We start from the raw sequence: 68,786 nt of genomic DNA, 5'->3' as shown, positions 1-68,786 counted from the left end.
ATTAATCATTGGGAGTTAATTTGAAGCTCAGACAAGTTGCTGTTAATTTAGTGCAGGAGGACGGGATGGAATAAAAAGCGGAGGTGCTGGCCGAGCCTCGTGGGTCTCATTAATCAGCCAGCTGAGACGGCCTGGCTTGATTACAATTTGCAAAAAAATTCATTAGGGCCCGGGCGATTGACAATTTTTCTCTCTGCCTGTGATGTGACTCATTAGGCAGCCGAATGAAAGCCATGATGACGGCCGCGAGGACAGCGGCCATCAAGCGCGGCTTGTTTATCTTCCCTGGTCTGCCTCTCGCCACCCCCCGGCCTCCGAGATGGGCTCTCGGGGCGCCCCCACGGTCTTGGATTTCGGATGAGGGGGCTCTCGGGGTGCCCCCACGGTCTCGGATTTCAGATGAGGGGGCAGGAGGGCCCGCGGAGCCCCTGGCCTGCTCCTCGTCATGCTTCCAAGGAGTGAGGGTCACGCGGTTGGGGAGTTGGGTCCCGGGGTGGGGCTCCTGAAGGCTGCCCCCATTCCTAAGAAGCTCACCTTCCCGTGGGGTTTGTGTAGCCCAGGCTTGGGGTCCTTTGTCCCTCTCACCCATGCCACTGTCCTTTGGAGGAGGGTGGGGGCTACACCTGTCATGGTGGAAGGGGGGGCACACAGGGTCTGTAAGAGCACCCTGCTTTCAGCACCCAGGGTTCCTCCCCCAAAAGCAGAATGTTGGGTGGGGGCGCCCCCACCAGGGAGGGTGCAGCTCTCCAGGTCCTATGTTGGTATAAGCTACGGCCACAAGCCACAGTTCTGTACGGGTCGCATTTCCGGCTGGGGACTGCCTGGCCCAGGTGCGTGGGGGGAGGGGTGTCCCCTCTGGTCTTGATTGCTGTGGAAGTAGCCAGTAGTGGAGACCTGCCCGAAGCAGATAAGCCAGCCAGCGACCGGGTGCACTCAGAGCCGGGGCCTTGTGGCTCTCCTGCCCGGGCAGGCAGGGACCCGGCGCACCCACCACCGCAGGCCTCAGGAGGCTGGTGGGGGGCAGCAGGAGCCTCAGCAGCTCTCTTCACCCCAGCCTCTGCTGAGGCCCTGGGAGGACCAGCCAGCCCATTTTTTTGTGCTCAGACCCCAATTCTGGGCGCTGTTCACCACCAAGGGAAATCTTGGAAACACGCGGGAAACAGCAACTCAGTGGCACCCGGCCCTCACCATTTCGCCTGAAGTTCGGCAGTGAGCCTGGGTCCCCACACGCCTCCGCCGCGGGGAGGTGGCATGTTTCAAGGCACATAAATTAAGTCAATGTTAGTACTGACCCACCGGCGACATGTTCCCCCTTCTTGGGCTCAGAACCGCAGTGGGCGCTGTGCGTGCCTGCTGCAACCCTCTCCCTGGCCTCCATTCTGGGGGCTTCTCTTCACTCTTTGGCCTGCTGGTTTACAGCCTTCAGGCCTCAGGCACCGCGCTCACCCTCTCCACGCCCCTGGGTTACCGTGTCCTGTCCAGGGCAGTCTCTCCGGTGGGCCTGGGTGCTCCAGTCTGGTCGGGCGCTGGTCGGGGGCAGGAAAGGAGCCAGCAGAATGGGGCCAGGCTCCGGGTGCGGTAGGGGTGGGGGGAGTATGCAGGCACACCCTCCCAGCCCAGTTAGCAGCCAACTCCCAAGTAACCCCCCAAGCCCGGACTTGCCCCAGGCCGCCTGCAGTCCTCTCCGATCCCACTTGGTGCTGATCACCACCCCAGCACCCTCAAGGAGGGTGGGTGGTCGGGTCTGGCCCCCTTGACCCCACCCGGAGGGGAGGTGCCAGGCCCGCAGGTGCTCCCAACCTGCCTGGCCTGGGGGCCCAGCGCTGCGGAGCGCTGCCCCGAAGCCCAGCCTGGCTGGCAGGGCTCCTGCGTCTGCCGGAAGGTACCCCTCTGCCTGATTTACAGGCGCTTGGCCCTGCCCCGCGAGCAAGCACCGCTTCCCTCCGGGGTTTTCGTTGCTTCCCTCCGGGGTTTTCGTTCGGAAAAGCGTTTCCTCCCTGGCCCTAGTCCATTCAGCACATTGGGAGCTTGGGCAAAGCCCCAGGACCCGCACTCCCCGGCCTTCCCTCCTTCCCACACCAGCCTCGGAGGGATTGGATAGGCTGTGTAAAAAGGGGGATGTTAGACTTCTTAGGGGAAAACTGGTTTCCTTAAATTTCTCACCCATTTGGACCTCTTGCTCTCCAATGGACAATCTGGTGGGCGCCTTCCAGCCGACTTCCGGCCAGCCCGAGAACTGGCCCCGGGCCGTTCACACAGCACAGGTCCCAGACCAGCTGCCCTCCAAACAGCCGAATCTGGACACACTCATGAGACCCAGCCTTCGGTCTTTTTTTTTTTTCTCCCTCTCTCTCTCCTTTTTATTATTCACAAGACTGGGACTGTTTAAATGTCATAAGTTATACGAAAATAAGCTACATTGAAATAAATTAAACACCACGGAGACGTGCTTCAGACATGGCTGGGAGAGGGCGCCCAACCCCAGGAGAGAAAGCCAGGCGGGACCGGAGCAAAGCGATTTCCAGGCTGCCCCTCACGTCCGCTCCTCAGTCCCCTGGAAAAGCCACAACAGAAACGAGAAGTGTCAGCCCCGGCGTGTGTTCTTGCACGTCATGTTTACCTTTGGAAAAGTATGGGCAGGTGGCTGCTGTGCTGGCGGCCGCGGTGGAGGTTCTGTTTCCTTCTGGAATGTGAGCAGAGAGCATGGCTGGGCGGTTTGGCCTGTAACTCTCAAACCAGTGCAGTCGAGACCCCGTGCATGTAGACATCTACGAACAAAGTCGGGCAGGGTGATAAATATTTAGTGCGTCTGCAGCGGTCGCAGTAGCCCCTTCGAAAGCAGCCTTTCGTGCCTGTTTAATGGATATGCTCTGAATTTGCTTGGGATGTCCAAAGTTGGGGGTGACGGAGTTTTGCCCCCAACCAGGCGCAATGCACCTCGGGTCCCCTCCAGCAGGGACGCCCCCAGCGCGGCCCTGGCCCTCCCTGGGCCCTCAGGGCCGGGCCTGCTCCAGCTGCTGGTGCTGACTTCTAATAGCGAACCTGCTGACGTGGACGGGGATGGGGACGACGATCTTGGGGTTCCGGGAGGGCTCCCCTGTCTTGGAGTTGGCATTGCCGGCCTTCACCCGTTTCCACTTGGCCCTGCGGTTCTGGAACCAGATTTTCACCTGCACCTCGCTGAGTTTGAGGGCGTGGGCGATCTGCGAGCGCTCGGTCAGCGACAGGTACTTTTTGCAGTGGAATTCCTTCTCTAGCTCCAGGAGCTGCTCGCTGGTGAAGGCAGTCCGCCTCCGCCGGTTCTTGCCGGTGGACGTGGTGCTGCCCGCGGCGCCACCGCTGGGCGGGGGCTCCTCCAGCGCGTGGCTCGGGTCTTCCTCCTTGTGAGCCGCCTGGCCAGGAAGATTGTCATCCGAGCTGTAGTCCAGATCGCTCTCCAGCGAGAAACTCTCCTCCTTGCCCTTTGGGTCGTCTTCCACCTTTGACTCGTCTTTCCCTTGCCCTCTGACAGCCCCGACTGAAAGCAAAACCAAACGGCGTTTTATTACGTTGCGCGCACCGGCCTGCCTCTCCCTTCCCACTGTGCCTCCGCGTTGTCTCCCTTAGCGAATTGTCTTTCTGTGACATTAACACATTGTTATTTCCTGGCCTTCGGAGATCCGTGAGTAAGCTCAAAGGAGAGGAGGGGACAGCACTGGCGAAGGCCCTTTGCCCAGAGCCATCACTCAAGGGGCCAGACTTGCGGCGTCTGCACCCTCCCTGCCTCCCCAGTTAAGGCCGAAGTAACAGGAGGAGTGAGGCCCCAGAGAACGTCCTCTTTGGTCCCGGGGTGGAAGCTGGGCGAGGACTGAAGGGGAGTTCACGATCCTACCCCTAAAGTGAAAATTGTATGAACCTCCATTTCATCTCGGCCAGAGTGGGGGCCTGGGAAGTGCGGATCCCAGGTCATCTTTTGCTTTGTTTTCGTTTTTTTTTTTTGAAGCAGATAATGTTGGTCAAAGGTGGCCTGACTATGGTGGCCTAAGGAAAAGTTCACACAGGCGCAGATGCACAGCCTCCGGGGAGTCCGGTCCTCCCGGGCGAGCAGCAAGCCCCGCGAAGGGGCTGAATAGGTAGGTCTGGGCGCCCTAGGAACCAGCACTGTGGAGACACGGAGCCCAAACCGCCCTTAGGGTTGAAACCGACCCGGGACCTGTTCAGGGGAGGGGGCGCGGAGGGTAGGGAGGCTTCGTCAAACTCACAGACAGATGGGGGCTAAATGTGCCCCCACCCAAGCCCAATCCAGGGGCTGTGCTTATTGCATTGCTCTAAATGCTCCCCAGGGTCCCCGCGGCTCAACTGGGCCGCTGCCTCCCGCTCTCCAGGAGGGGGAGTGGGGGTGGGGGTGGGTAGGTAGGCTGAGGGTCGGGCGGGGGCTCGGCCTCTCCCCCTCGGCCCCAGCGAGAACTCGGAGCTGGCTCGCCCCCGCCTCCTCCCTCACTCGCGCCCGGGTTGCGCGCGCTGCCGACTCACCGAGCGACGCCTGCACCGCCTCGGCCGCAGAGAAGGCGAGCAGTGAGCCCTCCTTGGCCAGGAAGCCTTTGCCGTCCTCAGCGTCAGCTTGCAGCGCCTCCGCCTTGTCGAAGTTGCCGCCGCCTGGCAGCGGCTGAGGCGCGAACTTGCGGGAGGCCGCCGCCTCCTGGTGCTGGGGAGACGCGGAGAAGCCTCCGGGCAGCGTGGCCATGAGCGTAGAGGTGAGCGCCATGCCCTGCGCCAAGCTGGAGCAGAAGCCGGTGGGCAGGCTGGGGATCTGGTGGTGAGGGTGCGCGGGAGGCAGCGCGGGCTGCAGCGCGGCCTGGGGCAGCGCGGGCGGAGGCGGCGGTGGGGGTGGCAGCACCACCGGCCGGTAGGGCATAAACATGGGGTAGCCGGTGTAGACGAAATGGCCGGGGCTGGGCTGCGGCGGGCTGCCGATCAGCGAGTCTATGCTGAAGGCGGTACTACTCCCCAGCGGGCGCTGCATCATCATCAGCGACGGCGGGAACGCTGCGCTCATAGACGCGCACGGGAGAGGCCGAGCAGAGGCGAAAAGTCCCTGCGCCGCGCCGCCGCCAGGAAGCCCGCCGGGCACCTGGAGCACAGTCGGGCAGCGGCGGAGCGGTAGCCGGAGAGCAAACGCCGCTGCCCCTCAGTCCTGGGCCCGCTGCATGCCCAGCGGTCGCGGGTGGCAGGCGGGAGGAGGCCGTGCGCCCCGGAGCGGAGAGGGCGCCCGGGCTCCGCGGGCCTGCTGGAGCCGCTGCCCGCCGCCTGCGGGTAGGAGCCTGCGCGCGTCGCTTCCGCGGCCCCGGACCGTCTGTCTGTCCGTCCCGCAGTCCGAAGCCTCCGGCGGGCCGCTGGGGAGCGCGCGAAGCTGGCGCACTTGTCTTCGGCGGGCGCCGCCAGCACCTTTAAATCGCGCTCCTCTTTCTCATTCACATTTTGCCAGCTACCCGGCCGAGGTCTCCTCACGTGGGGCCGGGCACCGCCATCTATTGGCTGCGCTAGAAGGGGCGGGGAAAGGCGGAGCCCCGCCCCTTCCACCCGGGCTGGCGGCTAGCAGGCTGCAGGCGCCTCCAGCGGAGCGCGCGGGCCCGGGAGCTCGAACCAGCAGTGCCGCGCAAACTTGAAAGGGGCTGCTGACACCCTCGAGGCCCGAATCCGGCGCCCGGCAGCCCCGTAGAGGCCGCCTCCAAAGGCCGCTTCTGGAGCTAGGGCCCGCCACGGCTGGGCGGAGAGCGTTTTATTCTGTGCATAGGAACAAGCCTGCCCTCGGCTCACCTTAGCTCCGGGTGCTGCCACTGCTGGGTCCCGGCCAGGTTCCCGGAGTTGGGGGCAGGGTCCTGCTGCTTCAGACCCGTCCCTAGGGCTCTGGCCCGGAGCTGGCAGCCCCTGCCCGCCGCGGGGTATCTGCGGGGTTGCTCCTTGGGGACGCCCCCGCCTGTTTGGCGGGCGGGCAGGCTGCTGGTTCCCCGATCCCGACTAGGCCCTCCCGTGAGCGATCCTTCCTCATTTTTCATGACATTCTTAATCATCGCACCTACTTGCCTCCGCGCACCAAAATAACAGCCACGACAATTATGATAATAAAGCGAGTCCTTTATCTCCTCTATCCTCGGGGAGGAAGGGGGGAGTTACTGTGCCCCCAGACTGTATAACGTGAGATTATCCTGATGAAAGCTTTATGATGTTTGCTCAAATAAAAGCCGCGTTTTGTAAATAGGCGCTAATCAAGCACGTTGAGAACCGAGGGGTGCTCACCCTGGCGCCGCCGCCCGGCTTCCAGCGTGGGGACTGGAGGGCGCGCGGCTGCCCTTTGCCTCCTGCAGGATGGAGCCGATTCCCTCCAGATGTCTCTCTCCTCTGGACGATGGTAAAACCCCAGAATCTGGGAGTAAGAGGATTGGCTGGGCGCCGGGTGGGGGGCGCGGGGGGGACTAGTAATGTTCTTATTCCCTTTTCAGGATAAAAACAAAACTTTAAGCTCTTGTGGTCTCTTTAAAAATGGAATCATTTCATCTCAAGGGGAGACCGTGCAAAGCGCGCCAGCGCGCGCGGGGTTTCCACGCGCCTCCAGGGCCTCAGCTCCAACTTCCCGGGTCCAGACGTTGAAGCTCCGCGCTCGGGAGGAGAGGGGCGAAGGGCCTTGTCACGCCGGCCATTAACAATCAGCTCACGCGGAGGATCTAGTGGTTGGGGAGTTGGCCCGTGCTGGACGTGTGTTATGTATCACTTACAAGCACATTTAATTGGAAGATAAAGATAAATCGATCTTTATGAATTTATCGACCTGATTCTTTGAAGATCCTTTTTCTCTTCCTTTTTCTCTTGCTCTCACCCCAAGGCTCCCCGGGGACGTCTTAATCCCAGACCACCTCCTCACCCACGGGTCTGGCCAGAGACCCACTGTCCACCCAAAGGGTCCCGGAGGGGAAAGGGCAGGGTGCTGAGAAAAGGCGGGCCCTGCGCCAGCCGTCGGCCTCCTCCTCGCCTTCCCAGCCCTCCTTCCCACCCCCGGACAAAGCCCTCTGGAGCGCGGCTCCCCACTCCAGGCCGCAGTAATGGATGGCTGCGGCAGCAGGCGGTGTGAAAAGAATTCATTAGGTCGCTGCCCGTGTTGCCTGTGCTCCCTTTGCGCCAGGACCTGGAGGCGGCTGAGACGGTGCAGGGAAATGAGTTCCCGCCGGGGTCCAGGAGGAAGGAGGTGTTTGTGGGGCGGGTCTCTAACCGCTAGCCTTCTTTCTGCACTCCTACCAAAGAAGACAGAGAAGAAAAGGAAAGGGGGGGATGGAAGCCCGGGGCAAAAGGCTGATTTCTTTACGAGCGTAAGAAATACTCCCTCTCATTATGAGATAGTTAGTCACTCGGGCTGGGGTCTGGCGAACTTGTTTTTTGAACACGAGGAAAGAACGCCCGGCTCCTGGCTTGATTTACGTAGCCACAGCCCGGTCCCCGCGCTGCCTGACGCTGGCCTGCCTGTGCAGGCTGCCAGGCATCTCACCCACCCAGGGTTGCCGTCCACGTTGCTATTTCGCTGTAAAAATATTGTTCTAGGGACTTCCGTCGCCCGATTACCCTCTGAGAACCAGGTAACCCTTTGATTATTTTGATGATAATCCCACATTTAAAGTTCAGCAAGAAGATTTGGGTCCGTTGAATTATAGCTACACTTGAAATAATTTGATGGCGCGTTATTTGCGTCCATAAATTGCCATGCAGAGTACTGACTGCGGGGGTTGCGATACTAATCTCCTTTTATTAGCAGCGAGCTCAGAGAACTCTCATCAATATGAGTTTTATTTACTAGTGTGCTTTTTCTCGAGTGCAATGCAGTAATATTTTCTCATCGGATGCTTCACTGCTTAGAAAACTACTGTTCGCGTCGTAAAAGGGTCCTTGTGTTCCGCAGTGATTAACAAGATTCATTCCGGGCACCTCCGCGCTCCCCGCACCGCGCTCCGTGCGCCGCGCCCAGAGCGTGGGGACTGCGGGTAATAAAAGCCTTTAGAGTTTTTCCTCGGCTCCTCCGGGAGATTTATGGGCAGCAAGCGACAGGGACTGGTCTCACCAGCCTTTGGATCCCTACCTGCTTGGCGCGCAACAGCCGCGCCCCGCAGGGTCTGAGTGCCTCGGCCGGCCCTGGCGGCGCCGGGAAAGCACCCGGAACTGATCCTACGCTCCAAGACCCTCTCCCCACCCCTCCCGTTAGGAAGAACGCAGGACGCGCGGAAGGGAGAGCTGGGTCCTCCAGTTAGTTTCTGAGAACTTTTTTTCCCCCCAGAGAACTTCCCTCGGGGTGGAAGTTGGCCCAGCCCCGGGGGCACTGTCCTCCGCGGGTGCCAAGCTGGTGTCAGGATCCCATTAAGCCACTTGAAACCTCAGAGGTCAGTAAAAGGGAAGGTAATTAAGTTGTCTCCGCGCTCCGGGCCTGTCCCAGGCAGCCAGCGGTGGCCTGCAGGTGTGCGCAGCCCGAGTGAAGCACTGCCCACACAAAGTGGGCCCACGGAGGCCAGCCCAGGGGAGGACCTCCGCAACCGCCAGGGGCGAGGTCGCGGGTGGGCGTGGGGGGCGGCGTGGGAGCCCCGAGTCTCGGGGATGTGGAGCAACCCGTGGGCCTCGCGGGCGGAGCGCTCGCTGACGTCCAGAGCCAGGCCGCCGGGCCGGTTCCTCCGGTAACCGAGTTGTTTTTATTTATAGAGACTTTGAGAGGCCCGACCATTCGGTCATTGCCGCGGCTCTTGCTCCTGGCAATAGTTGGGAAATAGCTTGGGATGGGTTTTATTTATGGAAGGGCAATTGGGATTCACACCCAGCTAACCCAGAACAGTCCCCCCACCCAGCCCAAGGCACACTTACAAAGAGGGGCTTGTGTAAAACGCTCCATCAGACACACCAATTTGCAAGTAGCAGAAAGCACTGAAGCCTCATTTTTTTAAAAACTATTTTATTCAGCCTTTTTTTTTAATCTGAAAGCCCAAAATAGACTCCATGTGGTTCTAAGTGAAGTCAGCCCTTGGCTGGCTTTGAAATAGCTCCTGCAATTATGTAAAAGAGCCATTCAGCAACAGGACGGAATTAAAAGGGATCGCGCCCGCTTCCCTTTCACCGCCGGCCTCTCATGTTTGGCTTTTCAAAGCACTTCCAACACGATGTCTTTCTCCAGGACAAAAGGCAGAACAAAAAAAGTCCCCAAACTTGTAAATTGAACGTCAAGGGAACTTTAAACAATTTAAAGCCCATAAATAACGATAAAGGGGACTGGCAAAAAAAGGCAAACCCATTCAATTAATAGAGTTTCCCAAGCAAAGATCAAGTGGTTTATAAAATAAAAGTCTTTGGTTTCATTCTTCTGCTCCTTGACCATGCAGAAAGCGAGACAGGGGGCTTTTTAAAGCGCCCTGAAGAAGAAACATTTTGCAGGACTCTGTGTGCTGCGACATTCTTCTGTAGAAAGTTTTGCTTTTTGTCCCCCACCCTCAAAGTAACAGAAACAAAACCGCCAACCTGAAGCGTGAAGGAGAGGGAGGATACTTCTCTCCCTCTCTCTCTCTCTCTCTCTCTCTCTCTCGCTCGCTCTCGCATTTCCTCGGGGCATTGGGAAATGCTGTTCCCCGAAGGCCTGAGGCGAGGAAGCTGACCCTTCACACCTGCGCTGCCCCCCGCCCCCTCGCGGAGGAGCAGACGGGGCCACAGCCTCTGGGCCCGCGGCCGAGTCCTCCTGGTGTCTGAGGGAGGGGGTGGGAGTTCCTGCGCCGCGCGGCACCCCCAGCACTAGGGCCGAGGCCAGGCCGACCACGCACCCAGGCGCCCGCTGTGAGCGCTTGAAGCCCCGAGTTCCCCCGAAACCCACACCCGGCTCGGCTCCGGAGCAGGGGGCCTAGGCATCCGAGGACGCAGGCGAGGGTCCTAGACCCCTTTTGGAACATCCCTAACGGTTGGAGTGGAGAGTTCGAGACCACTGTGGGAACTAAATCGCCCTGCGTCTTCGCCCTTTAAGCCCGCGCTCACCGTGCGCCTCCCCGGGACCACGCAGCCCGGGCCAAGGGGGCTCCTCAGCCGGGACTGAGGCGCCCGCCCTGGGGCTCCCAGCCTGGGGAGAGGGAGCGTCAGGCGGAGCTCGAGCCAAGGACCGCAGTTCCGGGCGGAGGCCTGGAGGCTGGGCCCGGAGGCGCTGCAGGGCACTCGCTGAGGGCTGGGAGGCTGCGAGGCTGCGCGGGTCCGGGAATAACGGGCCCTGGGGCGCAGGAGCGGGAGACACAGGCTGCGGCGCTCTCACCTGGCGCTATCTCCTCCTCCCATATGCCCCTCGGATTCCTGAGGCCCCACCTTTGCTGGACTTCAAACGCACCCCGCCACTCGGGACCGACTTTCATCTCCCAGCCCAGCGGGCATTGTTTGCGGGACTTCACAGAGATGCTAATCCCGGGTCCGCGTTAACAGTGGCCTCCCAGGGCGACCGAGGGCACCGAGGGGTGAAGCGGTGCGCCTGCTTGGGCTGGGCCTCGCAGACCACCGAAGGGCCAGCCCTCCTGGGATGCCAGCGTCCCGTACCGACCCCACGTTCCGTTTGCCCGCCTTCACCTGGAAGGCGGTGGGCACGTGGTGCTGGGCCCAGGCTGGACGCCGCCCTCCTTCAGCGGATGATGAAGCAGGAGGCACTGGGCCAGCCACCGACCGCGGGGGGCGGGGCGGGCGGCGGCCAGCTGTGCCTCCCTGAGCTCCCTGGGTGCGGGGGGGGGGAGGGGATCCCCGCCAACCCTTGGGCGCTCCCTAAACCGGGCCTCGCTCCCTCCCCAGAGCCGATCCCTTTCAGGGTGTTGTCTTTTAAAGAAGGTGCAGATTACCCCCAGTTCCTCCTTTTAACCCCTTAGAAACCACACTGGAGGGAGCAAGAGTGGTTTGGGGCCACAGCCACCCCCGGGCTCCACTTCTGCAGAGCCCGATGCTGCATAGGGAGCAACCAGTGCTTCCAGCAAAAACCGGGTCCCTTCCTGGACGCTCGGCAAAGCAGGGCCCTAGTTCCCAGTGGCCCCGCCCGGCCCCTCCGATGAGACACTGTGCAGGGGCGGGAGAGGGGGATAGAGGGGAGAGATGTCACAAGACTGGGCGAGGGGGGCAGGGCTGCAAACAGAGGGGAGAGCTGCTGGCTAACAGGCCGGGAGATTGGAGTGACGGAGGCCCTGGGGGATTCCCGGGGACGGTCACTGTGACTAGTTTGCTGAGCAGTAAGCTCAGCTGGGAGACTCAAGGGCGAGTTCGTCTGCAACTGACCGACCAGCTTGGCGAGGCTCCCCCAAAGGACAGTGCTGACTCTGAGGAAAAGCCCCTCAGAGGGACAGAGCTCTCCGAGGAGAGGACAGGAGGACGTGTGTTGAGGGGGGGGGGAGCCCCTTTATCCATCGGCAGTTAGATGAAGACCACAATAGATGCCAGCCCCTCTAAAGTGGCAAACAGGGACGCCTGACGCCGAGACAGCTGACTGGGACACCGGCAGGGCGGTCCCATTCCCTCGGGAGGAAAATCCCACTGGTTCACCTTTGAGGGGCTTGCAAGCCTCCGAGAGCCCATGAGAAGGGCGGTGCTCAGGGGCCGCCACACTCCCTCCCCACCCCCTTTAGATGCCGAATCCTTCGCTCCTGGGTGTACCTTCGCTGCTGACCTGAGGGGTGGGTAGGTCATGGGCCACCAGGGGGTGAGCCGGCTTCCCTCCACGGGGCTGGAGACATGCGGGGAAACTGGCATCTGCCAGGCTGGGACCCTCTAAACTGTTCCCCAGTTAAGTCGTGCAGATCCGTGGTCTTTATTGCTCCTTGACCTTGTCTGTGAAGGCCGGCATGGTACAGGAAGGAGGACACCTGTGTTTTCAGGCCTCAGTCATCCCCACTGCCTCAGGCCCCCTAACTACACAGCCCCTGCTTGGTGGAGGTCGCAGAAGACGTAGGAAACGGCGACCTCCTGAGCCTTCGACACTGAAGAACCTCCGCATGGACTGTCACCCGGAAGAGGCAGAGGGCTGGGTGCATGGCTTTGCTGCCAATGATTCCATCCCCCTCCTCCAAGCAGCCTGGACCCCCCAAACCTTTAGACAGAGAAGGAGACAAGGGCAAGGATGGAGAGCGCATGCATCACCCCCAAGATTCCATCCAGGTAGCGACCTGCCAGAGCCATGTAGGTGGCCAAGTAGGAAGACAGAGGAGCGAGGAGACACCTCTCTGAGCGCAGCGGGGAAAGTCCAGAGAACGTCAGAATACTGCCCCCTGTCCCCACACCGCCCCAGGGGACACTCCTGGATTCTGCAGGACATGCAAACATCAGGCACGGGGCGTGCTGCCCTTGTGTGTGCGCCTGTTGAGAGTGTCTTTCTTTGTTGTTGTTGTTTTCCAGTGATGGACGGAAGGGTAAGGAAAGGCTGTTCATATCTTGCTGCCTAGCGCTTGCTCCGTGCACCGACTGTGAAGCGCCCCTGCAGAGGGCGAGTTTCTCCTGCACCCTCCTCACATCCAGGTACCAGGGGCGGAAGCCAGGGGGAGTGCTCCCTGCAGGGGGCATTGCCATGGACGCCAAAGGAGGGGCTCCCGTGGGTGTTTGGTGGCTGTTCTGACCAGGCCCCAGCAAAGCAGCCATAGAGGAGGACCGTGGCAGACCCTGTAGCAGGGCAGAGGTGAGGTTGCCTCCTCCAGGCAGTCTGCCCCTCAGCCCCCTTCTCCTGGGCACGTGAGAGAAACTCATCTCTGCTGGGAAACCAACCAAGGTCAGGAGCAGCCCTGCGTGTCTCCACCCAGGAAAACCTTCTGTTCTCTGAAGTCTGTGACCGTGATGAACAAGAAGCTTCAGAAGGAGCTGAGCTGATCTCCGGGGCTCAGAAAGGGAGAGAGAATGGACGCCTTCATGGAGCCGAGGGTTCCACCATCCCACCTCCTCACTGCACCATGCCCGCCCCGTTTGTTTACAGAAGATGAGTGTTTTAGAATTATTTCCTGCTGTAATATTTCTAGTTTATCTTTTGGTTATTATAATCTCCCTTCTCAAGTTCCTCTCAGGCCCACTTAAACTGCAAACAAACCCCACAAAACTAAAGAAATGAGAAGTGTCTTAAAGTTCAGCTTCATCCCAGCCTTCGAAACCTTCAAAGTTAGTTCATTCAGCACAGTGTAGGTCATCTGGACATTCCTACTTCAATTTCTACCAAAATATAATGACTCAAATAATTTATTTATTTTTATTTTTTTAAAGGTTTTATTTATTTATTTTTAGAGGGGAAGGAGAGAGGGAGAGAAACATCAATGTATGGTTGCCTTTTGTGCATCCCCTGCTGGGAGTTGGCCTGCAAGGAACCTGTTTGCAACCCAGGCATGTGCCCTGACTGGGAATCGAACCGCGATCCTCTGGTTCGCAGGCCCGCGCTCAATCCACTGAACTACGCCAGCCAGGGCTTCAAATAATTTATTTTATAACCCAAATTTTACATTGCACATTTTTATTTTAATAATGAGGTTTTTTTCATATCTGTAAACAGAATTCACATAAGCATGGTATCCTTTTGTAACTTAATGAGGGAGTGGCGGGAAACAGTTTTTATTTAAGGCTTCACAATTTCCAAAGTATTGGCCAGAACAGCACGTGTCTGTGCAGGGCGCGAGGGATCCAGAGCGCCCCCTACGGGCCGTGTGACTAGCGGCATCCGCTGCGGTTCTAGGGAGCAGACGCCTGCGGAGCTCCACTTTATCACCGAATGACAAGGGCCGAGACGTCTTTTTCATGCTTACAGCTGCACAAGGAAAAGATTCCCAGTGTTTTGATTTTAAACGTCTAGCCCACAAGGGAAGCCTGGGTCACAAACGAAGGAAAAATCATCAGACCTCCGTGATTGCACGAGGTGTTAAATACGATGGGATTTTGGACACGATGATAGAAAACTCGGTGTCTCCTGACTCTGACGCACCCTGAGCAGGGTCAGAAAGCGGACGGGTAACGCACACTTTAACACCTGAGCTGGAGGGGCCTGGGCGCAACCTAGCTCGCCATGGCCTTTGCTGCACCATCTGCGTAATGGGCGGGACTCCCGGCCCTCTCCCACCAGCGGCCTGACGACCTTCCTGGAACGCGAATAATTAATATTACGTCATGGGTTGTGGCCAGGAACCGAACCAGCTCTCGTAGCACTGCCGCAGGGCGCGTGGCCCAGAGAAAGCCGGACGGAGCGCGGCTCGGTTGCGAGCAGGCCCGCCCTCCGGGACGTCGGGGTGCAGGGTGCACGCGGGGCCGCCAGGGGCGCAGCCTGTGCGCTCAGAGTGAGGTTATCCACTGGAGGCAGCCTCTGATCACCGACTCTCGAGCATTTAATAACACACCGCAGGCCACCAATGGATCAGGTTGCGGGCTAGTAGTTACCAGCGCGCGGTGCCTCCTGGGAAGAGAGGAGCCGAAGCACCGCCCCCGGGGCGCGGAGGGCAATCCCCGGGGCGCGAACGAAGGCCCAGGGGCAGGCGGGCCCTGAAGCGGTCCTGTGCCATCGCTCTCCGGACCAAGTTGGGCGTCGGAACGGTGCAAGGCACTGACTTCCCAGGGAAATGACTTCTAAGTCATTTTAGACGATTTTATCTTAAGTAAAAGGTCTGTTCAGGTGCTAAACAAACCAACCTCAACATTGAGGGGGAAGGCAACTGGTGCACTTCGGCCTCTTGCTTCACCCCAAACTCTGCCTCCCCAGGGCCCCACCCCGATCCCACGGTGTGAGTTTTGTACACCCCGGGGGCACGGGGGGCAGGCGAAGCTGGGGGTCGGGACGCGAGCTGCGGCCGAGGACCCAGGGCTGACACCCCGCCGCCCATCCCCTCGCCTCCGCTTTCAAGGCCGGACGTTAGTTCAAGTGCGCCCCCTGCGGGACGACGTCGGGATCGGAGCCGAGGAGCCGTCTGCCCCGACTGCTGCGGAGCGGCCGGGAGCCCAGGTCCGGGCGGAGACCGGGCCCGCGCACTGGTCTCTGGGCGGACGGGGCTTCCTTTCCTGGTTTCGAGTGTAAGGGGAGCGCTTTTACTCCCACTCAGCTTTTTTTCTGGTGGGGGAGAGGAGTAAACATTTTCAAGTTTAATGCGGCCCAATTATCTCGTTTGCACGACTTAAAACGCTTCTCTAACTCATTTCAATCTAGTAAATATGCTTCGGCAAGTAGCTAATTTCTCAGGGATGGCTTCGCCTCCACATTTGCATATAAAGCGTGTTGGGAGCCGGCCTGTCTCCGGGTGCGCTGGTCGCAGGCAGCTGGGCCTCCTCCTCCGGGGGATGCGCCTGGGTTTGCTCGGAAGGCCGAGGCTCACGCTGGGGCCCTTGGGGGCGGGGGGAGGGCGAGCGGCAGGGGGCCTGGGCACCTGAGCACTGAGGAGGAGACAGACCCTCCGGGTCTCTCGCCCCAGCCCCAGACCCCGCCCGCTCTGATCCCGGGGAAAGGGCGCCCCACTGTGTCGAGTGGGCGCGAGCCTGGCGGCGGGTGGGGGGGCGCATTTTCCCCCAGGTTTATTAAATCGTGTCTGGAGATAGATGGACGTGAATACGGGAGAGGAAATCGCAGCGCTCAGTGGAGCAATCTTCTGGCTTTAAATTCCGAATAAAAGTCTCAAATATTCCCGGGTCAGGGGGCACTGTCTCATTAAAACCACTCTCGTCCTGAAACTGCAACGCAGACATTAAAGTGCAGTATTTTTCAATTAGAGCTGACGAATTCAATCAAAATTCCATAGATTAGGATGAAATGAGGCATGGGTCATTTACAGGGGAATTTAATTGCCGAGCCATTAGACAAATAGTATATTTGCCATTCCCGCGTTATCCATCATTTTCGACATCAATACCGGGGCCGCATCTCCGCGTCCCGCAGCCGCCCGGCGTCGGCTGTAAACACTGCCTTCTCCGTACCTTCTGATTATATCTGATTTCATTTAGGGCCACGGGGGATTATAAATGTTCACGCAATCAAGTTCATTAGGACTTCAAATCGCATTTCTGATTGGGATGGCGCTGCCGCTGTCCTCAGTGCGCCTTTCAAACCCCAGGACGAGGCATTCAAAAACATCGTTTTGAATTGAAAGCTTCGCATCCTTTTGTCCTTCGACGTCCCCCAGCCCCCACCTCGGGCGCCTCGGGCCTCCTGCTCGGGGGAGCAGCCCTGAACCCCACTGTGCGGAGAGCGGGGCTGGAGGAGGGTGGGGTGGACCCCCGCGGTCTCCAGGCCCCCCTCCCCCACCAGGCCGAGACCCACCCCGCAGCGCTGGGTGGAGAACCCACCGCAGAGCGGATCCAGAGACTCCAGTCTCGTGGGGGTCGGGCCCCTCGCGTTTTCGGGTCGCCGCTGGGTGTCGGCCCTGCAGGTCCCGCCCCTACCCCCGCCCGGCGTCCTGGAGTCCGGCGGCCGCAGGACTCCGGGCAGCGCTCCGGACCGGCCCTGGGGACTGAGGGCGGGGACCCCCCTTCGGGGCGGGCCCCTTCGACCTCAGCGACCGGGTGGGGGCGGAGCCCAGCGGAGCGATTCTCTCTCCGGATTAGCAAACCCGAGAAACAAAAGAACAGACTCTTCTGGGGCGTGCCGACCAGAAAGGCGCAAGACACCCTTCCAGCGCAGTTGAAAAATAATAGCTTAATATTAACTGCTCCTCATAAAAAATAGACTTTCACAGAGATACAGTTACAAGAAGAAAACCCTCATTTTACCCTCGTACTTTGTGCTCATCGCTGTTAGCTGCCTCAGTAATTTAATTGGAATGAAACGTGAGAAATGTGTCATTTTTGAGGCATTTATGCCTCACTTCCTAGAAATCTCATTGTGTTAACTAGGAGCCTACTGCGCTCTGTTTAGAGCCCATAATCACATTTTTATGTGTCTGTATTACGAGTTAATGTGACCTCCTGTCTTTGGCAGATTAAAAAAAATGGGCTCTTTCCGGAACATCCGCGTCAAACTCTGGCTCGCGGGAAGTGTGCGGAAGCCCGTTTTCCCGGGGTTCTCCAAACCTACGGGCAGGAGAGCGGGGGTGGGGGTGGGTGGGGAAGAAACCGCGGACGGAACAGTGCCTGCCGCCTGAATGATTACACACCGAATTAAAGCCCTGCGTTAGACGTGGTCGACAGCAAGCCCGGCGTTCTCAATCATGTTTATTGCCTACAAATTGCATTACAAAGAAATCCACTCTTTTTATTGGCGTGATTAAGCGGGGTGTTAGGGCTGCGGCAGGGCCGTTTTGGGAGATTGGGTGGAGGCGGGAAACCCGGCTAGCCGNGGTGGTGGTGGGTGGGGAAGAAACCGCGGACGGAACAGTGCCCGCCGCCTGAATGATTACACACCGAATTAAAGCCCTGCGTTAGACGTGGTCGACAGCAAGCACGGCGTTCTCAATCATGTTTATTGCCTACAAATTGCATTACAAAGAAATCCACTCTTTTTATTGGCGTGATTAAGCGGGGTGTTAGGGCTGCGGCAGGGCCGTTTTGGGAGATTGGGTGGAGGCGGGAAACCCGGCTAGCCGCATTGCCACGGTGAACATGTGTGTTTGGGTTGAAGAACACGTTTAACACGCAGATGAGGACCCGGCTGTCATTACGGCATCATAAAAGAGTCGGCGTAAAAATAACATTAACTTATAAACATATTGCCTATAAAGCGTGCATATTTAATTCGAAGGAAGCAGGCCACTCCGTAATCAATAATCACTCAATTTCTATGAGAGCAGCACGATTCTGGACGGTACGACACGATTCTGCAGTGTCTTTATACTCCCCTCCCCCCGCCCCACGAGCTAACGTCGGGCGTTCTTGAACTCGGGGGCGCGCCGGTCGGTGGACGCGGCTGAGACCGTTTGCTTATGGCGCCACCTGCAGGGCCCCGTGAGAATAAGTGTCCATACCGCACCCTCCCCTGGGCTCTAGAAACGTCACCTCAGGCTCTTTTGAGCAGCTTCCTGAAATTAATACTTGTTTTAAAACAGACAGGTGTTAGCAACTTCCAGAAAAATCCTGGATTTTGAAAAGGACACTTACACCCACCCCCCCACCCCCCACCATGAGATGCGGTGTTGGTCGAAGATGAGGCTTCCGACCGGCCCGGGCGCACAGAGAACGTTTGTCTGAAGACTAACGCATCCTCCACGCTGCGGCGGCGAAGATGCCGAAGATGCCGCGCTGCTGCTTCGTCGCTGCGTCCTCGGGCCGCCCAGAACAGGGGAGAAGCACTCGGCACGCTGACGACGCCCGAGACTGCAGTGATTAAGCGTCCCCTCCGCGCGGGGCGGGGGCGGGGCGGGTCAGGCTCTCCGGGCCTGTATTTTACACCGTTTCGATGGAGGGTTAAGTGTTCTCTGCCAGAGTTCAACAGCCTTCGCCATCCATGCCTGTCGTCCCAAGGTGATCTCAGCCCTGGCTGGTGCGGCTCAGTGGGCGCAGTGTGGGCCTGCAAACCAAAGTGTTGCCGGTTCGATTCCCAGTCAGGCCACATGCCTGGGTTGCCGCCCAGGTCCCCAATGGGGGGGCGCTGGAGAAGCAACCACTCAATGATGTTTCCCTTCCTTTCTCTCTCATTTCCTTCCCTCCCTAAGAATAGGTAAATAAAATCTTTTTTTTAAAGGTGATTTCAGAGATGGGATATGTGATGATTCTAAATGGTTGCTGAGATTAGCAAATATGTCAGAAAGAGTCACTGGTTTTGATTTACTTTGAAATATGCTCACAGTCTGTGCTGAAGGCCTGTTTCCTAGGCTACAACCGAAGGACCTAGTTCCTTATTTGCGCCCAGGGGAAAGTCCCCGGACTCCGGCAGAGAGTGCCTCGTGCGCATGCACGTGAATCATAGGGAAAAGGGGAGGGGCTCACATGAATAAGTATAAAGGACACATGGACAATAAGTAAGGTCGGGGGCGGAAATGGGAGGGAGGTAGGGGGCACTGGGGGGGGGCAGGGCAGGGAATATAAAACAGAAAACTGCACTTGAATAAGAATTAAATTAAAAAAAAGAAACATGCTGAATTGGTGATTATCATGTAGCCAAAAATTAAATGGACACAAATCTGCTAAAAAGAGAGGCCCATGGCAGTGTTCAGAATTTTAAGCACGTGGGCCCCGGGGGGCCGCGTCCATGTGAGGACTGCCTGCTGGCCATCTTGCTGAGCTGGGGTCAGCTCACCCTGTCCAGGGCACAGGCAGGGTGGAAAGGGGCCAGACCACGGCTGGTGGAGAACTCACTCTTGTATTTGGGAATTCTCTGTGGTCAGATGATATTGCCAAGGGCATTAGATAAGAGTTGGAGGGGACAATATCCCCCTGCTATCTTTTTTTTTAGTAGAAACAACATTTACCCTTTTGTTACCTTCTGAATTTTGAGTCATGTGAATAGAGCTTTCAAAAATTAAAGTAAGCAACTTAGGCCTTATGTTGCGTTTATGCCATGCCCAAAGAGAAAAGTAACAATGTCCAGTAGGAACTGTGAAAGAATAAAAAACATTTTTATTTACTTTTTAAAAGATTGTTTTTTATTTGTTTTTTTGAAAGAGGAGAAGGGAGGGAGAAAGAAATACCAATGTATCATCACCTCTCACGTGGCCACCACAGGGAACCTGGATGGCAACCCAGGCGTGTGCCCTGACCGGGAATTGAACCGGTGACTCTTTGGTTTGCAGCCCACACTCAATCCACTGAGCCACACTAGCCCAGGAAGAATAGGAAACATTTTTATGCCCTTTAATAACAGAAATGCCGAGGTGTGTTTTGTTCCCTGGGGAAGGTCTTTTGGAGGGTTATCTCAACTACCTCACTTCTCTCCCTCCCTCCCGCCTCCCCACCTTCCTTCATCCCCGCCCTCCTGCCCCAAGCCCCGCCTCCTTTTTCTTTTTCTTCAAGCCTCCTTAACGGCAGAACTCCCTGCTACATGCAGTACAGAGCAGAGCCAGTCACCAAAACAACACCCTTGTGAGTTCTTTTATTTTCTGATTAATAAAGCAAGTTGCTAGCAGTAATTAAAGTCTGAAAAACTAACAATGGGTCATCATTCACCAGACTTTCAGAAGTATAAAGCTAACATGTTGGCAAAATGTTCTGCTTTCTTCTAGGAACTCCCAAACACACTTAAGTGCCACACGCTCGAGAAAAACAGCCAGACTGCTTCCTACGGCGGGGGGGGGGGGAGGGGGGCCAGGCCAGCACGTCCACCCCAATTCTGACGACCACACCGCCCCATGAGGACCATGAGGACCGGGCGGCTCGGGGCGGTGGCTGCATTTCTCACTGTCCTTGCCCTTCAACTCATTCCCACGATCACCCTGCTTTGCTTTTCCCTGCATTACAGCCTTTATCTGAATATTAGGCGATTTTCTTCTAATAATAGAATGATTATAATAGTAGAAGGCACTGCTTCCTCTGGGCAGGCTGGGTGGGGCCGACGGGTTGGGGAGGGGCATCACCCAAGCTGAGTCCAAAGGCACAGGTGCCTCCCTTTTCCAGGTGGGTGCCTCCCCACCGAGTCCTGTTCCCTAACTCTCCTTCCTGCTCAGCAGAGCAGCCCGGCTCCGAAGCCCCATCTCTAGGGCTCATCTTGGCTCCCACCTGCCCCCCGGGTGCCGCATGCCTTTCCAGGACAGAGGCCTCTTCCCAAGGGTCCCACTGTGGCTGCAGCCACTCACCTGCTCTGTGGCCCTCACGGCCTGTCCAAGACGTCCAGACCCTTGGTCTGGAAGCCAGCGCTCTCCTGGTCTGCACCCCCCACCCCCAGCCCTGCCTGCTTCCAGAGGCCCAAGTGGGAGCCCTCTCCCCAGAGGACGGGTCCCGGTCCCCCCTCCAGCCAGGCCTTTGTCTGCGGAGGAGCTGGAGGACCGCTGTGCTCACCACATCCATCTCAGCGGGCAGATGTGGGCGGTCAGCTGAAGGTGCTGGGGGCGCTGTCCGGTCACTCACTGCCTTGCAGACCCTCTGTGTTGAACTCTGACCATCCACCAAGGCTCAGCTCGATCACCCTCGCCAGCTCACTGGGGTGACCTTGCCCTATGGTGGGCTTCACTCCCATCGGGCACAACGCCCTGCACATGTGACGTCCCCTCCCAGACTGGGACAAGGGGAGGACACACTGCTCCCTCTGAAGTGGTCCCAGAAGCCCCTCAAACTTGTTCAAATTGGACAAAAACAGAGCCATGCACCCTGTCCTCAGGGGACCATGAGGAGTCCTTGTTTTAAAATATAGTGTGGGATAGAAAACTTGAAGTCACGTAGGGCCAGCAGGGCAGGGGATGGCTGCCATTGGAAAGACAGTTAGTTACTCATGGGTCCCAGGAGAGGGACATGTCTCCCCATGGGGGCCACACAGGGAAGCACCGGGGTGGGCCAGAGACTGGCTGTGGTTTCTGTGGAAGGAACACGAGAGGCAGGGCAGACAGGCCTGGCTACTCCAAACCACTTGGGCTCTGGGCCAGAGTGGCTGACCTAGCTGTGTCTGGTACCTGGCTGTGGTGGCTGGCGGCCTGGGCATGAGCACCCACGTAAAGGGGTGGCTGGGGGTGTGAGTGCTGGGTGGGTCAGTGTGCACTTAATAAGCATGGTAGCAAGCTGTGAACTCTCCCTCAGAACCGGTGACCCTGGGGTGGGGGGCAGCCTCTCCAGAGTTAGCAAGACCTCAGATACCAAAACACCAGACTGCTGGGAACAAGGGACTAGGTTGACACAGTCCTGGACCATGTGACCTCTCTCTCCTTAGGGATGTGGGGACGGTAGCCGGTCAACCTGGGGCTCCCTGGGCCGCCCACCAGGGCGGGGCCAGCGGGTTTTGCTGAGAATCCCAGACAGAAGACTCCCCTGGGGCAAACACGCCCACCTGACAACCCCGCCAGTGTCCATCTGGGGAGCCCTGGACCCCCGTGCTGGGAAGCACCCGTGGGCTCCTGGGAAGGTGATTTATCCTGGAAGCCAATGTCCTCCTTCCAGGTGCACATCTGCCACGTTTGGGGACAGTCTTTCCAGGCAGCCAGCCTCCCAGGAGGGGTGGGCACGGGACCAAGTCCAGAGGCTCCGGGTCTCAGCGCAGCACACCCTCTGGCTCCAGGAGGAGGTAGCCCTGCAGGGACACGGGCAGGGGCAGCCGGGGTACCAGGCGAGAGCACCCCCTGCCAAACCGCCTGCGGATGGCGCAGCGGCAGAGGTGCTGCAGGCGGCGCGGGCCGCGGGCCGCGGCCAAGAGGCCCTGGTAGAAAGGCCGGTGTGCCTGGAAGGGAAGGCGGGCGTCAGTCCTTGCCCAGGGAACCTCAGCCCCGCAACTCCCTGCCGGAAGGAAGGACCGAGGTCCTCTCCTGGGCTCCCCGGGAAAGGAGCGGCCCTGCCTGGTGCGACGCCCGCTCCGCCGGGGTCCGCCCCTTTCTCAACTGCAGTCTGTGCCCAGGCCCAGCGAACGTTTGGGAGATTTCATGAAATTTGGGCCGCCCGCTTGAAGTCCGCTCTGCCCCGCCCTTTGCACAGGGTGACATTTGCTGATCAGTAATAAGCACGGGACTCGCTTGACGAGGGACATTTTCTAGGGGTTTCTGGAAAGAGATGCTCTGTCTTAGTCAAGTTGGGCATGGCTGCAGGGCCTGCAGCCCGCTTGGGCAGAGACGAAGCCGACACCCAGGAGGCAGAGCCTGTGGGCAGGGGCTCGGGTGCCCGCCCTTGGCCACAGCCTGGGTCCCCAAGCCCCAGCCAGCGTGGGTCTGTCCGCGCTCCACGCAGCCAGCAGCACCCCAACTCTACCACGGGCACGTGGCTGGGTGACGGCTGAGTCTCCCGAAGGCAAACAGCGGTACTCACGAGCGCCCCCAAGGGCTCCTCAGCCCTTCTCCTCCTCCAGGTGCTCTCTACCCACCTGGGAAGCAGCACAGACCTCCTCACAGGCGAGCGGACACAAAGGACAATGCCGGACTGAAGCGGAAGGAAGGGCGGCCCCTCACCTGAAACGCCTCCTCGGGGATCGCCTCCCTCCAGGACTGGGGGGGCACGTGGAGCTGTGGGTAGGAGTTGAAAAGCACCTCAAGGACCCTGGGGGCCGATGCACACGACTTCAGCACCTGGTCAGGGAACACGGGGAGGCCACCGTCAGGCCAACTGGCCTCGGGGCCCCGTGTGGAAAGGGTGGGGACGCGGAGGTGTGTTGGCACCCCACTACTGTCTGTGGGACCCCACTATCCTCCGTCCCACCCGAGCGGTGGTGAACACAGAGCAGAGCCGGGGTGGGGCCCAGCGCTCTGCATGCTCACAGAGGGCCTGTGCGCCCAGCCACCGTGCAAGCCCAGGCAGACACTCGCGTGCAGGGTCCAGCACCGCGCTGGTGCCTCCGGGACGCTGCTGGGGCAGCGATGAGGCGGCGTGGGGAGAGCATCAAGCCCAGGGACCGTGTCCCCAGCTCCTCACCTTGATCTTCCAGTCTGTCGGGACACTGGGGGAGAAAAGTTGCCTCGCTGTGGAGTTCCCTCTCAATCTGGCGTCCCCCAGCCCCCCCCCCCGTTGAAGGATTCCTACTCCGCTATTTGCACATTTANTCTCAATCTGGCGTCCCCCAGCCCCCCCCCTCCCCCCCCCCCGTTGAAGGATTCCTACTCCGCTATTTGCACATTTAAAACCTGTCAGCGTCAGAAAGATGGGAACACTGTGCTTTTTACAAACGAACTTTTTTGTTACGAAGAAATTTGAATGGACACTGAACTGGGCCCAGCGGTATGACAACCCCCCAGGCACCCACCTATAACGCGGGGAGAACCCTGCCCTCTCATGCCCCCAGGCCCTCTGCCTGACACGATTTTAAAGCAAATGCAATTCTGTCACTGCGCCTGTCAATTTCTTCGTGTCTCTCCAAGGGCCCTTCGGAGGGAACGTCCACACAGCAGCAGCTGACAAGTCAACACGGTTCTTAGTGCCGTCTGGTCGGTGTTCAAGATTTCTCTTACAGGCCATTGTAGGAAAAGGAATTTGTTTGTTTGACGAAGAACACGAACACACGTGGGACCAGGGGGTTCGATGCACTTTCAGATTTGTTTTGTGTCGCGTGGCTTATCTGTTGGACAACCAGGACTCCTGCCCGTGGAGTTCTCACTGCGGGGACTCAGCGCGCCTGTCCTGTGGGTGGGGCCACGCTGCCCCTGCACTGCTTCCTGTACGTGACGACTGGACTCGGACGCTCGCGGACGCTCCATCGGATTCAGAGTTGGTCTGGGGGAGGCGCGGGGAAACCTCATGATTCTGTTTTTGAGGCCTGAGATTTACCAAGTGTTGTGAGATGGTTGTTTGTATTTTGGGGCTGGGAAAACTGAGTTGAAGCAATTTTTCCGAGACCAGGCAGTGGGTGCCCGCAGTGAAGAGCGCAGTCCGAGCAGTAGCTGCATCCGGCTGCACCGGGCTTGCCCGCCTTCCCGAGCACACAGTCGCACAGAGAAAGGGATTTACGTCGCTGCCCCTTCATGGCTTGTCCGGGTTCTTCCCCCCCCCCCGAACCCCTTTAAGATGCAGAACAAAACGGCAAGTTCCCATTGCTTCGTTCAGGGCAAGAGCCTATTAACGTGTCGTGTGCACTAGGGCTTAATGCACTTGGACAGAACATGAATCTAGGCAACAAGAAATGGGCTAGTGCTTTGCATGTTATTTTGAAACTTGGTTTTTCTATGCTCCAAAGAGACTGCAACCAAAAACTGTAAGTGGGTATCATCTTAGTGGCCATATAATATTTTACTTTACGAATGCATCATCTTGTGGTCAGGAAGTTAACCACTGCAAGTTGATATTGTAAACAGTGAATATTTTTGGACATCATTCTACCTCTTTCTGCCCCCGGCCATTCTTAGGTAATAATTCTGTCCCCTTCCTACACTGAATACCTGGAGGTAAAAATGCAGGGGCAAAGGGTAGGTACTTTTTAAAGCTGTTAGAACATGTTATCAAATTATGAGTGTGTAAATTGCTGCATCTCGTGAAGAACTGAGTATGAGGATGCCTCTTTCTCCCTACACAAGCCATCTTGTTAAGTATATAAATTTGAGCACCAGCCGATGTGGCTCAGTTGGTTGGTTGGGCATTGTCCCACAAACCAAAAGGTCACCAGTTCGATTCCTAGTCAGGGCACATGCCCGAGTTGAGGGTTCTGTCCCCAGTTGGGGTGTCTGTTGAAGGTGCACAATCTCTCCTTCTCTTTCTCCCTCCCTCCCCCTCTCTCTAACATAAAAAAATAATTAATTAAAAAATGTGAAATAGTTGCACTTGTTTTAGTGGACCGTTTGTTTTTCTTCCTTTCTAAATTGCTACATTTTGATCATTTTTTCCATACTGTGTTCATTTTTTCATTGATTTGTAAGTACACCTTATTTATGAAGGCTATTTTTTCAGATAGACACTTATTTTTGCAAGCAATGGTACTTTCTTCTCCTTAATATCAGTACTGCTTATTTATTTTTCTTGTCTTATCACATTTGCCAGAGCTTCACAGTTCAATGTTAAACAATATTGATACCTGGCATCATCGTCTTTTTCTTAATTCTAATAGGATTGTCTCTAATGATTCACCATAAATATAGTCTTGGATATTAGTTTCAGATAGATGCTCTGTTCTAAGTTAAGGACACGTTTCCACTCCTAGGTTACTGTAAACTTCAGGATTTAATTTTATTTTTTGCCTTCTTTAACCAGGTTGACACAAAAGATTTTCCAATATTGACCCACTTTTGCCTTCATAAAACAGACTTTATTTGTCTGTTCTTCTAAATAAAATGGCAGATTGAATTTACTAAGGTTTTTGTATCTTTTAATAACTAAATCTGATTCATAGTTTTAGTTTTAGGGCGCTTTCTTGCCAAGTTGTAACATCACTGTGTGTTAACTTAGTAAACCTGAGACAACGTCTGTATCTCTCATACACTGACGGATTTTTAGAAAGTGGATGACAACTGAGTTAGGAAGGCACAACGGAGCACACTGGGCGCTGTCTGAGCCTGTCACGTGGCTGCAGACCATAATTTGATCATTTCTTCCCCGGTGGCTGGCTTACTTGGCCCTCATTCCTTCCTGAGTCAGTGTGGTTAAGCCCTATTTCCCTAGGAAGCGGTCCCCACTTTGCAGGAAGTCAGCGTCGCACACGCATCCATCAGGGTCCGGCAGGAAGCAGACGGCAGGTCTGACACGGGGGGGCGGGTTCAGGGACGTCTATGGATACGGGGGCGACCGCCCGGCGGGAGTGCACAGGAACCGCCTGAAGTGGAGGTGGCAGCAACACTGTTTCTGTTTCCAGGACAGGAGGTGGGGTGGGCTAACCCACCGGTGCATGGTCTTGGTGGGGGACACACAGCCCGCCTGGAGCAGACCGGCGGCCAGGTGAGGACACCCCTGTACTCACTGTCCTTCCCTTACTCCTGCTGTGGAGAGACCGCGCTGGCCAAACCCAGCAAGGCAGGGGCAGGGGCCGGGCAGGTGTGTCCCGGTCTACTATAGACATTTCCTGTCTATATCTCCTTGCAAAGTAAGTTTGGTATTTGCATTTAGCTTTACAGTCGCCTTTGACAATTGTCTCTGGCCCACTGTTTGGCGTTCCTCCGCTGACTTCCATAGCGCGTCTGGGGTTGGTGACCTGCTGTCTGCCCTCACAGCCATCCCTGGCTCTTTTAGTTTCTTGGCTTTTTCTTCCCCTTTTCAGTTAAGAAGAGGTTCAAAGATTTTTTTGTTAAATCCAAAGCCAAGGGCATTTTAAATTTGCTTTTAGAGAGAGAGGAAGGGAGAGAAACATCGATGAGAGAGAGAAACCTGGATCGGTTGCCTCCCATAAGCGCCCAGATTGGGGATCACACCTGCAACCTAGGTACGTGCCCAGTCCGGGAATCAAACCCACAACCTGTTGGTTACTGGACGATGCTCCAACCAACTGAGCCATGCCAGTTAAGACAAGAAGAGCTTTTAACCTTAGTCCTTTGTCGTGAGTACTGGTGTGGACTTGCCAACAGGCCAACAGTAATTCTGCCCTTTTTGTATGGGTTTGGGGCAGGGCTGGTTTGCGGTGATGGGGCCCGGGGAGCACAAGGGGGACGTCCTCAGGGCAAGGCTGCTGGAGGAGAGCAAGGAGTTGGCCCAGCCGTCGCCGCAAGCTGTCTGGTGACCAAGAGAGGGGCTGTTTAGAGGGCGAAGCTGATCGCTGAGGTCGGAGAGCATCGGAGCCGTTACTGCCACAATGTCAGGCGTCCACGGGCTTCAGAGAGGAGAGACGGCGTGAACATGGGGGACGGAGCAGAGCCAGGGCCAGAGAGGTGTGCGCCCTCCCACCCAGCTGCCCCAACCCCATCGCCCAAGGTGCTCTTGACCTGCTGGCGTCTCTGGCCAGCACGAGCCACACTGACATGCCACTTTCGGCAGCAGGTTGCTTCTCTGAGGTTGGTCATCCTGTTTCGGTTTTGGGAGAGAGCACGCCAGTAAGACGAGGTTCACCCTGGACCTCGAATCTAGTCTGGTTACGGACAGATGGTGTCCCAGGTAATGGACGCTTCCTCGGCCTTCCTCAGGCTGCTCCCAGCGTCCAGCAGCCTCCGATTGGCCGGCTCGCTTCTCCGTGGGGCTTTAAAGGCTTCCCGGTGGCTGCCTCCCTGTTCTACTCCCCCCACCCCCACGGCCCCCGCTGCCAGCTGCCCTCCCCCAGCAGTAGCGCCCCTCCCCCAGGGCCCCTCCTCCCGGGGTCACAGACTGTGACAAAGCCTTATTGCCTGTCTCTGGGAATTCATTTCCTGTCTCTCTTCAGTTCCACCTCTCTGGGGCCCGCGGGCCCTCCCCATGCCCTCAGCACTGTGCCCCTCACGTCTGCCAGGCAGCTGGCTGCCTTCATTATTTTTACGCCAACACAGTTTAAAAATCTCCGCTGCCTCCTCGCTGTCTGCGGAGGAGGGCGGCTGCCACATTACTCTGACATGCTGATGTCATTAGCGTCCGCGCGCACTCTCTCCGGCTAATGAGGCGGCAGAAAGAAAATTAAGGGGAAAAATCACACAGGCACACTGCTCTGTGTGTAGACGGAGAAATAAAACGAGCAAGGAAAACAGGAGCTCGCTGTTGACAGCCGCGCCCCCCGCCTCCCACGGGGACGGGCCGCACGCTGGGCTCCTGCAGACAGGAAATGGAGTCCCGGGTTTTGACCAGTGCTCCCCCAGCACGAGCCCCCTAAAAAGCTGGTGGTGGGAGCCGCGTGAAGCCACTGTACCTCCTCCTGTCCGTAGGGAAAGGGAGACTGCGAAAACTTGACGCCTGCGTTTTCAGCGCGGTCGGTGCCCAGACAGACAGCGAGGCGAGGCCAGAGCTCTGCAGATGTATCTGGACCTGTCTTTCTCTCCATCCGCCTCCTTCGCCCCCCTCTCTGCAGCCTTCCCCTGGACTCATACCACAGTCTGTGGCGCCCACCTGCCGCACCTGGGTGTGCCCTCTGCACTTAGCGGAGAAATCACCCCCAAACGCTCATTTCATTAGGTCACCTCTCCGGTTACAAGGATGTCACAGATGCCCATTGTTCTGCGGACGAAGGCTCAAACCCCCAGCAAGGGCCCTGCCGAGGGGTCCGTCTCAGCTGGCTCCCTCTGGCTGATTCCTCGCCAGCTACCAGGCCATCTCTCACTGCGCGTGGGGGGCGCTCTTTCTGCCCCGGGACATTTGCCTAGAGGATCCTTTGTCCTGGGAGGGCCTTTCCTCCCCTCTTCACACAGCCAAGGCTTCGGCCTTCTGATCTGGGTGCACTCACTCGTGCTGGGGGAAGCGCATGACCACTCCCCCACGCTAGGTGAACCCCCTATGTGGCACCTGTGAGGTGTGGAGGGTCTTTGCTCTGTACCTGACCCCCCCACAGCAGCGTCACCTGGGTGTGTGTGGCTGTCCCACCCTCCCGAGGGTTGGTGCCATGCCAGCCCCCGTCCAGCACATAGTCAACTCTGGCCCTGCGTGCGGCCGTTCCGCTGGAATGCTGGCTGAGCGAGGGAGTACTCTGAGTTGCCTGTGGGGAGCCTGTCCAGTGCTGGTGTGGTCCCTGCCCAGCCCGCCTCACGGGCAGGTGCCAGTTTGAATGTCTGCAGCCTCCAGCCCGAGCACGTCCCAGGCTGCGGCTGGCCTCTGCCCAGCGGGTCTGGGGGTGCTCCCTGGGAGACAGCACAAAGGGATGGGGTTGGGGGGCTGGCACGCTTTAACCTGAGGAGTCGACTGCAAATGAAAAGTGCTCACAGAAGGGGGTCCCTCTATGTGTCAAGAGACAGGTAAAGCTGGCATGTGCTCTGCGTGGTGAGCCAGGTTGCTTCCAAATACTGCCCTCGGACAGGGCAGGACAGAGCGGCCTCAGGCCTCGGGGTCCATCTTACAGCTCTGACTTTGGGAGGGCGGGTCCCACCTCAGCATGGGGCCAACGTTCCTCCACCCCACGCCCCGTGAGCTCGGGCACTCTGCTCAGGGCTTTGCCCTTCGGCCACAGGGAAAGCAGCACTTCGTTGAGAAAAGAAAACGCAGGGCTTCGTGCCTGTCCCATGAATCCGCGCAGGCAAAGAGCAGGAGAGGGAAGGCGGCAAAGCCCTTCCTCCAGACCGAGCGGCCGCCCACCACGGCGGCCAGCAGCCCTGGAAGAGCAAGCTCTCTCCTCCGCTGCCCCCGTGTCCTGACCACTTCCAGAACTCAGGCCCTGCTGCTGCCTGCCACCTTGGCCTGCCACTGCCCTCACGGCCTGTCCCTGACTCTGGTGTTAACTAGAGGTCAGCCAGGGAGACAGGCCTGGCATTGTCAACACGCTTGCTCCCCAAGCAGTGACACCGCTTTGATGGTCGCCAAAGAGCACTGTCCTCGGCGCAGGCCGATGCTCGGAGTCCGCCTGCCGCAGTGGCGCTGCCTTTGTCTGGGCGTGAGGGGACTGTGATTTATGTCACGAGCTCGCTGTGAAACCTTTTGCCTCGGTAATTCTGAGCTCCGTGGGTGTCTCTTTACATCTATTTCAAATGCGGCTGCTGCCCACGGACCGCGTGCGCGGCGACACTCCCAGGCCTCTGTGCACCCTTGCCGCGGTGCGGAGTCTCGCCTGCGGTGTACCTTTGTGGCCGGGCTCAGTGTGTTCGCTGTGCGCTCTGCGAGGCCGCTGAACAGAGCTGGTCTGTGGCTTTGATGTCGGGTGTGGTGATTAGACCCCTTTCCTCGGGAACGTGCAGGTGGCCTGGGCGGAGGGAGATGCTGCGGCCGGATTTCCAGAGTGTCTGCCCTGCTAGTCCGGGGCCCAGGCGGGGGCGCCCGGGGCACTCGCATCTCCGCTCAGAGAATGCTCAGGACGGTACAGGCATCCCAGCTGTACCCTGCTCCCGGCCAGGAGTGCCATGGGCGCCCCCTGGAGGTGCGGGTGACCGCAGCACAAAAGACAAACTCAGACCCCCATTTCCGGGGAGTGAACCGCAGGCACAGAGGCCTGGAGTTGCTGGAACCCCACCATTCACTCAACAGTGCTGGCGTGCACAGTGCTCGCTCTGCGCATGTGCAGGGGAGGAAACAGCGGGCAATGCTTTCTGGTGAAAGCCTGAAAGTATTAAGATGTCTCAGGGAAACTCCAAGTCCCTTAACAATTGCTGGGAGGTTCATTGTCACTTCTCACGGCCTTTTGACCCCCGAAATAGAAAATGGTCCCCCAAACCTATATCCGACTTGCACCCACTGCCAGCCCTCCGTTCCTGTGTGGCCAACACAGAAGAGGGCCCCTGGACACCCAGAGCGGGAGGCCCCGGGCCTTGACCTGCACGTCAAGGTCAAGGTTAAGGTAGGGTAATTCCCATGGCCTTGGAGACAGAGTTCCAGTCCCCAGGGCAGGGGCCACTGGGGCTGCACCTTGGACTGGGGCACCTGGGCCTAATCACTCAACACGGTGTCAAGGCCGAGGGAGGCCTATTTCCAGTCACTGCAAAAACATACTGACCCCTTCGTTCTTTACAGTAATTTGCTCCAGATATCCTTCACGGATGGCCCATCACGTAAGGTGTTTCTTTTTCATCTGTGCCTGACAAAGGGGCCACACACCACACCCGACGAGCTCAGGGGAGGCCCGTGTGGCGGCGGCCTTGCAAACTCAAAGCAGCCTCCTCCTGGATGGCCCGAACACGGACCTTCCTAACTGGAGCGGCTCACGGCAGGCAGTCCTGTCCTGAGCTGCGATCTTTTGGCAGAGGCCAACTGCTACTTTCGTGGGGCCGGTCTGCTGTCCTGCATCTACAGAAAAACCCTCGGAAGGTCAGGGTAACTTTCTTTTCGCAGACCGCTCAGGGCACAGTCTTCACTGCTGTTGCTACCGCGTTCACTGTTAACTGTCAACCGTCCTGTCCCCACCTGTGCCTAAGAAGAACGTGTCTATTCGCTTACTTTTTTATCCAGTGTCGGCGATTTCCCGCTTTGCGTCCTCTGCCTCCCTAATTCACGGCCGATGGATTTCACATAACCCCTTACACTTCCTCCTTTGATCGTAACGGGTAAAATGAGGCGTGAAACCGCCATTCTCCGGAGCGTTTACTCAGTCCATTGAGGTTTCGCTTCACAGCAACTCTTGTCAGTTTGGCTCAGATAAACTCATAAAAAGTCTGACAGGTTTGGGCGTCTCTTACGCTGACACATTTTACGCACAGTCACGTGATGAGGGTTGCTGTGGCATCCTGGTTTAAGGCAAACACCGCGAGCCCTGGAGGGACAGTGGGGGGCGCTCTTGTTTCCAGGTTATGGGCGATGAACTAAGCCTGCTAACACTGGGACCTGTTAAAATGTAAATCAGGACTAGAAAAGGTAAGTGTCAAGGGATATAGGACGGGCCAGCATTTCTCCCCTTCCACCATGTTGGAATCACCACATTAGTGGGGCACCGGGAGACAGCGTGGTCACGCCAGGGTGGTCGAGGACACGCTCAGGGAGTCGCCTGGGTGGGTTTTCCACTTTCTACCCACGCTTTTACAGATGCAAACCCCACTCAGCGTTCATCTACAGTGCACCCTTCGCCTTGGAGAGAAAGGGGGGCCCGCACTATTTGGGGCCCTCTAGAATACTGTCATTTTTGGATAACAGCCTCTTTGTTCAAAACGTGTCAGGCGAAAGCATGTCCCTCACCTGTGATTGATGTGTGTGGGTGAGGGGGTAAGTTTTAAATTAAGCACACCCAGTTTTACTTCTAAACACATTCCCTTCAGGGAAGTCTTTTGAGGAGACACTCTCTTATTCTAACCAATATTTTATAACTTTTCTTTTGGAAATATTTTTTGTCTTTTGAGTATTTTCTCTGGCAAGAAATCGTTATTCTTCTTTATTATTTTAGGCTAGACCAGACACCCAGAAAAGGTGACAGGCTGCTCGGAGCTGGGTCTGCAGAGTGGCCAGGACAAGGGCCCACTTGTCCCGACTCTGGACAAGTCCCTTCACCTGCCTGGCATTTCACAGGAAATGTCTTGAGGGGAACGAGGGAACCTGCAAATGTGTAATTAATCTCATTAACAAGGTTGGGTGTTTCATCTCAGAACAGATGCCAGATGCGATAAGAAATCAATTTTCCTTGTTCTGAAAGTTACAACAAAAAATGAGCAGCCAGAAGAATTTAAGCCATGACGGTGTCATCGACATAAGTGTGTGCACTCTCCAGGTGCCCACTTTGAAAGGACCCACTCAACCCAGCTTTTTCCCACCCCACCCTCCTAATTTTCTAGTTGCTGGAAGCTTCTGGGCCCTGTCTCCTCAAAGAGCGGTCCCAAGACCAGCGACCTGGGCCTCACCTAGGAACTGTCAGAAACGCAGACTTTGCCATCCAGACCCACAGAACAAGCATCTGTGATTTCCCAGCTCTCCAGGGGGTTCCCAGGTTGAGAAACTCTGCATGCCACCCAGTGCAGGCAGGCTGGGTGGGCCCTGCACGACAAAGCTCGGGATGGGCGCCCTCCCCCCGCCCCCGCCACCTCTTACCTTGGGAAGGGCGTCGGGCCACACGGTGGGGGAGCCATGGTTGAGCAGCGCCTGCACGATGCGCTCTGGCTCGGCCTGGGGCGCGCAGGCGGCCGCTTGCAGCACGCGGCCCAGCGGCGAGGCGCCGCCGTAGTCGAGCGCGGTAGCGTCCGCGCCGTGGCACAGCAGGAGGTGCACCAGATCCGGGCGCACTTGGCTGCAGGCCTTGTGCAGCGGGCTGCGCTCGTCCTCGTCGCGAGCGTCCAGCGCTGCCCCGCGCTGCAGTAGCAGCGCGCATAGGCTCACTCCGCGCTCGTGCTCCTCGGGCCGCAGCGCCGCCCCGCACGCAGAACTCAGGGCCGTCTCGCCTCGGCGGTTCCTCGCGTCCACGCGCGCCCCGTGGTCTAGATAGAGGCGCGCGTGCTCGTCCAGGCCGTGCTGTGCCGCCACGTGCAGCGGCGTGTCCTGGCTGGCGCCGCCTGCGCAGTGCACCGAGGCCCCGTGCTCCAGCAGCGCCTGCGCGCACCTGCGGGGAGGCCGAGACTTGTCATCTGGCCAGCAGGGCCTGATGCCCTGCACCCACACCCTGCCACTGGACCCGTCACCCCTTGGCTGTCGTTGAGGGGGCTTCGGACCACCCATGGAGCGAGTAGGCTCCTTGAAGAGTGAGGGTAGCCTGGGAGAAAGGACGTAAATTCCAATATCCAGCACCCCAGGGTCGGGAGTTGAAGCTGGGCTGGAAAGAAGAAAAGGTGCAGGAGGAAACCACAGAGGGTGCGGCGCCCGAGGGTTAGGAGAAGTGGACACAGCTGGGGAGGTGCCTGGGAACCTGCACGGTGCAGGGTGGTGGAACCTGTGAGCAATTTGGAACTGCTGGTGCTGCTTTGGGAGGCGCTGCGGCTCAGATGCCAGTGCTGAGGGACTGTCACCTGGGCTCTTTGTCACCTGGGGCAGTCAAGGTCCTGGCAGTCACGGTTTTGAGGAGGGTCCCTTAGGCTGCCAGACTCTTTCTCAGCCAACAGTGCCTCTTCCGTTAACCACTGAGCGTTGGTGACAAGCGGACAGCATGAGGCAGACTCTCTCTGCTCCCTTGGAAGGAACCTACACAGCCCTCGAGGACCTGACCTGGACTGGCCCTGGGCTGTCCTCGGGGCTGGACACGCGGTAGAAACACAACCCTGCCCGCCTGTGGGATGACCTGTGCATCAGCTGGACTCTCCCCGAACAGACTGGTCCCCCAGTGCCCTCCGTGGCCTCCCCACCTCCAGGTCCACCCACTGGAGCCCAGACCTCCTGCTCCTATGGGCCCCTCCCGGAAGGACAGTCCCCTCGGGGCCTAGGCCACCCAGGAGGGCTCCACACCCTCAACCTGAGCTCAGGTGGCAGACTGCTGACCAGGCTGCTGGACCCTGGGGCCTCAGGCCCTGCTGGGAACCTCAGTTGGCCTAGCCTGAAAGTGGGGGCAGAGGACAGTCACCCAGGACCTTCTCCATTGTGCTGACCCCTGTCCTCCATGGGCACTGCTAAGACTCTGGCCCCACTTCAGTTGCTCACTCCTGGGTCCCCTCCTGGCCATCACCATCCATGTGGTTGCCCCCCCTCTGGAGCCTGACCACTCAGCACGGCACCTCCAGACCACAGCCTCTGGGCCCCATGGCCCCATCTCTGCTCCATGGAGACATGAGTCCTCGACCCCCTTTCCCTCGGCGCCCCCTGCCTCCACTCCGTCCGTGGACAGCGCTCCAGTCACTGCCTTCTTGGCACCCTTTGTCCCCCTGAGTAGAGGGGACATGGCCACCACCCCCTATGCCAGGTGGCTGGATCACCAACCCGGAACCCACTCATTATCCACCCTCTCACCCCCCCTCAGCTGCTGGAGGAAACACCACACGTGGACTGGCTCCTGGTCTCAGGTGGGCCTTGGAGGCGTGCGCCCCGCACCAGCGGTGCTCCCCTCTCACTCCGTTCGGGAGTGCGGGCTCCCCCAGCAGCTGCCCTCCTTCCTGCCTCTGAGCCGCCCGCTCCAGCTGCTGTTCCGGTGTTTCCGAGGCAAACTGTTCCTGCCATTCTCCACTTTCTAGGGAAGGGAGTCCCTCTGGGTCACGTCGGCCCAGACTCGGTCCTTTCCACTTCCTGGGGGTTTTGCTCTGTGAATTTCTCGTCCTCTGCCTTTCTCCTGCCCTCCCCCTTGCCCCACCGTCGGTGTCGACTCCAGCATCTACAATCACTGGAACTGCTTCCTCCTTTGCAAGGTCACTCTCATTTCTTGCCTGAGTGGTAACAGTCTCCTACTTTCAAAAGCTCCATAGGACCCGGGAGGAGCCTTCCCTGTGTGCGTCAGATGACGTGTGCCCCCTGGAGACAGCTCGGGCTCTGGCCCCACCCGGCCTGCAGGACACAGGGCACCCAGAGACCTAGCTCTGTGGTCCACGCCCGCCTCTCGTTTTCTGAGGCTCTGCCCTCCTGTCCTGTGCTTCCGTCCTGTCGACCAGGTGTGGCTTTCTGTCCCATGCCTTTGTCTGCGCTGCTCCTCCTGGGGGTGCTCTACCTCCTGTGAAGACGGACGCATTCCTGTCTCTCCTTTCTCCGCCTCTCCTCCCCAGTGCCAGCAGTGGAGGGCTATAAGTCTGTGCTGTCCTGTGTCCTCTATAGAAGTGCCAGGTCGCATCGTCTCTCACACCACACTCAAATGTCCATTGGCACGTCGGACTCCTCCCTTAGACCATTGGCTGCTTGAGGGTAGAAGTGGGGCTTTTGCACCCAGCGGGGGCAGACCGCTCCTGGCGTCCCCTAAAAGCACGCAGAGCACCTGCACATCCTGCGTGGGTGTCGTGCAGCTCCCCGTCAGGTCGCCGCCAGTTTTCTGCCCCGCCTCGACTGGGCTCCGAATGAGGTCGGCCAGGCAGGGTTTCCAGCTCCGCTCGCCTTCCTACCTGGGGGCGCTGAGTGCCGTCGCCGTCTCCCTGAGTATCTCCAGCCTCCACATCGGCTGTGTCTCGAGAAGTGGCCTGTCTTGGGCAGAAGATCTTTACAGACAAGTGCAATGGGATGTGAGATGTCCTCTGGGACAATAGCCACCAGCTAAGAGGGAATGCAAACCTCGTCAGCACAGAGCTTCAGGCTGGCTTCCGCCCTGCCTGTCCGGGAGGTCGTGCTCCGAGGGTTTTGTCTCAGTTTTGCCCCTGAGCCCGTGTGCATACCCACAATTAAAAAGCAGTTGCTTCTACTTTTTTTTTTTAAAGCAGTCCAGCCCCTTCAGATACAAGGCATCCCCTTTTCCATGGCGACAGGCTGCAGTTTGCCACAAGGACACCTTTCAGAAGAGCAAGGACAGTGGATGAGGACAGTGGCCCGCCCTTGGGAGGGCCACAGATGCCTGTTCTGTTGTTAATGAAGAGCTTCTAGGTGGCGAAACCCTGGCCCTGCCTTACAGCAGGTAATGGCGGGAGCTGCCCACCTCAGGAGTGAGGGGAAGCAACACAGCCGTGGCACTGGGGTGCGCCCCTGCGGGCCCACACTGGGCGGCCGTGGGGGACGGGGTGTGGGAGCCCGTTAAGTGGGGTGGGAAGCTGCCCTAATGACTGTGTGAAAGGGTCGGGTCACCAAACAGCCCTGAACAGCCCTATCTTTTTTCAAAGAGCAGGCATGCATACCCGTAGAAGGCAAGCCTAGATATGCACAGGCCAGCGAGTATTTGCCTCTGGCTGGTGAGCACTTTTGTTGCCTTTTGCCTGCCTGTATTTTCACGTTTTCCGAAAGGAATCAGAGTTTCCGTGTGGAAGAGGCAGGGCAAGGTTATTAATGAGAACACCCGCCCCCACCCCACCCACCGGCCACAGCAGCAGCACATGGATTCTAAGAGGTTAGCTCAGCTTCCAGGTCCCTGGAATGCGCAAAATTTCCGCCCCTGAGCCACTGGGGTGCCAATGGCGATCTCGGGAACAGTGCAGGGCAGCACCAAGGAGAACGTGAGTCTAGAGAAAGGAAGGGGTGGGTGGGGGGAGCTCGGTGAGGAGCAGACGGAAGGCAACATTGTCGGGCGCCTGCTGGGTCTGACCTCGTGTGTGTCACTGTCACCAGCAGAAGAAATGGGCCCCACAGGGAAAGCCTCACCCAGGCCGGGTGACCCAGCTGGGCCCAGCCCTCTCCTCCCAGGGCAGATTCTGTCTGGTTTCCCGCCACCCTGGGAGACAGGCAAGCCAGGGAGGCCCGGAGCCACGGTAGGACAGTCACTGCCCGGGACCAAGGGGAGACCCCCCTCTGAGGATGTCAGAACAATTCCTGACCCTCATCTTCGACAGTGGCCGAGGCGACGGGCGCACAGGGCGACAGTGCACAGAAAAGGGAGCTTGAGCCGCAGGCAGGAGTTTGTAGAGAGCAGCCCATGGAGGCTGTGGGGTCACTGTCATTTGAGAGCTTATTCTTGTAAGTGCTCTCCCCGACTCCCAGCTCCCTCCAGCTCCTCCAGGTGCACAGGGCCTGAAGGACACCTCAGCCTGGGCTGTCCTAGCCTCAGGTCCACCCCCACCCTCTCCTGTGCACCCCTCAAGCCTCCCTGCATCCCTTGCCTGCTCCCTGCTCCGGGCTCCTTCCCCTGCTTCCTGCCGCCCCCCAGTCCATTCACACAAACCCCAGAGAGTGACGCTCCTCACGCTCTGGCCCTGGGCTGGGGGCTCGCTGTTTCCCTGCCACTTGGTCTTGTTATGAATTTACTTTTAAATGTTATCTTTAGTTCCTGCAACAAATCCGCATCACAGGTGGACTTATACAGGTGGGGAAATTGAGGCTTAACAGCCCAGTGACTCTCCTGTGGCCCCAGAGCCGGGACATGGCAAAGCAGGCTTGCGGTGGACGGCTGTGCCTGCCGGCCGAGTTCTCAGCCCCACTGCTGCCTGCGGGCTGTCCCCCCCGCCCCCCCGCCCGCCGGCATCGTTTGTGAAGCACCTTCGACGGGCCAATCTCAGACCCGGGCATGAATTTCTACGGAGGGACACACCTGTGCAGCAAGTCCAGACACAGCACATGCGTGTTTCTGTCTCTCTGGGAAGTCCCCTCGTGGTTGCACCAGCCCATCGTTGCCGCACGGGTGGCCCATTCTGAGTTTTCTCACCGTGGTTTAGTGTTGTCTTGTCTAGAACTTTCTAGGTTTTGTGTCTGGCCTCTTTCGTTCAACGTAACACCTGACATTCATCCAAATTGTTGCGTGCACGAGTAACCCGTCATCTTTATGTCTGAGTGCGTTTCATTGTACCGAGATGCCACGGTTTCGAAATTCCCTCTCCTGTGGATGTTGGTGGACCTTGGGTACTTCCTTTTTGGCTCTGATGAATAAAGCCACTGTGAACATGTTTGAATCAGTCTTGTGCGCGTATGTTCGCTTTTCTCTTGGGTAAAAAGGTGAAATCGCTGGTAGGCGTATCCTTAATGTTAAAAGGACCCGTCTAACCGTTTTCCAGAGCAACATGCTGTCCTGTGTCCCCCACAGCAATGTGGGGGGGGCACTCCGGTCACCCCGCACTCTCCCCAGCGCTCGCCTGTTGTCTTTCTTTCAGGCCGTGGTCCCCTTGGCGGGCATGAACTGGTGGGTGCTTCTCTGTGGTTGGACCTGGCACTGCTCCCACAACTGATAACTCGGAGGATGCTTTCGTTTGCTCCTGGTCATTTGTCTGTCTTCTCGATGTTTGTCTGATCAGGCTCTCGCCCAGATGCTGAAGGTTTGACTGGACCTGGGTCACTTCTTTTAACTCCTGACATGCAGGGCAGGGATTCGAACAGGCCTCGGCAAGTGACCAGAAGGCTGAGCCATCTGCCCGGGACGCTGGGAAGGGGCAGGAAGGGGACGAGCCTGGGACGGACCGTGTTCGAACGGTGCGGGTTAGGCCGGTGTGGGTTAGGCGTGGGCTGAGCTACCGTCTGACCACGCTCAGCTTTGGAAAAACAATGAGGTTGACGAGGGAGAGGTGACCATTCAGCATCATGCTCTCTGATGACCTTTGACCTTTGCTCCTGGGTCTGACCTGTCCTCCATGTCCCACCTCACTGGCAAAACATGGGCCCTCCTCGAGCCTCAGTTTTCTCATCTGCAGACTGGGCATAAGCACATAATACAGGCTCCCTGGGAGGAGCTTGGCAAATAGGTCCCTCGCTGGTGCTCAGGGACACGCAGAGCCCTGTACTGTATTTGGTGTGTAGAATGCACGCTGTTTGCCCAGATTTTTGAGGGAAAAATAAAAATGTGCATTACACGTGAGTAGTACTAATTCTGTAGCTATATAAATATTTTTATTATTTTATTTATGCTTACGGATTAAAAGTGTAACTCTAGAAAGCAATAATGATAGCCCTGTGCAAAATAATACCCTGGAATATGATCATCGGTTTTAGTTCTAAATATAAATAAATAAATAACTGAATTGAACAATTAAAATGGAAAATTTCTCCCTGAAAGTTTAGGCTAAAAACGTGGGTGTGCATCACACACAGCAAAATGGGGACATCGAGTCCCCAGGGGACAGCCCCTCCCCCACACCGCGTTCTTCGATGCCCCTGCGGGACCTTGGGCTCCCACTGAGCCCGACCCTGCGTTCTCCCCTCCGTGTCAACAGAGAGCTGCGCACTCCCCGGGGGGGCAGAAGAGCAGACAGCGTGTCGGGGTGCCTGCCAGCCCCGGGAGCCTGCCGCCTCGGGCAGGCCAGCTTCCCGATTCCAGGGGCGACTCCTGGGGCGGGAGGGCTCTCAGCGGTCATTCCCAGTTGCTCCGGCCTCCCCTCGACCTTCTTGCTCAGGAAGGCAACCCTTGCTTTCTGTCCCCGCAGGTGCCGGGCCTCCAGGTCCGAACTGGGCAAGAACTGCCCCACGACTTCCTCCCTCGGTCATCTTCCCCCCCAAGATGCTTCGCCGCCCTCACGGGCCCGGCGCTGGCTCGTGACTTACTTTTCACCCCCTTGAAGGGACACAGCTGGGGCAGAAACGTAAACTCACAAGCTTCATGCTAATGCGTCTGCAGGGGAGGCGGGCCCTTCTCGCTTCTGCTTAAATCAAGACAGCTTCAGCCGAGAGGAAGAATCGGCACTCGACTAATTCTTTTCTCATTTTAATCATCTCAGAATTTGAAAAAAGGTCGAGCGAGCACTCTGGTAATGCGCAGGGCGAGGCTGGCAGGCAGGCTACTGGCGCGAAGAGAGTAACTTTCCCTGAACTTTTCTTTCGGGGAAAACCTCTTCAAAAGGCCCCTAGATTAAAGCACAGATGTTCCTTTTTGCGGGTTGGAAGGGAGCACAGACAATTTTTTTTTTAATCCCAGGAACTCAGACACTCAAAGGTTTGAAAGTCGTGCGCCCACGGAGATTCGCCGACTGAAAGGGCTTTGGCAGAACCAGGCCGCGAGGCGTGGGGACCACTGTCATCAAGAATAAGAAAATGAAATGGCTCTGCGTGGAGGTCAAGGACCCTCTCTCCACTGAAAGGTGAAAAAAAAATTAAGGACGACCTAAAATCTGGGTATGAAAGGGTTCCAGAGGAAGCAGCGCTTTCTTGTCAAAGTGAGGATGTCCCTACGACGTGAAGCCAGGCCTCCTTGGAAACTGACTTTAGGGGACTCTTGAAGCTGAAACGCGCTGGTCAAAACCTCCAGCCCTTCCTGACATCTGTCAGCTTTCAGTCTTCGAGGCGCTGGGCTGCGGCGCTGCGGGTGCATTGTGGGGCATTGGGCCACGTTCCCCACGGCAATCTCGGAGAGCGGAGGGGTTCCGAGTGGGCGGCCACGCCATCCTGCCTGAACTTCCGGCGTATCTGGCACTTCAGGAACTTCCCCCCAATATCTAGGATTTAAATGAGTCAGGACCGTCAGATTAGGTCGATGGGCAGGAAGATTCACATAGAGACCTAGACACGGGAGACAAAGTGACGAGGAAGAGAAGAAAGAGGAGGAGGAGGAGGAGGAGAAGGGGGAGGAAGGGGACGTTTCAGAGTCTTGCTGAGCACAGACGCCTTTCCAAAGTCCTTAGTAACAACACCCTGGACCTGTACGGTTTTTGCAAAGCCAGCCGGCGAGGACGTTGGTCTCTGCCGCAGGATTCGGAAGCGGAGTAGCGCTGCTGGTCTGTGTGGACCGCAGCCCCTGTGGCGACGCCCCATGCAGGCGTGTGCTCCTGCGCTGGGGCTGCTGTCGGGGTTCGCGGGGCTGGTGCCTGGGTGCGCGCTGCGTTCTCATTCCCCGGCAAACGGACGTCTTTTTCTAACACGGTTGGAGCTCAAGGCACGAAGCAAACTTGCTTTTTTAAAACTTTGTTTTTTAAGTTAGGTTAGTTGTACAGAGGAGTTGCAGAGATAATTCGGACAGTTCCCACATACCCTTTACCCCGCTTCCCGTGCAGTTAACCTCTTACAAAGTTGCGGCACCTTTGTCTGAGTTCAGGACTTAACGTTGGCCCGGTTCCGTGAGCTGAGCGAGGCCAGGATTGCTCACGAGGCCGTGGCCGTCAGCACAACGTGGTGCTGGTGGCAAAAGAGACTCACTCCTCATGAGGCAGAACCAGGGAGGGATGTCTCCGCCACGGGCCCTGGTGACTTCGCAGGTGTCCCCAGAGGTCACGGGACAAAGCCTGACCCACTGCTGGTCTGGGTGGAATGCCCTGTGACCCCCCCGCCCCCGCAGAGGGAAGACGAGTGAGGGGCGGCTCTGAGGCCGCAGCCCACTTGCCTCCCTATGTCTCTGGGGAGGCTCTCGGGGGACACACTTTGTCACCGCCTGCTGGGCCCCCCCTCCCCCTGAGGTTGGAGACTTCCTGCCTTGCCCACTCGGAACACAGCTGCGGACTATAAAACCTAGGACAAGGCTCTGCTGAAGCCAGGATCGGGCTGCTTAGCAACGGGCTGCCAAAACTCCTTTTGTCACCAACTGCGCCCTGTTGTTTAGGGGTCGTCTTTGTGGTGTGTGGGACAAGGAGCATGAGGAACCGGCACCTTCGGGCAATCTTCTCTTCTCTGTGTGAGGGACGGCTGGTCCGAACCGAGCCCCGGACTTCCCCCGTGTGCACCCGGCAAGGCCCAGAAATGAGCCCACAGGTGCAGTCGGCTGGTCTTCACCACGGGCACAAAGGCAGCTCAGTGGAGAAGGGAGAGGCTGTCTGAGAAATGGCGCAGGACCAACTGAAATCCACGTGCAAAAAACCCCCAAACAAACCTTCAATCCACACCTCACACCATGTTCAGAAATTAACTCATAGCGGCTCCCAGACATAAATGTAAAATATAAAATAATTAAATTTATAGAGGAGAGGATAGGAGAAAATCTCTGTGGCCTGGGTTAGGCAAAGGGTTTTCTAGCTACAGTAGCCCAACGTAGTCCCTGAAAGAAAAGAATTGATAAGCTGGGTGCCAGCAATGTTAAGAACTTCTGCGCTTCAAAAGACCCTTGTTGAGAGAAGAAGCTGTAACACAGAGGCCAGACATCACATTTCCAAATTACATGTCTGGGGGGCACTTGTATCCAAAATTAAGAAAGAAATCTCCAAATTTAAGAATAAATCAAACAGCCCCGTTTTTAAATGGGCACAGATTTGAACAGGCACACCATGAAAGAGGACAGAGGGATGGCAGGTAAATCCGCACACAGAAGCTCAGCATCACTCGTCTCCAGGGAAACGCAGCTGGAGACTCCACCCCTACAGACCATCTACAGTTAAAGTGTGGCCAGACCAAGCCCCGGTGAGGGTGGAAATGGTCAGGGTGGGGCAAGAGTGGGTTGGAACTCACCCGCCATTCTTCTGACACTGTTTCTGCAAGTGTGGACTCTGACTAATGTGTAGCTTGTAGATGAATCCTGGGAACTAACGTCAAAGGATACAGACCCCGACCTTCAGGCATCCCAGCACCTGGAAATTTGCTGACCTTTGACCATGGAGCAAGGATGACCTGAAGCTGGGATTACTAAACCTGGATGGCGAGCACCGGACCGTCCTTATCAGAATGGGCTGTGTTTATCTGTACCTGGAGAACTTGGCAACCCCCTCCCTAAATTTGTCTGTTCCCACTTCCTCCTTATAAACACCTCTGCATCCTCTAAGAGGGGGGATGGGCTTTGAGACCTGAGTCCTCATCTTCCAGGTGGCCGGCACCTGAAAATGAACCACCTTCCTCTACGTCAGCACCTGCCTCTCGAGTCCTGGCTTTCTCAGCGGTGGGCAGCGGGACCTGCCTTCGGTTACAAGGATGCGACGCAACCGACCTCCTGCATTGCCAGTGGGCCCGCACCAGGGCACAGCCACTGGGGACACCAGCGTGGCAGTTTCTCAAAAGATTATCTTTCCATCACACCCTTTGACCTGGCCATCCAGACCTGGGTGAGAGGAAAGCAGGCACCCACACGAAGCCTGGAGCACAGGTGTCCACCGCGGCTGTACAGCAACGACTGGAAGCTGGGAACAAGCCGAAGCCTGTCCACACGGAAAGGGAGGAACAGCCATGCACCCGTGCAGCAGCGGCCGGCAGCGAGCTCTGGGCACACACAGTAACGGGGTGGCTCTCAAAATAACGAGGGGGGGCGGAACCGGATGAAGAAGAGCATGTTCCATTTATACTGGATTCCAGCCAATTCAGACTAAACTATGGCGCCCAAAGCAGATCGTGCTATAACCGAGGAGGGGGTGGGGGAGGCAACAGTGGGGTAAGGGACCCTTTTGATGGCGATGGTGAGTTCACGCTCTTGATTATAGGGATGGTTTCCAGAGTGTGTAGATGTCGGTCCAAATTCGTCAGATCGCGGCACTTCAAACCCGGGCGGCGTATTGCCTGTGGTTACACTGGTGAAACACTGCTGCTGGGGTCCCTCTCCCGCGCCTGGTGGCCGGCCTGCCTCTCAGTCCCCACCCTGAACTCAGGTGACACCATAGGTGGGGCCTCCCCTTGGTCACCGGGGAGCCCGGCAGTCCCGCCTGCCTGCACTTCATACGGTGATTTTATTCAACTCTCCGTCCAGAGATAGAAGGCCGGGAAATTACAGCCCCAGGGGCAGGGAGCAGAACGTTTTGAGTAAGAGAAATGTCAGGATGACACACTGCAAGCCAGACGCGGGACATAAATCCTCTGCGTTGACACGTGGCCCCACAGCCTCTCCCGGGCCCACTGGACCCCACGGGGACAGACATTCTGCGAGGACGAACGCCAGTTGGACAGGGCGGCGGCGCCACCTCCCGGGCTGCAGCACCCGCGTGGAGGCGGTGGGCTGGGACTGCTGCGCCCCGAAAACTCCGAAAAGGGCTGGGCCCCGCGCGGCTTCCTAGTGGGACTCGGAAGCCCCGCCCGAGCAGCCAGCCGTTTATGTCACACTGTGACAATTATTCTGCATAAAATTATCATTTAAAACTCTAATTTTTCAGCCTCCAACCCCGCCAGCGGCCTTTTAGCGCACTCTTCAGCGCACGTCTGCGGGCCTGATCAGCCCGCTCATTAGCTCGGTGTGGCGCCGCCCTCCCGCGCTTGCAATCAAGGCTAATTACACCTCCGGGAAGGGCCGAGCGGGGTTGGGCCGGGGGCGGGGACCACTGGTCCTGGGGGCGGGGAGGGGCGTGGCCAGCTGGAGAGCACTGGCCATGGCAGGGTCCAGGTGGATGGCTGGTCCGGGGTCTGGCCGGGGTCAGGGGTCCTGTCCGGGCTGCAGCAGGCTCCAGGGTCCCTGGGGCGGAGGGGCGTGGCTGGCTGCGGGAGCCGTGGCCCGGCGGGGTTGGGTGGCCTGCCTGCCCCGGCAGCGTCACTTACCCGAGAGAGGCAGCCGTGTGGCAGAGGTGCAGGGGCGCCAGGCGCTCGGCGCTGAGCAGGTCGGGGTCCGCGTGGTGCCGCAGCAGCAGCTCTGCGCAGGCCGTGTGGCCCCCCAGGCAGGCCTCATGCAGGGGCCCACGCCCACCGGGGCTGGTGTCTGGGTTGGCACCCCGGCCAAGCAGGTGGCCCACGCAGGCCGCGTGGCCTCGGGCTGCAGCGATGCACAGGGGTGTGGTGAGCTCACGCTTGTATTCCAGGGTCCAGAGACCTGGGGGTGGGGGGTGGGGAGGTAAGGTGAGTAGAGGGCACCAGTGTGGGGCGATGTCCACCAGGGCTGAAACAGGGTGAAACCATCTCTTGAAAGCAGGTACTTGGTGGGCATGTAGGGAGATAGACAAAGACCCTGAGGGCTGGGACAGGGAAAGCAGAGAGATCCTGGTGGACACTCGGAGGAGGGGGCGGGGTCTGGGGGGCAGCTGGGAGAGAGAGGGGCAGAGAGCTATCAAGGGCAAAGGGAGGTGTAGAAAGAGGGGAGACCGGGCGCCAACACCCGGGGAACAGAGCTCAGAGACCCCGGGAAGGAGGCAGAGACGGGGACAGAGGGAATTGGGGGGGTGTTATCAAGAAGCAGAGGGCTTTGCCAAATGTGGGGTGACTGGGATCTCGGGGGCCATTCAAGGCATCAAAAGCCGGCCAAGCAGGGTGAGCAGCGGGAGGACTTAGTGTGGAATTCACATTTTCCAGGCTCTGAACAGGGGGCAGCTCCAGGCAGGAGAGTCAGCTGTTGGCGGCAGATTTTTCTGGAAGCCAGCTCTCTCTCATCTGGCCCCAAACAGATCCTTTATCATTAAGAGGAGAAGGCAACGGACAAAACAGACCGACCCACGGCGCCGACACCACTCAAGAAGAGGACGCAGAAAGTCGAGTCCCCTTGGAAGGGGCCGCGCGTCAGAAGCGCGCTTTGATGTGGTGGCCACGTCCAGCCCAGCGCCCGTTTGTTTCTTTGCGCTTTTTAGGGTTTTGTGAGCGCGCGCGCGGGGGTGTGTAGATTGCTTGTTCTTGCAGGATGAATGGAGCAGGTGCTACACGTTTCCCTTCTCTGAAAACTTCGGGCTTTCAAAAGGCCCGTGGAAGGTTGTTAGCGGGCCCGAGCGCTCGTGGAAACGGGGGACGCGGTCCCTGGCGAATACACTTCAAGGGACAGGAATTCACACGGCAGCTGCCTTCTGGTAACGATGGAAGAATCGATACAGCGTCTGTAATGAGCTGCCGAGGAGACCCTTCCCACAGGCCACCTCCTTGCTGGGACCCACGCTGCGCAGTGTTGAAAGGCCGCTCATTATCACCTCCCTGCAGATTGCGGCCTGCCTGTGTCCCCAGGGCCCAGGCTGGGGGCTGTTGCATGCTCCGTGGGGCAGAGTGGGTGACCTGCAGTCCCGGCAGTGGGCGACGGTGGCCAGAGGCCCAGGGGACAGGGGCCTGCCCGGCTTTGGCCTGCGTTCCCAGGGAGGAGGGTGCCTGATTTGCAGCCGGGAGGACGGAGCTGATTCCTGATGATAACAATGACCTACATTCCCGCAGGGCCGGCTTCTGGTTCTCGATTCTACTCATTTTTCTGCAACAGAACCCTACTTACTGGGGGACGAGGAAAGGGGCAACCCATTCTCTAGGGAATGCCGAGTCCCCAGCCTGACTCACACCGCTGGCAGCTGGTCCCCTGCCCTAGTTCCCAAGCCTTCCTGTGACAGGGTGGAGCCGTGGTGGGCACGTACCTCAGGCCTAGATTAGGGACAGCTTGCTTGTCCCCACCCTAGGACACAGACGGCAAACACCAGGCCTGCAGGCCGAATCCAGGCCTCCACCTTGTTTTATCCCGCCCAGCACCTCGTTTCTGCCTGGCGGCAGCACCGAGTTCCTTCCCCCTAGTTAAGGAGTAGTTACACCTATACAGTCGTAACATTACTTTCGGCCCTTTGAAGGCAACCACGAGGCTGATGTGGCCCCTGGAGACAATGAGTTTGACCCTCCTGCCCTAGGAGATCGCGCCGAGTGTCCAGCCTTCCAGAGAACCCAGGTTCTGAGGCAGTTCTCAGGATCAGGAAGCCTGAATCACGGAGGTGGGCTTCTCCCACAGGGCACGCCCTGCTGAACGCCCGCTCCTCCACGCCAGCGCTCTCCCTGGGCTCAAGCTGAGTGCGGCCAGCAGTCCACCAGGGATGCTGGGCCAGGGGGCCAGCCACTGCAGCCCTGCTTGGTGGCCCCCGGCCCCCTGGAGTTGGCCACCAGGAGGTCATCACATGTGGTCATGTGTGCTGCTGGGCCAGCCTCGGGGGAAGACAGGTGGCTGAGCAGGGAGGGCGGGAATCCAGCAGCCTTGAGCGTGGGCCCATGGCCGGCTCCATCTTCCCAGCCTGCATGAGGCTGCCCCCTCCCCGCGGACAGCTCCTTCTCCCCCGCTGGCGTCCCGTCACACAGGTGCACGGTAGTGAAACAGCTACCCCTCGGGGTGGAAAGAGGAAGGAGGGAAAAGGAAGGAGGGGTGGGCTCAGGGCACGGGAACCTTAATACGTATTTGAAATTGAGACATTTGAGCACGCACGAGTTCAGGGCTGGGCGGCATGACTTAAAAAATAAACATAAATCAAATGTCCGAGGGTTGGCATCCTTGATTGACCTGCCGCTGAGCCCTGGGGGAATATGTGCCCCTGTCTGGACCGAGGGAAGGAGGGGAGGCCCTGGACAGCTCCGGGACGCCCTGGGCCAGGAGGTGGCATGGCCCAACAGGAGCGCATCCGCCTCCCCACAGGCCCGGCCAGTCAGGCAGCAAGAGGGCCGAGGCACACATGCGGGGCCCTCTGGTTCCTTCGCTCCTGCTCCCCTCCCTCCCAGGAGCAGGGGCTGGGAGCTCGCCCCCCGTTGGCCTGGCTGTGACCCAGCACCCTGCTGTTCACGATTTACAGAAGGACCGCCAGGGGCGGGCCCCACGCCCCTGGAGGAGGGGCGCTCCTCCTCCATCTCCCAGCACTGGCTGAGAGGTGCCCAGCCAGCGTTAGGCAGGCGCTTCTCACCAACACCTCAGCCTTTTCCACTGGGGCCTCTCACATCCTGTCACCTAACACCTTTGCCTTAACACGCCTGCCCACCCGATGCCCGTTGTAGCCCCCTTCGCTCTCGAGTGTTAGATGCGGCCCCCTAGACAGCGGCCTGCCCCCGAGGGGCTCTGTGTTCACAGGAGTGTTAGCAGCTCTGCGGGGCACCAGTCACGCGGCTCTCAAGGCGCAGGGCTACCTGACAGGCCAAACGTGGCCGGCCCGCTCCCCTGCCACTCCATCTCCTCCTTCCTGAGCTCCAGCACCATGTCGGCACCCAGGAAGAGCCGGTCGGTGAGGGGGGCCAGACGGCGCAGGTCGCCCGCGAGCAGGGCTGCATGCAGCTCGCCTATCAGGGACTCGTCTGCTGCGTGAGGCCCTTTGTCCATCCTCCCCGAGATCTGCAGCTTCTCTCTAACCGGCTCTGGCCACCGCTCCATGGCAGTGCCGCTGACCTGGCAGGGTTCTTCAGGAGGGGACAGATGTCTCACAGAGGGTGAGCTATTTCCACTGTCATGACTCCATTGTCATCCAGCTCGGGCTCGGGGCCGCTGTATTTATAAACGCTGTGGGCTCCAGGGTGATAATGGTTACTGGGTATGACCAGTGTCAGGTGACTGCAGAGATGCCAAAGTGCTCGGCCACCCCCTCGTGATTGTGCAGGGTGTGCAAGGGCGTCCACAGCTGTAAGGAGACAAATAACATAGACAACACAAAAAGGAATAAACACACAAGCACGAACTGTTTCGCCTGCTCCCAACAGGGAGCCTGCTTTTGCCCAGGGCTGTGTAGGTGCGAACTCCGAGGACAGACACACCTGTGTGTCTCCGGAGGGTTCTCTGCACAGGGGCAGACACCCGAAGGGGGCGGCCCTCTCTCTCCTGCTTGGCGGGGTGTCTTCTAGGTTTTGTCTCTTTACTTTCTTTGCTGCTGTGACCACGGTGAGTGGACATGCAGCCTGAGGACTGCGTCAGCTCTGAGGACGCTTGAGAGAGGCCCAGCTGGAGGCCACGAGTGACGCTCTGCACGAGGGTTTCCAGGGGGACGGAGGTCCCACAGGGCAGGCTAGGGATTTGCCAGGGCATCCTCTGGGGCTCGTGGTGTCTGTGGATTCCAGTTACTGAGAACCGATCCCCAGATACACTTGCCTTGTCGAAGATGAGAAATGCCACAATAAAAAAAGTGGTAAGAAGCCTGCATTGACGATTCACTCGCTCCAGTTTAGTTAGTAGAGGGCTTTATTTTGTAGTCTAAAAATTGGTAAGGCTGCTTTTTCTCATGTTACAGACAACACACGATTCTTCTATCCTTGTTGCGATTCTTGTTTTTCTCCTACTAGGGAACTGGAAGGGGCCAGTGAGCTGGGCTATGCGATCCTTTGCCGTGTCCATGTGAGTTACAATAAAAAAGCATGTGACCAGAAGCTGGCGTGGGACACAGGCCCAGGAGAGGGACAGGGACTCCAGTGGAGGTGTGAAGGACAGTAGCCACTGCCCATCAGCGCCAGCCTCAGACGGGGCCCTTGGGACCCTGTTGCTCTGTGGTGTTGAAATCAAACAAACAACAGGGAGACGCAGGAAAAGGCCCCGAGTCCAGGAGTAGGGCTCGTGGGCGGTGCCCCCTTCGTCACAGCCGCGCTTCTTCAGCTCCCTCTTTTTCCGTGCCCTTGTCTCTCAAGCCCCTCCGTGTCCAAAGCCGCCCGTGACTGGCCCCTCTTCTCTCTAAGGCTCCGTGCCCTGTGTCAGGCCCTCTATGTCACAAGTGGCGAATACAAGGCCCGTGGGCCGAATCCGGCCCTGCACCTTGTTTTATCCGGCCCGGAACTGTGTTTCTACCCAGCGGCAGTGCCGGGCTCCTTGCCCCTGGTTAAGGAGCACTTACATGTATGCAGTCCTAGAATTGCACTTGGGCCTTCGAAGGCCACCTCGAGGCTGATGTGGCCCCTGGTGACAATGAGTCTGACAGCCCTGCTCTACCAGGAGCAATCACCTGGCCTCTGCCACTGAGACTTTCTGCAACAAATCAGGTGCCCAGCAGAGTACCCTTGCCCTTCCTGAGAAGGGGGAAAGGGTGAAGGGGACTTTGGTGCACTGATAACTTACTAAGATGTGCTTTCCCCGCCACAGGCCAGACTTGCAGAGAGAAATGATTTTGAGCGTGGGGCACCTTACAAAGGGGTCTGCGAATGCTGTCCCCTCCGCCTGGTCTCGTTTTCCACTGGCCACTGGGCTGGGCCACTCACTCTCCACTCACTCAGCTTAGCCTCCCTTCCCCTCTGCGGCTCGTCCCGATGTCTGTCCTCACAGTCACTCCCTGTCCGTGGCCCCCAGAGTGGGGCTGGCTCCTGCTGGTTGCTTGTCCGTGCCTCCCCTTGACCACGAGCCTCTGCGTCCTCGGCGCCACAGGGTCCCGGGTGCCCGGCACTGTGCCCCGCACACAGCAGGCAAGTCCTCGTGCAGATGGTTGGAAGAACAACCAGACCCGACTCTGTGAAGTGTGCTTGATTGCTTGTCGCTTCCTCGCTGGTTCTGCCTCTTATTCTTTGTCGCCTGCTGCCTCCTTCCCACAGGGCAGAGCCCTGAGGTTCAGCCAAGGGCAGGGGCTCCGGGGTTGGGGGTGGGGCTTCGTCCGGTCTCCTTGTACGGCCCACTCTCTTGACGTGGGAAGGGGCCTTGCCTGCTCTTCGCCCCACAAGCGCTCCCTGAATCCTCATGTCACGGGTTTTCAGGTTTACCCCCTTGTCTCCGTGGCAGCAGCGAGGACAGAATCAGCGACACCAGCAGGAATGGGAGGGGATTTTCCAAAGGCCACTCTGTGCCTGACACGTTGCTGGGTGTGGCGGACAACAGGGCGGTGAGGCACCTGCGGGCCCTGCCTGCGGGGAGCAGACACGTTCTTCCTGCGTAAGAGGCAGGTGCGGGCGGAAAGCGAGGGACAGAAACACCCCGGAGGTCGCTTGTGGTCGATGGCCCCAGCGGCGAGGTCCCCTGCTCTTTCCTTCACCGCCACACTCTGCATGTGCTCCACTCTCTCTGGGAGCAGGACTCGTTCTGCGGGTGTGTGGTGTCTCTGAGCGTCACCTTTCTGCTGTGGGGTCTGTCCCAGACTGTTAGTAGGCATGTTCCTGAAGCACCGGTCCACACACAGCTGTGCCTGACCCAGCTATTTTTAAAAGGGGTGGGACACAGGGCACAGTCCAGAAACCAGAGCCATTCCACCTGCGTTCGTTGCTAAGTTTAGCTTTCCAAGCATTGCATTGGTCAGCAGCGCCCTAAGTTTCCAAGCTTGACCTCGGTGGGCAGCAAGTAGAAGTAGGGAAGACTCGGTTCTTTGTAAAAGCTTTAAAAATAGCGAGTGCCAGACAGCGTTGGTCCCACATGTGGGACATGCGGGTCACTTCAGGAGCGTGGTAAAGGCATTCTTTGTTTTTTAAGCCTCACCTGAGGACATGTTTATTGATTTTAGAGAAAGGGGGAGGGAGGGGGAGAGAGAGGGAGAGAAACATGGACGTGAGAAACATCGATCGGTTGCCTCTCGCACATGCCCCAACCTGGAATCGAATCCACGTGCCTTGACTGGGAATTGGACCCGTGACCTTTCAGTTTATGTATGGAGTGATGCTCCAACCAACTGAGCCACACTGGCCAGGGAGGTGTCCTGTTATGTTTAAGAGCAACCAAAGCTACATGCATGACTGTCGTGTTAAAAAACAAAACAAACTAAAAACCAAACAGTGACAACCCTGCCCCACAAATACCCGAAAACCAATCCACTCGTTCATCTGTTTGTTCAATAAGCGTTTATGGACTATTATGTGGTGAGGCGTGTTTGTAGGGTCCTGAGACAAGAAGCACAATGATCCTGCCCTCAAGGATCACACAGGGCGAGACGCTGACCAGAGCACCCCGACTGGAGTGCTTTCGTCTTCCTTCCCACCAGTCGAACGAGGCCGCTTAGTTTCGGTAAACCGCACCGGCCCCTCCCCAGCGCTCTTCGTTGGGCCCCCTGACCACCGCACACCCACCCTGCCCCCCTCACCTTGCTCGGGTCGAGCCATTCCCCCCTCGCTTTTGTCCTCCGCACCCTTCTGAGTGCAGTCAGGACTCAGATGCCTCACCTTCACGGAGCGACTCCAACCTCATTCTCTCTGCCTGCCTCAGTCCACGTGAAAACGCCACTTCTTCCAAGAGTGCATTTCTGTATGAAGATGCTGAGCCATTGTTAAAGTCTTTGAGAAATCGTGATCAAACAGGAGAAGGACCAGAAGACTAGAGGTTTCATTTTCAATTAGGAAAAGAACTCAATTCCCCCAAGTTTAAATGAGCATCAGTCCTGGGCAAGATCCCCAAGTGGGTTATAAAAAAGAAGGAAAAAGTGGATTATGAAAAGTATTTAGGAAAGGGAGTGGACACTCAGAGCTCCGTGAGTCCCTAGGAACAAGCCGGGTGGACTGAGAGAACCTTCTCTCGTACGTGGTTCCTCATAAATAGGCAGACGGGATGGAGGCATCCGCAGGCATATTTTCACCTGCAATGGAAGGTCCCGTGAAAACTGTTTAGTGAAGACGGGAAAAACATAGGTCTTTCTTCAGGAAATTCTTGCTAAAAAGCCCACACTGGAGAAATAATATACCTGTGGGACTTGGAGAGCCGTGTTTCAAACCTTGGCTGTAACATGGCATCACCTGGGGGGGGGCTTCAAAAGTGCTGGCTCCCTGCCCCCCCACCCCGAGAGAACATGGTGAGGTGGGTCCGGGGTGCAGCCCGAGCCTCCGCACTGTCCGAACCCCGAGAGCTCCGGCACACGGCCCGGGTTGTGCAGACTGTCTTCAGGCCGATGCTGTAGACAACACGTCATCGATGATCCCAGGGAATGGGTGACAGGGTGGGGATCTCGTTAGTGGGTGGCGTGGAGCAGGACACAGTCAAGATCCCAGAGGTTCTCAAGAGGCTCTCAGTGATTCCAGCACTGCCCCAGACCAGCGCGAAACCCCAGGCACGTGAGAGCCCGTGGCCCTTGGGACACGGGGCTGAAGCTGCCGCCTGCTGCTGGCTGCCCTGTCTCTGCACCTGAGGTTTCTTTTTCTTGTCTTGCAGCCCAGAGAGGTTAGCTGGGCTCTGGATGTGTTTAGGTGGCAGAAATGCAGCAAATTATTTGACTTCATTTTAAAATGTTCAAAGCACACCTGTGTGCTCACCGGTGTCGGGTTAAGACCCTTACTCTCCAGGACCTTGGCTTTGGGGAACCCCATGCTTTGCTTCCCCGAGTCCCCCTTGACCCCTACATCTGCCCCAACAGTGCGTGCTCTGCCCCGCCCCACGTGGGGCACAGTTAGCCCGTTTGATTTTTCTTGGTTGGCTAGTCTGCTTCCCAGCCCATGAACACCACCCACGAGTGAGTCTGGCAACTCTGCTGAAGATGGGAGGGGGTCTACCCTAGTCTGCATGGCCCTGTCCCACCCACGCCATCCCTGCTCGCTCTCTGGTGCAACCACTGAAAACTTCCCCTTCTTGCTGTCAGTGTGGCTCCGCACGGGCCACGTGGTTCCTCCCATTCTCGGTTCCTGCCAGCTTCCCCTTCCACTCCGGGGAGCTGGGCAAGGGACTTCTGAACAAACACAGCACCTTTCTTGAAAGAGGGGGATTCTGGCGAATATAATTTTCTGTAACTCAGTATGTTTCATGCTTTTAGTTCTTCAGACGCACTCTCAAATGGTGTGTATTGGAGGGAGGGACCCCCTTTGTTTAGTGGGCCATGCAGTGCACCAAAGAAATGTCGTTTCTGTGGCCTCTCGCTGCAGAGTGGGGAGTGAACTTGGAAGGCAAAGATCCAAGCAACACAGGGCAGCCGGCTTTTACCCGGCTGACCCGGTGAACAAGCTAACCCTCTCTAATAAGTAGCCAGGTAGTCCGGGGTGTTCAAATGAGATTTGGTAAAGAATATTTTGGGGTCTTAAATTAGAAGCATAGCATTTGTCTGTGAAAGACATAAAAACTGGTCCCCCACGCCAAGCCTTGGGGTGCAGGTGGCTACCAGCTTTTGCATCTGGAGCAAATGAGATGAAGGGGGCAAAATCCACCTGGAAATTTCCCACACGACCTCGTTTTGTTGCTCAGTGGCTCCTTGCTCCTCTCCAGGAAATGCCTGTGTCTGGAATCCGTGGCCTCCCACGAACGGTCACGTCGGTCTTCATCTTCTTCCCATGCCGGGAGATCTCTGTGTGGCCGGCCATCCCCCGCCCCCCCCCCCACCAACGCCAGGCGCATCAGGTGTCTGTGGGCGGCCCCGCCCACCGGACAGGGGGCGGGGCCAGGCTGCTTCTGCACGTGGGTCACCTTCCTGGACCTGATGAGCTACAGACTGCGGCCCGCTGGCCGTGCCCCTGTGTTCCTGGGGGAGGGCGAACGCGGGGGCCCTTTCCTAGGCAGGCTATGCAGCAAACGTGCGGTTTCCTTCTGGGGTCAAATGTCCAAGTGGACGGACAAGCCAGGGCTGGAAGCCATTCCCCTGCGGACATGGTGCGCTTCCGCGCACTTCCTCCAGGATGCGAGGTATGTCGTTACGCTGGTCAGTCGCACGGTTCTGTGAATGGCCAGGCCGCTGTCCCATCGGACCCTGGCATTCTCCCATGACTAGCCCCCGGCACACTAGCCCCCGGTCTCCCACACCGTTTTCAAGTCTCACTCTCCCCATCTGATTTCTAATGGCTGCTCCTCCTTCATCCCTGCTCCCTCCAGCTTTTTTAATTTAAAAAGAAAATAGCGAGCTGGGCAGGTGTCTAAGGCTCTGCCTGTAAGAGCTTCAGGACACCCCCCCCCCATCACCTGCGTTCGTTGCGCACAGGCACTGATGTCAAAGCCGGTGAAAAACAGCGCTCGTGGGGCACACCTCATTTCACCCAGCACTGGGACACTCGACCTCCTCAGATCAAGTGCCCTTGTTAACGACGACTTACATCGTCGGCGGCGATTTCACATTATTAAGAAATCTCATTTCCACTGTGTGGAAGAAGACGGGCCGGGAGGAAAAAACAAACTTGTTTTCGCCGACTTATTTTCTTGCAGAACAACAAAGTCACGTCTGGTCGTGAACGGCATCTTACCCGAAGGTCAAGGGCTGCTTCCGACCCGGGGGCCAGGGGGCGCTGTTCTGGGAAGCCCAGGGACCGAGGTGCCGCTGAGCCTGCAGAGGCGCCGAGGCCCAGGGGGACAGAGCCGGAGCCCCGCCCCCACCCCGCCAGCCGACCCCAGCGCACCGGCCACCAGGAGGCGGCCCTGGGAGGAGGACATTTACCGGCTCTGGGGAACGCGCTGGAAAGCACGACGTTGACGCTTTCCCTGGTAAAGGTGACGGAGTTTCCCTACAACTGTCGTGGGGATTTAATTACATGATAAAATTGCAGCTCCCCGCTCTTGAGACAAATTGCACGTTCAGACTGATTGTGTTTCATGGATCTCACACCGGGAGCCCGATACTCTCTCGAGGTTGGATTGGCCTGCCCGCTCCGCCCCTCCGGGAAGTTCGAGGTTTGCGGATCCTAAGGCTAAGGGCGGGGCGGTCCCTGGTGGGGTCCGGTGGCCGCTCCGGGGCTCGGCGGGGCGGGGCAGGGTGGGGGCGCAAAGTGAGGCCGGTGTCCTCTGGTGATTCTCAGTTCATTCTTTATTTTTCTGTTGGCAAAATACAAAAACTTTGAACTTCTAGCAGAAAGATAGGAAACGCACATTATAAGAAGTATAAATGGCTACTAAACATGCACAATTTCCAATTTTACTAATTGAAAATGCAAATTAAAATAACAAGAGATCTTTGCCTAAGATTGTGACTTTTTTTTTAAATCAAGTTTTGGAAGAGTGGGCGACACTGAGGCCGCCCTGGTTTGCACGGGGCAGGGTGAGCTTCTACACTGGGCAGAAACGCTCCCTAATGAGCGAGCATGCACAGGGCGTCTCTCCCATGCAGAAGCCAGGTGGATGGGGTGGAAACCCTTGCCTTAAGAAGAGTTATCCCTGGCCAGGTGGCTCCGCTGGCTGGAGCTTTGTCCTGCACCCCAAAGGGTTGCGGGGTCAGTCCCTGGTCCAGGCACATATGTGGGTTGCCAGTTGGTTTCCCAGTCGGGGCACGTGTGGGAGGCGGCCAGTCTGTGTTCCTCTCTCACATCGATGTTTCCGTCTCTCTCCCTTCCTCTCTCTCTAAAACCAGTGAATGTATCCTTGGGTGAGGATTAAAAAAGAAAGAAATGAACAGTTCTGCCCGAGAGGACAGAGCAGGTGAGGATGCCGGGAGAGCAGGGAGACAGCCTGCCCCAGGGCCGGGGGCGGCAAAGAGCTCAATGGTGTCACTGAGGTGGGGCTTGGAGCCCAGCTTCTCAGCTCCCTGAGGTGAGGGAGATTTCTTTTCAAGCCCCACATTGTCACAGGCTGATTCTTTTGCAAAATACAGTTGCGATGAATTACAAGATAAAATAAAGTGGAAAAAAGACATATGATTACGAGTCCAGAAATCACACGTGGGGACATTGTGTTAGCAGGAACGTCACTGCCCGTGTTCCCGAATCCTCCCTGTCCCTTTCCCCAGGGTACACCTGTCAGACAGCACCTGTTCCCACCCCTGCCTCGTCGGGTGCTGTTGGTCTCGCCGGAGCCACTGGCGTGGGGGCGTGAGGTGGTGGTGGTGACGGGTGCTGGGAGAGAGAGGGGCGGGGTGGCTAGCTTTAAAATTTGAAGTGTGCCCTAGTGACCGGTGGCCACTCTTTCTGTGCCATGCCAGACAGTACACCTTTTAGGTTTGCTGGTCGGATGGTCGTGGTGGCAATGACTCCTGTCATTATAGCATAAAAGCAGCCACAGGAGATAAGCAAATGAAAAAGCATAGGCTGTGTTCCCATAAAACTTCATTTATAAAAACAGGCAGCTGGCCCCCGGGCCTTCCTCTGCCTTCTCAGCAGGCCCTGGGGCCCACCGCAGGTCTGTGAGAAGGAGGTACTCGGACCTGCAGGGACCACACTGCTGTCGCGTCCCTCTCTCTGCACACCTCCCCCACCAGGGCGGCTCCTCAGCCACAGTCAGTAAAGCAGCCAGGCACACACTCAGCTCCTCCTTCTCACGTCTCCTCTGCTTCCAGTGCAGCTGAACTTCTGAAACCTGTGAATTTATAGCTTTCATCCTGTTTGGAGACGTGACTATTTCCCTAAGTATTTTTCCTGCTCCGTTTTCCTTCTCGAACTCAAATGGAGCATGCCAGGCCTTCTCTCTCGCCCATAGTCCCTGTTCATTTTATTTTTAACCATCTTGCTTTCCATTCTGCAGGTTCTGTCCTGCTGGTGGCTGTTTTCAGATTCACCGACTCTTTCTTTGGCCACCTTCGATCTGCTGTTAAGCCCACTGTCGACCGGAACCAGCCAGCCCTGGCTTCAGGGCGGTGGATGCCACTGTACTGGCATCGGGGCTGTGGCGGAGACAGCCAGCGTGTCTCCTGGCACCAGTCTGCCCACCCCTGGCCTTCCTATTTATGTGAAAGTTTCTGCTTTTCGTTTTATTGCTGCCCAGCTGCTCACTATCTTGCTAGCCAACACCTACACCTGGAATCTGTGGCCCCACACGGTACAGGCCCCACGGGCCTGCCTGGGCTCCCCTCCTCCGATCTGCGCACCACGTGGCCAGCCACACCCACGTCCCTGTGCAAGGCGGCGTGCTCCTGTGGGCCCCACGCTTGTATTCTCTACTGCCTTCACTTGGACCCGTTCCTCCCACTGCAGCCTGGTAAGAATGTGTTCATCTTTGCAGGGCCAACCCAGGAGATTTTGAGCATCCGCCAGACACTATTGGGCCTATTAACATGTATTATATCCCTACTGTGCGCTAGGACAGGGGGAGTAGGACAAACCCGCTCCCTGCCCGACATCTGGTTGCTGCATTTGGCATGAGAAGGCGAGGGGAAGCAGCAGGGGAGGGCGCAACCGGCTGTGGGAAGCACATTGACCATTTCCGAGCGGTGCCTCCCCGGTGTTTATCCCAAGCAGAACCCGCCATTGTGGGAGAGACCGCCCCCGCCCGGCTGGTGGAAAGCCTTCCCTCTGCACCCCCATCTCTCTCTGTCCTTTCAGGGCTCTCCGGCAGGCGTGGCAGCTAACAGAAGCATGTGATTGGCGCACATTATTTCTTTATTAGCTTGTTTCTCCATTTTGATTCTGAAAACACCCGACTTCATCTAATTGCAAGGGCCCTGTGTTCCGCAGGTTTAGACTCCGCCCTGCCAGATTCATCTTCTTGCTTGTGCGTGGGCTTTGAAGCTGGACCATTAGCTCCAAGGCAGGCGTCTCATCTCAGCTCCATGGTGCAGCCTGCTTCTGGGGGAGGAAAGAGCCCGGGCACTCGGTACAACAGAGAAGTGTCCTCTTTCGAGGTGGCAGGAGATGTTTTTCTGTGTCTAAAGCCAGGGCTGCTACTGGAACCATTTTGTCCCTAAATAATTTAACTATATTCAAAGATAATCTGATGTTATTGTAGGAAAGTGTATTTCTAATAAATTCCACTTGATCTGGGTGAATCAATTCAGGCAGCGCATAATTGAGTCTGTTAGCAAGGACTTTAGCAAGAATTTTGCAATCAGCGTTAATTAAGAAGATGGGACAATAATTTGTGCATAATTCCAGATCTTTTCCTGGCTTGTGAATCAAAGTAATAAGAGCGACGCTCTGGCTGGTGGCGGGATACTGTCATTAGGTGCTGATTTATAAGTACTTAGAAAGGTTTAATTTCATTTTGCTCGGAGCAGGGCTCCCTGCCCCCACGCCCGTAGCTCGGGGCACGCGGCCGAGATGACAGAGAGCCCTCCCTGCTATCCTTCCCTGTCACCGGGACCCCCGCTTCCCGTGGCTGGTTTGACCCTGCAGCTGAGCACCCCACTCACTGGTTCCGCACTGTTCTTGATCCTCTCATTCGAAGTCGGGGACCAGGTTATTATGTTGCCTGTGTGTGTGTGTATGTTCGTGTGTGTGACGTAGAGCAGGAGGGTGGTGCACAGCTTCGCTGGGGACATTGTTCACGGATCCTCCCCGTGCCTCTGGCTGGGCAGGTACCAAGGGCCCTGACTACAAGCCAGGAGCAGACCTGCGGAACATGCTCCTCAGAACTGGCTATTGAGCAGGAAGGGACCAGATGCGAACCTTCCCGTCCCACCTGCGAAATGCAGCCACGGGACGGACACAGGCCTCACGGGATTCCAGGAAGAGGGCTGGATTCTAACCCCCCGCCCCGCCCCGGCTGCGGGGCTTCATTCAGCCCCTCGGGAACCATGCTGGCCGCCAGTCCCGGCTGCACCACGGTTCCTCTCTCTGCCTCCACTCGGGGCTGGTTCTCGTTCTCACACGCTCTGGTCTGGGGCTCTTTCTCCCTGGCAATCAAGACAGGCCTGGCTCCGGTCACCCTGATGCTTAGGTGGCACCTTCCAGCCCCTAAACCGGCCGCCATCAGCCTCTAGGCTATGCCTTCCCTGCCCCACAGGCCTCCCCTTGAAGGCGGGCGGTCTGCTCGGGCCCTGAGAGGAGGCCCGAGCTCCAGCGGGTGGTTAGTCTGCTCTGCACACTCATGGCCCCAGTCCCAGAACCCCGGTCAGTCCACTTGGCAAAGACCCTGAGCAATGGCCCGTTTTCTTCAATGAGGAAGTTAAGGTTCAGAGAGACAGACTGGCAGGTTCAAGACCGCCTAGGCAGTGGTCACCCCGTTGCTCTTCTGCGGCTGCTCCCATTACGCTGCCGGTCTCTGAGTCGACGGCAGTGCCCAGGCTCTCATCACCGCTTCCAGGGAGCCCCCTAAGGTCGGGGCTGGGCCCGCCCGCCTGACGTCTAACAGTTGGGTCCGCCCTGAGGGTGGGTCCTCCCCAGAGTCGCCCAGGGGCAGCAGCTGTGGCCCTTAATGTCAGGGTGTGCTCAGCGCCCGGGCTTGGCAGTGCCGGTAGAATGAGTCCGATTCCGCAAACAACTGTGTCTTGGCATGTGGGCGCGTGGCCGCCACATGTTCACCCACGCGTGTGCCTCACCTCCCCACTCCAAGCTGCTGGGTGGGATCTCTTAATAAAAACCCCATTAGCAGTTCTTTAACTTGTCTCCAGATGCTTCCGTGCCATCACCCCGAACACAATGGAATGCCCCCGATTTTCCATCCCAATCTGGAATTCAGGTAACATCTTGACTTGTGTATAATATATCAGCAGCAAACTCACGGGGCGCTGACATCCTTAATAATAGCAATTAGTAATCAGTTGTTCCTTAAGTAGTTTGATTACACCAGTTATCAAATTGTACTGTCGATGCGTTAGGGGGCAAGACAGAGCTCGCCACCCCTCCCCCAGACGTCCTTCTGTCTCCCTGTGTTCTCAGGGATGGCTGAGCTGATAGGCATCGGAAAGGGGCAAGGACAAACAGCACAACTGTCACGAATGTCACGAGGCGGACAGCTGGCTTTAGCAGAAAGGGAGTTAGAGACTCTGCAGAAAGACAAGCCCCTGCGGTACCTGTGGACAGGCAGGCGGTGCCCACCCAGCTGAGTGACGGCCAAGGAGCTGGGCCCACCCCTGCTGGGCAGAGCACTGGGGTCTGAACTCCTTCTCAGAACGAAGACCTGGCTCCGGGAGCTGGAGCTGGACAAGGTGAGGAGGGGACCTTGCCTCTGAGGAGGCTGTCTTTGCGTTTGGAATGTTTGGTGGGAGTGGAAACCAGCCCAGACCAGCCAGGCCCTGTGTTTCAGTGGCTCGTGGAGCCTGGTGGAAGGCGGGGATCAGCAGGGCGGCTTCCAGGAAGGTGGCCCTGCGTGCAGGGTCAGGAGGGGCAGCGTGCCTGGGGGTTTGGGTGGAGCCCCGGGGGAGGCTCCTGGCGCTTCACACAGCCCGGTGCTGGGGGTGGATCGAGGTGTTGAACTGGCCGGGCTGAGTGCCCTGAAGAGGCTTCCGGGCCCTTCCCAGCATCCCGAGGGGCACCCCAAGTCCAACCTGTGGGAGAGCAGATGGCTTCGCCAGGGCACAGGTGAGCTGTGCCTTTGGGGGACTCCTGACTGAGGACCCTCTCCTGCCTGCTGCCAGCCAGGGAGGGAGGGCACGCTCTGCGCTTTGCCTCATCAGCAGTGGGGGCTGCATTTTTAAGGTGCACGTGTCCACCTGAGGGAATTCTCCAGAAAAAGTTGTTCCCACCATTTTCTCCCCAGGAGCCTCTTTTTCCTTAGGCTTTTTCTGTGGCGCCAATGGGGACGTGCTGAGATGACGTGTCATTATTTCCTGTTCTGTTTGGTGTGGGTGACCAGTCCAGAGACAAGCAGTCCCTGTGTGTTCGTGTCAACAAGCAGAGAAGACTTTTATGTGTCTTTGCTTATTTTTGCAAACTGTCATCTTCTGAAAAATACCCAGAATTCTGTCAACCAGGTTGTCTTTGGGACAGAAAATGTTTCCCAGAGTGCTTTTGGCGGCATGACACTTGGTTCTTGCCCCCCACCCCGGCCTGGGTGGTGCCCCCAACTCTGGCCCCTTGCCGGCCACCACATCCTTTTGTCTTCCTGTTCCACCTGCCAAGCACCTAAATTCTTTACAGCATCTGTTTGCATTGTGGGCTGCCTTCCAAGGTGTCGCCCCAAGTTCCGGCTGCTCTTTGGCCCTTCTAAAGACCCCACCTATGTGCTGGAACCCAAGCATCTCTGGTGCTGGAGTCGGGGACAGTTCCCAAGGGCTCAGTGGGGCTCAGGCCGTGTGGACAGAGCTCCGGTCACAACCAAGGTGTGCCACTCTTCGCTTGGGCTCCCAATTCTTGGGGCAGCCCCGCTTTCAGGAAAACCAAGAAAAGGAACACGCAGGGACAAGCTCTCCCCAGAGACCTGAGCTGCTGCTGGACCTCAGCAGGGGAGGGGCGGGGGGGGGGCAGCCGGGGGCTCCGCCCTCTGCTCTCTCTCTGCCACCTGGAGCTCAGGCACAAGCAACGACACCCCAGGCACGCTCCCTTTCTGTGAGCTTCCTGCGTGTGTGTGCACACACGTGAGTGTTTATTGGCGTGTGCATGTGCACCTGCGTGACTGTGTGTGCATGTGTCCACGGGTGTGGCATGTGTGTGTGCATGCACATGTGAGTGTTGGGAGGGAGCCTGTCCAGTGGTGGAGAGGAGCCCTGAACAGTGCTTAGGGGCCAAGACCCGCACGGCGGAGGGCGCCTCTGACCAGCCAGAGAACAGCACAAAACAGGGACGAGTGGATCACAGGGCAGGAGAGTATTTTCAGCAAACACGACACGGCGATTTATATGGATGGTACGTGAAGAAGGCACAAAAATGACACACAGACACAAAGAAACGAGAGGTCCTGCACGAGGACCTGACCAGACAGGCCGAGGGTGAAGGGGCCTGCGAAGGAAGACAGGACCTGTGGGCGGGCCCTGCCGGGCGTCGAGGGAGGGACACGGGGGCAGGCCGTGGAGAGTGATCGGGGACGCGCCACCCCGGAGGCTGAAAACTGGCGCTCTCCATCAGCCATGCCAGGCTGGCCTGAGACCCAGAAACCCGTGTAGAGAACAGTTGGGAAAATCTCCTGGCCCTGTTCCTGCAACAAACACAGCTCTCAGGAATTCCTCCTAAGGATGCATCCTGAGTAAGAAAAAGCCCTGTGAAGGCTGATAAAGAGGCTAATTGCACTGTTATTGATAGTAGCAACAACGGAAACAGATTCCCCTCTCATGGGCGTTCGCTTCAAGCGTTTTGTGGCTAATCAGCTCAATAGGCACTGAAAGTAAGACGGCTACGAAGAGACTCAGCAGACATCGCAGCCACGGTAACTCAGCGAGGCAGGGCACAAAGTCACACTGACGACGCAGTTCTGAGGTGGGGAGGGGACACACAGATGGCCCGGGACGGAGTGGAGAAGGGCCACAGGCGCTGTGTTGGGACAGTGGTGCCCTGGATGCGCTTTCCTCTTTTTCAGTGTTTGTTTGGGGCTCGAGTCGGCGCCGCTGTGACCCACGGGGGTGCACACAACTGTACAGCCTCTGTGCACGCAGACATAGAGGGTTGGACAGCCAGGCTCGTACCGTCTGCCTGTTCACCCCCACCCACCCTCCCCCCTCCAGCACCGGCCCACCTGTCGCATGCACGCATGACAGGTGACTTACAGTCACCCACAGGAGACTCGCCGAGGTTACCTATGAGCACCCCGGGGGGCAGCGGGGCCGCGGGGTCCTTCATCCAGTCGTCGTTGGCCAGCTCTATCGTGGCGTCCACCGGCTGGACCTGAGTGCAGACCACGTCCTGCAGCGCCTCGTCATCCCCGGCCGCCAGTGCGGACCTCAGCCTCCTCGCCACGCCTGAGCTGAGTGGGTAGTCGGGGAGGCGGTCCGAGCCGGACATGGTGATGCCGTGCGTAGCGGCCAAACTTCTCCTTTCCTCCACCGAGTCCCGGTCAGCAGCTGCGCCCGAGCACAGTGTGGGGAGGCTATAAATAGAAGAAACAGGCTTGAGTTACCATCACGGGAGCGCCGCCCAGCCTCAGCCCTCCCTGCTCCCCTCCCCGGCAGATGGGCGTCATGCTCCCAACGGCCCAGCTAGGATCACCCTAGAGATGGGCAGTAGACGCGTGGGTGAGGGGGTGGGGAGGAGGAGGGGCAGTATTTGGAAGGACGATTCTCACAGGTGCTGCCGGACGCTGTGGTCTTTCGTCAGAAGTGAGGCCCTGCCCTGGGACTGCAGAGCCGCCCCCCAGGCCCGGGCTCAGAGCCCATGCCCCGCGGGAGGAAACCTGGCAGTCTCCCGCACGCCGGCTCCTGCGCTCCCTCCAACAGCAGAGTCCGCTGGGCTGCAAATTGGACACGTTTTCAACAGGAGAGAGCAGAGTGAAATCTTTGGTTTTGGAATTCACGGGTGGGCTGGTCGGTGTGAAGAAGGCGCAGGCACCACGGGAGTGAACAGAGAAGGTTCCCCACGAGTGGGCAGCTGCCTCCTCCCCCTTTGGGTCAGTCACTCGGTTGGATGCCCCCAGTGCCAGGGTCCACAGGAGGGCAAACCCTCTTGTTGATTTCTGTGCATCCTGGGGGTCACAGGGGTTTTGTTCTCATGACCGGTGTGTCTGGTGGTCCGGGACCCCCATGTCAGCCCGGACCACAGCATGGCTGCCCCAGCAGGTCCCTGTGTGCCCAGGTGACCCAAGGGGCTTTTCAGGGATTAGCACATTTTAGGATTCTTTTTGAATTGAAATGTGTATTCGCTGTGTAACACTGTGTAAGACGAAGGTGCGCATGAGTGGAAATGACAACTTTTTACGCTGTGCTGTGATGGCCACGTAGTGTCAGCTGGCCCCTCCGTCACCTCATGTGGCCATCCTTTCTCTTTTGTTGTGGGAACAACTATGTTCCATCTCTCAGCAACAGTCCCCACGCAGGGCCCTGCCTGGTGTGGCTCAGTGCATTGAGCACCAGACTGCAAACCAAAGGGTCGCTGGTTCAATTCCCAGTCAGGGGCACATGTCTGGGTCGTGGGCCAGGTCCCCAGTAGGGGGCATGAGAGGCGACCACACATGGATGTTTCCCTCTCTTTCTCCTTCCCTTTCACCCTCTCTAAAGATAAATAAGTAAAATCTTTAAAAAACAAAAAACAAAAAGAGTCCCTGGGTGGGAGTCAAAGGCACCACAGTCGAAGGTCAGCAACCAGCGGGCAGCCAGGGCTTCCTGAGAGACTGCCCCTGGGGGCCCCGGGACTGAAATAACCCCGAAGCAGCATTCTTGACATTGCTGGCCACGGGCTCTGCCCAGAAAGGGGATGGGAGCCCACTGGCTCAGCCTTCGGTCCAGGCTTCGGGCCAACTTTGCAGAGAGTGTGGTTGGCCCTTGGTTCTTTCTTTGGCCAAGAATCAGGGAAAGAAATTTTTGAACCTGAATTTCCAAGCACACATGCTTTGCGGCCCCGAATGCCTTCCAGTGGAAGGCCATTGGACACGACACCAGCACATGGGAACATACAGGAGAGGAGAGCCACGGCCACAGGAAAGCGCTCATAATTCAGTGATTTAAAGAACGAACCGAGAATGAGGAGAGATCGCCATCAAGTTCAAATCAGAAGGGAGGCGAGGAGGAAGCCCTGGCGAGGAGGGTAATAAGGTGGCGAAGCCTCAAAATGCGCTGCTCACTGGTCCTAATTACCCAGCGATCTGCTGGGTGTGTAATCAGCGGCTCATGTGCTATGCTAATTATTCCAGCTAATTTTGTTATAATGCAATTCTTTATCAACCCTGCTATGTATAAATTAGGAATTGGAATGCAACTAACACAAATTATATTTAAGGCAACAGGAATTGCTTTATTTCAGTGCGAACTCTCCTCGTCTCTATTTCTTCATCTTTTCTTTTCTGATTAGCTCACAGGACCCCCTGCCGCCCGCCCTGCCCCCCGGCCCCCAGGGCTCACCACCGCTTGAGGGGGAGGGAACCCGCAGGAATGCTTCCCCTAACTTCTCCGAAACCTTGTATTCGCCTTTCTCCTTCTGCGACTGTCCTAGGAAGGTGCAGAATATATTGAAGCGATCAGTGGCCGGCGGACCCTGACCTTCTCTGAGTCAGAGAGAGGTGGCTTCGTCGTTTTGCTTTATTGTTCAAGTAATCATTGGAGCTCCCAGGGTTCACGTATTTCAGTGACGACTGTGGCTGTGTGTGGCTTATGCCAAGTAACATTTGCACGTGTTTAGGCAGAGGACTAGTAACAAGGTCCCCTTTGAGAAGCAGAAGTGTTTTCTAGAATTTTCTGTGTTTGCCTCCCACGAGGAGGGCAGCTGGTGCGGAAGTGCGGTGAGCTGTGAGGAGGCCACAGGCATGCTGACACAGGACGCCGGCCTCGGGGCTTTTTCTCTGCCCGTGCTCTTGAATTTGAACTGCTTTGCAGCAAAATAACCATGCCTGAGTGGGTACGGCAGGGGTCTGATTCAGCCTCGGCGCTGTGGTAGGCCTGACTATCGGTGAACGTCAGCTACCCACGGACGGTCACGATCTCGGGGAACAGTCAGCCCCAGGTACGCAGACCCCACAGTGGCCCCAAGGTAAGGGACAGGGCCCGTGCATATCAGATGAACTCAAAGTGTCCTTGGCCTTGGACCCAGTCGGTCTCCAGGGCTTGCGCAGAGCTGCTCCTTCAACACGCAGTTCCTCGCCCGTCAGGCTCCCTCAGCTCCCGTCTCACTTCCAGACCCGGCGGCGCTCCCACCTCGAGGGTCACGCCGCGGCTTCCTCCCAGGCCGGGCTCCAGCGTCTCCCATCACCCTGCCCCTCCCCACAGTCCACTTGCAGCTCCCCAGTCCCGGAATCAGGTGCGTCTCCCTGTGTCAGGAGCTTGTTAATTGGCCTGAAGATTCCTCTACATTCCTTCTGGTGCATGTTTTGGGGCTCCACTGTTGCAACAAGTGCGTGAATGTGTCTGCCGTTCTGCGGAGGGACGGGCTCACCCTACGTCGACCTGCGGCTTCGGGAGGCCACTTAGCAACGTGGTCTCGTTCCACTGTCTTTAGGGACAGCTCCTTGTGCACCGAGAACACAGGGGCCCCTTCACTCCTGTGTGTGTCCGAGGCTTGAGACAGCGCGATGAGGTGTGGGCACGGGCCAGGTGCGGTGCAAGCTGCCTATACTCTCGTGTTCTGGTTTTTCTATGGGGACGTGATGTATGAAGGCAGGAGGGCAGAGCGCACGCTGGGAGATTCGGACGGTTTCCGTTACGGTGGCCATCAGGGGCAAAATGACGAGCAGAGCAGGTTCCCTGGCGAACACTCGGTGACCCCCGTCTGAGCCAGGCCCTTCTGGAGGTGGCGGGACCACAGGGCAGTATCTGCCTTAAACTCACTTGTCCAAACTTCCAGCACGTCTGGGCCGCACTGGGAGAAGGGTTGTCTTGGGCCCCATGTGAAGTACGTTGTGACCTGTAATCACATACACACACACACGCAGGTCTCACAATGTTTTAAGAAAATGTAGGCTTTTGTGTTGGGTCATGGGTCGGACACCCTGAACGGATTACACAGTTTGGGACCCACACCAGCCCGTCCTGCAGGTGTCGTGCATGTGAACTTGGCTGCCCTCGAGGCAGACGCTGTCCCACCAAACTGAGTGGGGGGGCAGTTTGCTCCAGTCACGCTGCTGCTCGGGGCGGGGCTCGGAGGCCAATGCGGGCAGCCCATGCACCCCAGGACCGTGCGGGCCCACTTCTTGGCCGTCCGAGTCCCACGGCCGAGCCTGTGCCCCGTGGTCAGTTCCTCCCTCTTCCTTCCTTCCCGTTCTTTTGGTCTTTTTTGGTGTGCAGCATTTGTGATGAGAGATGGGCAAAGGGCCTCGGGGAAGAAAGAAAGTGCGTGGTCTGAGGCAGGGACCAGGGGCGTGTGGGGACTCCGGGGCCAGTTGTCGGGTGTGTGGCCATTGGATAAAGGCAGAGAGAGAGCTACTGTGAGGTCATCTCCAGTTGCTGGCCGGTGTCCCCTGATCGAGACACCGTGTTGAGATGGGGCCACAGCTTTTTAAGTTCTTCAGCTACTCACAGGTGTCGCTGACGTCTAGAGGGGTGACAGGGAAGTGCTCTCCAGGCCCAGTGACATAAGGTGATATACTTGCCTCCTGAGAATGAAGGCTAAAGTCCACCCAGTGGGTGAGAGCAGACTTGGCCAGGTCACTTCCAAGATGCAGAGAAACTGTGAGATGGCAACCTGCTTTCAAACTGTCCCCTCCTCCCGTCTCAGGTAGCCTGGAAACAAGACAATTGCATGCATAGGGACAGTCTGTGGGGACCCTGGGCGCAATGGGGCAGGGAGGGGAGGCAGGGCTGGCCAGCTCCTGGAGGGTATGTGGAGGAGGAAGGGGCGGGTCCCGCCACATCAGCAGATTTGGGAAGGGCGAAGTCCCTCAGTGCACCGGGGTGTGGACCCTGCACGCCACACTAGCTGCGTGGTGCTGGCACACCCCGCATCCTCGCTGGAGATCCCGTGCCTGTTTCGGGATGGGGTACCGCACCACCCTGCTGGATGGTCACGATTAAAAAGCCAACTAACCAACGACCAACCAAACAAAAGCCTCGGGAGAGACCTTCTGCCCCAGCAGCCAAGCTGCCGGGCATCCCTGTAGCTAATTCTTCCCGACGCCTACACTTCTGGGACAGAAAAGCAGAATGTCTCTAAGGGTCGGCTCCGTCCTCTCATCTCAGTCTTGCTCTAAAAATGCTGGGCCCCAGTCACCCACAGTAGGTCCCCCTCTATGATGGGCCCAGTGACCCCAATGCCCAGTGGGTACGCTTCTGTGAGCACCTCCCCTTGGGGGCGGGCTCTGTGTCCAGCAGATGCTTGCAGCAGAAGTGATGGACCGTCACCTTGGAGACGAGGTGATAAGAAGAGCGTGGCTTCTGCTTGGGGTGAGCTCTTGGGCTCTCTTTGCAGTGCTCTCCCTGGGGGACGCCGGCTGCCATGTCGTGCGGCACCGTGGGAAGGCCCGGGTGAGGGGACTGGGGAGCCTCACGCCGTGGGGTCTTGAGAGGTGATGCCCTCGTGAGACACGTGGAGCCAGAAGCCCCACCCAGGCTGTGCCTGGGGTGCCGACCCACAGACACTGTGGTCACAAATGTGTGCCGTTTTAAGCCCTTACCTTGGGGGTAGTTTGTGACTCAGCAATGCGCAGTGAGCGCACCGTGTGAAGCAGCTCTCCAAGGAAGCCGGAGACTCCCCCCCCCCCCCCCCCCCCCCCCCCCCCCCCCNCGACCCCCCCCCCCCCCCCCCCGCCCCGCCACTGTTCCCCGACTCAAGGAGAGGCCATCTGGATCCCTCCCCGCAGAGGGCGGGGGGCTTCTGTCATCAGGGCCAGAGTCGCTGATGGAACAGAGTTGCTTCGAGAGACAAGGAAGATCGGAGAAAAGCGCTCGTTGGCATCGCCGCTGGGAACCCCGACAAGGGTGCGTCTGCGACAAAGGGGGGGCGGAGCCCAGGAAGGTCGTGCCGGTGGGGTGGCACCACGGTTTGGGATTTGAAGA

The 68,786-nt window shown here is 57.8% G+C and overlaps 2 protein-coding genes across 3 annotated transcripts; both read right to left on the bottom strand.

Moving 5' to 3' along the window:
* Positions 1 to 2,863: 2,863 nt before the first annotated feature.
* Positions 2,864 to 5,258, bottom strand: GBX2 (gastrulation brain homeobox 2). Of its 2 annotated transcripts, none has more exons than XM_037069226.1 (2): positions 4,513 to 5,258; positions 2,864 to 3,517 (listed from the first exon to the last, which is right to left on the bottom strand). In XM_037069226.1, the coding sequence occupies exons 1-2, from the start codon at positions 5,033 to 5,035 to the stop codon at positions 2,994 to 2,996; spliced, it is 1,047 nt and encodes a 348-aa protein (XP_036925121.1). In that variant the 5' UTR covers positions 5,036 to 5,258; the 3' UTR covers positions 2,864 to 2,993. The 2 variants fall into 2 exon arrangements, with proteins under 2 accessions (XP_036925121.1, XP_036925119.1); XM_037069224.1 differs by having other exon boundaries at positions 3,337 to 3,563.
* A 16,796-nt stretch (positions 5,259 to 22,054) lies between these two features.
* Positions 22,055 to 63,156, bottom strand: ASB18 (ankyrin repeat and SOCS box containing 18). Its single transcript, XM_037069235.1, has 6 exons — positions 62,952 to 63,156; positions 47,986 to 48,120; positions 44,698 to 44,965; positions 32,962 to 33,466; positions 22,959 to 23,075; positions 22,055 to 22,240 (listed from the first exon to the last, which is right to left on the bottom strand). Exons 1-6 carry the CDS (start codon positions 63,154 to 63,156, stop codon positions 22,055 to 22,057), a joined length of 1,416 nt encoding a protein of 471 aa, XP_036925130.1.
* Positions 63,157 to 68,786: the final 5,630 nt, after the last annotated feature.

Source organism: Sturnira hondurensis, unplaced genomic scaffold (genome assembly GCF_014824575.4).
Source record: "Sturnira hondurensis isolate 20B ecotype Veracruz unplaced genomic scaffold, ASM1482457v3 Scaffold0018493, whole genome shotgun sequence".
Lineage (NCBI taxonomy): Eukaryota > Metazoa > Chordata > Mammalia > Chiroptera > Phyllostomidae > Sturnira > Sturnira hondurensis.
The sequence above is the reverse complement of the archived record's forward strand: the minus strand, read 5'-3'. Positions and strand labels throughout refer to the sequence as shown.

What these genes read in the sequence shown, in the direction of transcription:
- ASB18 (XM_037069235.1), bottom strand. Translation starts at nt 63,156, where the DNA reads ATGTCCGGCTCGGACCGCCTCCCCGACTACCCACTCAGCTCAGGCGTG. An exon ending in GCCCCCCGGGGTGCTCATAG is followed by an intron (nt 48,121 to 62,951) that starts GTAACCTCGGCG and finishes AGCTGCATGCAG; the next exon opens with CCCTGCTCGCGGGCGACCTG. An exon ending in CACACGGCTGCCTCTCTCGG is followed by an intron (nt 33,467 to 44,697) that starts GTAAGTGACGCT and finishes GCCTCCCCGCAG; the next exon opens with GTGCGCGCAGGCGCTGCTGG.
- GBX2 (XM_037069226.1), bottom strand. Translation starts at nt 5,035, where the DNA reads ATGAGCGCAGCGTTCCCGCCGTCGCTGATGATGATGCAGCGCCCGCTG. An exon ending in GGCGGTGCAGGCGTCGCTCG is followed by an intron (nt 3,518 to 4,512) that starts GTGAGTCGGCAG and finishes TTTTGCTTTCAG; the next exon opens with TCGGGGCTGTCAGAGGGCAA.